Source organism: Lactuca saligna, chromosome 1 (genome assembly GCF_052625555.1).
Source record: "Lactuca saligna cultivar CGN05327 chromosome 1, ASM5262555v1, whole genome shotgun sequence".
Taxonomy (NCBI): domain Eukaryota; kingdom Viridiplantae; phylum Streptophyta; class Magnoliopsida; order Asterales; family Asteraceae; genus Lactuca; species Lactuca saligna.
The window spans coordinates 107,745,440-107,817,528 of NC_136417.1; the positions used below are offsets into that span (position 1 = coordinate 107,745,440).

Consider the following 72,089-nt stretch of genomic DNA (forward strand, 5'->3'; position numbering starts at 1 on the left):
TTAAAACAATCGTTGTCCCATGCTCCAAGCATGTACACTATGTTTTCTAAACACTAGTCATGCCACACACCAAGTATGCATACTATGTTTGTCTATGATCTTTACTTTGTGAACTAGATCAATTGAACATAACTTCAATGATTCTCTTTTCACACTCCTAAATCCTTACTGCAAATGCAAGAATTCCAAATTCATGTCATTTACTGAAATCTGTTAGATTCTAAACTTATATGCATTGATCCTCTTGTAATGATTATGCACAAAGTCAGAAAGACTTGGCAACAATCATTACAGAGTATTCCAAAGGAGATCAGCTCCTTAGAAACATCCTTCTTGCATTAAGTTTCCTAATCTTAACAGATTGGAAAAATTCTAACTTTGAAACATTTCCAGATTCCATTTTGACTATCACTTCTGAACAAGAGTTGCCTCCTTACAGATTATGTCAATATGGTCCTTCCAGAATTATCACTACACTTCCAACTGTCCTTGAGCAACCAATCTTTGGTAAACCTTAGATTGTCCTCGACAATTGTTTAATCCTTTTAGTCATATCCAGTTCTAAACCTTTTCCCTTCTTAATGCCCCAGGCATTTGGAAACTTTTAGAACGGATAAATATAGCACATGTAATCGATCCTATATCTGAAGCATATGGGACACGATTCATGATGTCTCACATAAAGACTAAACCAGTCTTTTGCTATAACATTTCCATTTCTATTTGCCAAGTTCCTAAAATTCAGATTATGAAAAGGGATGCCGTAATCATAATCGAATTTTAGAACACAAATAATGGACCCATATACATAATTTCCTTATGTTGAGCCATTCCAACATGAAATTCATATATATCCTTGACTAAATGATTAAAACCTCACGATCTAAGCTTATAGATTTGAGATGAAGTATAATTTCCTCTCCCTTAATTATAGCAAAACAACTTTTTCCCAATTGAAACCTTTTGTTTTCTATAATTAACATTGCTAACTTGCAATCTATATCATAATTATCATGTTCCCACTAACATGATGATTATTAGCATAACACTTATGCTCCCACTAGCTTTGACATGTACTCAGAAATCAGCTGGACTTCTAGAAATCAATACTTTATTGACTTTCTTACCAAAGTTCAGATTTCTGATACTGGATTGTTTTGATAGAACTTTATCAAAATCATACACCTTCCCTTAGATAGCACACTTGTGTGTCTAAACAATCATGAAGAGGGATGCCGTAATCATAATGGTTAGACCTTTTTTCCACTTCTCACAAGTCCAGGTTAGTGTGCCGGTAAACCACACACGCTCCACTAACGACTTTGAGAATGCAAATATCACAATTGCTATCTAGCTAAAATCTACTTAGTGAAAGTGTTTCCTCACCATCATTTTCATGAATCGGAGAGAAACCTTATGACACTTAGATTTAATGGTGTATGAGTTCTTATCCATGTGAATTGTCAAAACCATAGTCACAAGACAAGGATAATGACAAATCCAAACCTTATGGATTGAACTCAATCTTAATTTCTTGCCACCTGGCAGCTCAAGGGTCTGCCATTGCTTCCAAGTTGTTGTGCAACCAATTGAGAATTCTAAGAACTCATATGCAAAGCCAACTTTGATTGAAATGGGCACAGAATATGTCAACACGATAGGTTATAAACCTCAAGTCGTGTGCTAGTGAAGAACTTTAGGTTTTATTCTTGATTAGTTCTTGAGACTTTCAAGACCTTTAAGACTCCCACTGTCCTCTTGACCTATAAGACTCCCTTGTCAAACATCCAAGAGATAGTGCAGATTCTAATCAAGACAAACACTTCACACAATTGGCCTTAGTTGGTATTTGTTTTATCCAAAACATCACAACTTACCAATTTCAAATGTACAAGAGTAGGAAACTTTTACTCTTACATTTGATAAGTGTTTTTAAACCTTCTTAAAGACGTGTCACTCAAATTATAATCTTGGATTATGACTCTAAGACTTGTATTGGAACGAAGTATGACTCATCTTCTTGATTTAACCATTTCAACAATTCAAGATCCCTTCTTCTTTGTCATAAGAATGCACTAAGACTTCCTTAGAGAACTAATTTTGATATGGTTTGTTAATCATTAAGATGATCACAAAACTGATACTAAAGTACTCTCCCATCTTTTTAGATTTGAGAAACTTTTATCCTTCTGCCTAATTTGATTCTTCTTATTCGCTCTGCTATGCATTGAAACCTTTTCCAATGTCTCAGAGTTACACTTAAGCTTGTAAGTATAATCATATTTACTGAGCTTTAGTAAACTATGACGAATAGCCTTACATCTTTTGTGGTGGACTTAATCAGTGCACATGACTATGTACTCGATCCCTTAGTCCATTACTTGACTCACACATCCATGTGAACAAGTAATTAGTCTTAATTTTTCCAATACTTGAAAGTTCTCATTCATCACGCTATACAACTTGCATGATTCCAAGTCCCGGTCCAATAGAGACTTTGGATGATGAGAATCTTTCCTTATTTGGTAAATTTAGACATTACCACAAATGAAAGAATCAATTTCATATTTCCACTCTTGCTATTAATGGAATCACATAGGCAACAATTTTTCCTCAAATGCCATTGTAAGGATATTTTAAAATAACTAAAATCAAAAATTTTCCTTTTATTTTAAAACTATGCGGAAAAACTTATCCTTACAATCCATATGAAAACTTGTTGTTATCTATTCCTAAGCAATATCTCATAACTCCTAAGAAGTAGCTCAAGAATCCGTTTTTCAAACTACGCGATAGAAATCCATCTATGCGATCAGATTCAACATATTCTTTCTTTAAGTTCCTTCACTTTTTCTTTGATTCTTAAAACATCAACATGTAACCCAGTCACATCATGTAGTAAGAATCTCAGAATAGAAACTTAGCAGAGTTAGATAGTGGACTTTACCTGAAGTAGAGTCAATCTTATTGACTTTAACATCCTTAGGTAAATTTGGCAGCTTCGCAACTAATGACCCTTACTTTGGCAATATAAACATATGGACCCTTTGATAATGGTACACGGGACTATCACAGACTTAGCTTTTCTCTTTACCATTTGTTCAACCGAGTTGACTATGGTCGATCCCTTTCCATTGGGAAGAGAATGCTTTTCTGGATTTCCTGTGTCACTATTGTCAATGTCCATCAAGTTTTGAGGAAGTTGATCTTAACAAATAGATAAGATCATTAAGGGTCTTGTCATAGTCTGTTTCATAGGTGTTCCAAAAGAACTCACTATGTGACTTAGAAAGTAGTTGAACCACCAACTTTCTCAAGACTTTGACACCCTTCTCTCCCGGCTTGTCAATATGTGACTACATCTCCAAGATGTGATCACACCTAGACCTTGCCTTGCCAATAGGGATCGAGTGACTTTAAACTTTTCAAGAACTTGTGGGTTATGAAGAATAATTGGAGGAGGAGAAAGAAGTATGATATCCATGGGACATCATCTTCATTAGGAATGCTTGTTTCAAGAGATTTGGGAAGATCATAAATGTCTAAAACAGACATGTTTTGGCAGATATTCAAGATAGTTGATCTTAAAGTCCTTAATATGACACCCAATATGAAATATTAAGGCTAGGACCCAACAAACTATTTTATAACTTAGAAGAGGTATGCCGTAATCCAAGCTATAAAACAATTTGAAGGTAGGTGAATGACGATTCACCAATTTCCACCAAGATAAACGAAATGTATTATTAGGTTTTAATTGGATTTGAAACTCCTAGATCTTTTGAGATTCATTGAACTGTTCAATGGCATGTTTCACTCTCGAGTGTGCCCTTCAGGTTTTGTGACTGGGATGCCGAGGATCACAAAACAAGGTGTGAAGTAACCATGCAAATTACTTGGTACCCTTAAGTGTTTATCCTTCAATCGATGTGCCGGTTAACCACACACGCTCCATCGATACTATGATAAACATTAAGTTACCCTTTGCCTACCTTGTTAAATACGAGTTAGTGTGCCGGTTAACCACACACGCTCCACTAACCGACTTAAACAAAGTGCAAAGTGTAATTTCATGGATTAGCACCTTCTTCACATTTTCCTAAGTAACTAAGATTGGGTATTTATAAGAGTTTAGTTACTTAGTATTTATCATTAATACTTTTAATGAAGGGAGAATTATAGTCCTGTCAAACCCGTTCAGCTAACGACCCTCCACCAGTCAAGCAAGCGGTGGGTGAGAGTGGACACCCATTAAGTTGCCATTTTATAGGCAACAACCTTATACCCACCTTATAGACCGGCTTCGTGAATGAGGCGTACTAGCGGTAAGACCGACTTTACTCTTATACATGTATATATTATTAACTTATAATATTATAAAGTATAAGGGTTGAATTTTAACTTTTAAAATTCTAAGGGCTAACTTGGAATTAAAGTATTCATAAGAGAAAACTTTACAAATTCCAAAACTTGAGGGCAAGTTTTGAAACTATTCAAAACTAATTAATTCCATAACTTATGTATTTAAAGTAGTTTTAATCCAAAAACTCTTCAAGTTCCATAACTTGAGGACAAATTATGGAACACTTTAAACTAATAAAGAATTAACTTTTTCTTTGTTTTATAACTTATGGAATTAATTAAGGTTACATTATTTTTTTTATATTTATTTAATGAAGAGACTCTTGGTCCTCCATAACTTGAGGACAAATTATGGAGTCATAACTCCAATTAATTAGAACTAGACTCTTCATTTTTTTGTAGCCTTTGCCAATTTTATGAGTTTTATGAGTCTTTAATGTGACTCTTCATGTAACTTGAGGACAAGTTACACAAACACATTTTATACTCAACTCTTAGATTAAAATGGATTGAAAACAACTATTTCATTCAACTTTTCTATTAATCTAAGAAACTCATAAGAACAAGATAATTCAAATCAAACTTTTTCATGTAATTAGTCTAAACCTTAAACTAATACAAAACATGAATCTATTGACAATTATCTTTGAAAATGGATTAGCATGAGCATTACCACATTAAAAAAAACAAGTTTATAAGTTCAAAAACAACTTAGGGTAATGTTCCTAGTCCATTTCTAGCCAAAAACCTCGAAAATATGTTGTATGGGGTCCAACTCGTCGAGTGCATGAACATAACTCGGCGAGTTGGATGCATTTTGCCTTGGACTCGTCGAGTCCGCTGGGCTGACAGCACCAATTTCGATTTTTCAGCTTCTATTGCAGGTATAACAAGAAAACAAGCCTAGGCTCTGATACCACTGTTGGGTTATGAGCATCCTAACACTCCTAAGTGTACATGCAACCCTAAATACCTTGGATCTATGTTTTCTCTATTATACATGCAAATATGAATATCCAAGGTATTATCCTAAACTAGCATACAAAACTATCAATATAACAAGATAGAATACATACCTCTTTGATGGAGCTTGTCTTCATGAAGCTTGAGTGCCTAGTGCCCCAAGTGTGACACCTCAAATGGTTCACAATCATCAAAACACTTAGAATAACTTAGAGAGAATTCTACACTTCATGAAAATCGGCTAGCCCTTTCTTATTCTCACTAGTGGCCGATTTTGGTCAAGAATAAGATCTTTATATAGTGTTACAATTAGGGTAAACTCTAATTGTCATGACTTTCCATTTCCTTGGATCCATGGGTTCAAATACACCATGGAGCATCATATGGGTTTTGGCCCAACTAGATAATCCATGGAGCATTAGCCCACTATACAAGTATGGATGATTTACACAATCAACCCATATATTTAATTAGTCTTCTTTTGATCACTCAATTAATGCTAGATTAATTCTTGATCAATACTAATTAAATAATCTCATTATTCTTATTATTAATATACTAGAACTTATAATATATTAATAACCATAAGTGTCTTATTTCTCTCATTTAGTCTATCCAAGTGCATGATGGTATGCAACCCAAATGGACCATGCCGGGTCGGGTCAAGTCTTACCAATTATAGTTATGGACTTAGACATTAATCCAACAGTCTCCCACTTGGATAAGTCTAAAACTATTATTGCGTATGACTTCAGGAACCAACTGGCAATCGTAGCTCTCAAAAGCTTCTGTCGAACTTTGACCTTGTCGATAAACGCTGATCTTTGTCAATGACTTGTCCATTAGATAAGGGATCATATATTCCTCCATTCTAGATATCATATGGACTGAGACATGGATTATAATCATTCTCTCTGTCCATTTGTTGTTTCCCGATTTCCGATTTATGACGACTGACTAATTGAACAAATCAAATCAGTCCTGGCCCGGCCGAGCACTTCCATTTGTCATCATCAAATCATCGAGGGGCCCACAGATATCGCTTTTATCCCGAAGGTAAAAGGAATGGATAAACTTCGACTCATATGGCTTGTTCTACTACTTGTTGAATCATACACAAAGACACGTTTTATAGCACCGAGTTACCAAATGCGGTTTCGTGCAATCAATGTACAACCAACTCATAGTAACAACTCATATCTCTAGGTTTGAAGAATATAAGATATTATCGTCTCATGATCACTCGTGATAAAATCCATGAAGTGATTCCAATGAGCGCGGGTTGAATCCAATACTCAGAACTTATGAGTACTCATGAGTGTTGTAGCTATTTGTCCAACACCTTAGACCTTTACAAGCCAACCCATGACAGTCTTAATTCATATCTACTTCCAACATATGACCGACTGTGGATGGTTTGAATAACTTAGTCATTCCGGAAGAATAACCTAGTTTATTCGGGAAGTCAAAACATGCAAAGTGCAACACAATAATAATTGAATCCAATATGGTCTCAAAACTTATGAATATAAATAAAACACCTTTTATTTATCACCATATGATTACACATTATTCATTGTATACTGTTTCAGCTATCAACTTTATTCTTGAATTTAAAACAATCGTTGTCCCATGCTCCAAGCATGTACACTATGTTTTCTAAACACTAGTCATGCCACACACCAAGTATGCATACTATGTTTGTCTATGATCTTTACTTTGTGAACTAGATCAATTGAACATAACTTCAATGATTCTCTTTTCACACTCCTAAATCCTTACTGCAAATGCAAGAATTCCAAATTCATGTCATTTACTGAAATCTGTTAGATTCTAAACTTATATGCATTGATCCTCTTGTAATGATTATGCACAAAGTCAGAAAGACTTGGCAACAATCATTACAGAGTATTCCAAAGGAGATCAGCTCCTTAGAAACATCCTTCTTGCATTAAGTTTCCTAATCTTAACAGATTGGAAAAATTCTAACTTTGAAACATTTCCAGATTCCATTTTGACTATCACTTCTGAACAAGAGTTGCCTCCTTACAGATTATGTCAATATGGTCCTTCCAGAATTATCACTACACTTCCAACTGTCCTTGAGCAACCAATCTTTGGTAAACCTTAGATTGTCCTCGACAATTGTTTAATCCTTTTAGTCATATCCAGTTCTAAACCTTTTCCCTTCTTAATGCCCCAGGCATTTGGAAACTTTTAGAACGGATAAATATAGCACATGTAATCGATCCTATATCTGAAGCATATGGGACACGATTCATGATGTCTCACATAAAGACTAAACCAGTCTTTTGCTATAACATTTCCATTTCTATTTGCCAAGTTCCTAAAATTCAGATTATGAAAAGGGATGCCGTAATCATAATCGAATTTTAGAACACAAATAATGGACCCATATACATAATTTCCTTATGTTGAGCCATTCCAACATGAAATTCATATATATCCTTGACTAAATGATTAAAACCTCACGATCTAAGCTTATAGATTTGAGATGAAGTATAATTTCCTCTCCCTTAATTATAGCAAAACAACTTTTTCCCAATTGAAACCTTTTGTTTTCTATAATTAACATTGCTAACTTGCAATCTATATCATAATTATCATGTTCCCACTAACATGATGATTATTAGCATAACACTTATGCTCCCACTAGCTTTGACATGTACTCAGAAATCAGCTGGACTTCTAGAAATCAATACTTTATTGACTTTCTTACCAAAGTTCAGATTTCTGATACTGGATTGTTTTGATAGAACTTTATCAAAATCATACACCTTCCCTTAGATAGCACACTTGTGTGTCTAAACAATCATGAAGAGGGATGCCGTAATCATAATGGTTAGACCTTTTTTCCACTTCTCACAAGTCCAGGTTAGTGTGCCGGTAAACCACACACGCTCCACTAACGACTTTGAGAATGCAAATATCACAATTGCTATCTAGCTAAAATCTACTTAGTGAAAGTGTTTCCTCACCATCATTTTCATGAATCGGAGAGAAACCTTATGACACTTAGATTTAATGGTGTATGAGTTCTTATCCATGTGAATTGTCAAAACCATAGTCACAAGACAAGGATAATGACAAATCCAAACCTTATGGATTGAACTCAATCTTAATTTCTTGCCACCTGGCAGCTCAAGGGTCTGCCATTGCTTCCAAGTTGTTGTGCAACCAATTGAGAATTCTAAGAACTCATATGCAAAGCCAACTTTGATTGAAATGGGCACAGAATATGTCAACACGATAGGTTATAAACCTCAAGTCGTGTGCTAGTGAAGAACTTTAGGTTTTATTCTTGATTAGTTCTTGAGACTTTCAAGACCTTTAAGACTCCCACTGTCCTCTTGACCTATAAGACTCCCTTGTCAAACATCCAAGAGATAGTGCGGATTCTAATCAAGACAAACACTTCACACAATTGGCCTTAGTTGGTATTTGTTTTATCCAAAACATCACAACTTACCAATTTCAAATGTACAAGAGTAGGAAACTTTTACTCTTACATTTGATAAGTGTTTTTAAACCTTCTTAAAGACGTGTCACTCAAATTATAATCTTGGATTATGACTCTAAGACTTGTATTGGAACGAAGTATGACTCATCTTCTTGATTTAACCATTTCAACAATTCAAGATCCCTTCTTCTTAGTCATAAGAATGCATTAAGACTTCCTTAGAGAACTAATTTTGATATGGTTTGTTAATCATTAAGATGATCACAAAACTGATACTAAAGTACTCTCCCATCTTTTCAGATTTGAGAAACTTTTATCCTTCTGCCTAATTTGATTCTTCTTATTTTGATCACTCAATTAATGCTAGATTAATTCTTGATCAATACTAATTAAATAATCTCATTATTCTTATTATTAATATACTAGAACTTATAATATATTAATAACCATAAGTGTCTTATTTCTCTCATTTAGTCTATCCAAGTGCATGATGGTATGCAACCCAAATGGACCATGCCGGGTCGGGTCAAGTCTTACCAATTATAGTTATGGACTTAGACATTAATCCAACACAAAGGTCCTCATATCTCATGCATGGGATGGTTTTGACATCCAATATCTCATTTTTATGAATCCATTCCACTAGAAACACTTAAAGGGACGAATATAAGGCTCTGGAGTTAAACAACCTATAAAGCTTCAAGCTTTGGGACCAAAAACCCTATAATAGACCATAACATGCACAAATCAAAAAGGAAGGGAAATCTTTGAGCTTTATACCTAAACTTGAAGCTCCACGCACAAATAACCTCAGATCCAAAGCCTGGACTCCCACTCCTTCCTCTTCAAAGCTTCTTCTTCAATTCAATGGAACCGTAAGAACACTAAAACTCACAAATGGACACTCACAAGCTCAAGGACGAGATATTAGGGTTGAGGGGGGTTTGAGGTCTGGGAATGGTGGACATAAATGAGGCCATCATGTCCCTTAAATAGGGGCACACCCCTAATTAGGGTTTTCATCCTGCGCCTAGTACGCCCAACATACTAGGTGGCCCCCGCGTTCCTATCACACACATGAGTACGCTGAGCGTACACATGCGTGAGCCCTGCATACTCATTTGTCACCAAATTCTCAAGTAAGGTTTAGACTTGAAAATCACCAAAAGAACAAGGATTAATGAGGTTTATTGGATCTTGGGATGTTACAATTCAAAATTCTGATCCAAAAGCTTAATTCTTTACTTCAACTTCAAGCTGATGCAGGGGAAAGACATTCAGTGTCTGATATTGAAGTTGATGTTATGTTGAAAGCTCAACAGCTTAATCTTTAACATAAGCTTGATCAGGTGGATAAGAATATCGAGTTAAGAGTTAAGGCTCAATCTGAGACCTTTAATGGTGAATTGAAAGAGTTGAAAGTTGGTGCGAAGGAAGGTCATGTTCTTTTCATTCAAGATGCCAATATAGTTCAAGAGGATGTTAATCGAAAAATTGAAGAGTTACACGTTGATATGGAAAAGGACATCCATGACTTGAATAACAACTATTCTTCTCTTCTTTTAATGGTTGACATAGTTGTTGGGGTTGTAACTAAAGTTGTTGAATGTCATCATCCGTTAGTTCCCAAGATAGATGCAAAGGCTGAGGTTGATAACAAGCAGTTTAGGAAGATTGATTTGCTATTGGGTGATTTAAAGGAAATGGTTTCGAAGTCTGGTTCCTCATTACTGTTCACTCCTGAGTTTTTAACTCAGAAGTTTCATTTGTTAGAGTCAACAATTCATTCTAAATTGGCTCCACTTTCAAATCTTCTTAACTTACTACCAATAGATGCTCCACCTGTTGCCATTGGGGTGAAAGGGGGAGAAAAGACAAATGTTGGTGTAAGTAAGGGTGAAGGAGCTTCTAGAAAGACAAGTCAAGATGTGAAGGTTGTAGGAAAAGTCTTGACAACTAAAATTCCAACGACAATACCCAAGAAGACTGATCCGATCATGTCAACAATAACAACAACAACAACAACAAAAAGACCTTTGGAAAAGGGATTGTTATTGGTGGTTCAAGCTAACGTTCGTAACCTAAGCCTATTGAAGCTGATAAAGGAAAAGGGAAAGGTGTTAGTGTTGAAAAGACAAAGGAAGAACGAAAAGAAGCTATTGAATTAGAGATGAAAAAATGAAGACAAATTCAAAGCATTCTTATGCTTCATCAAAATGATCCACCATCTATGAATAAAGGTGATCCAAGGAAGTTACACCTTTATGAGAGTATTGAAGCTATGGTAGTTTATGGCGAAATGCATGACTTCGAGAAGAGACCAAAGAAGAGTTATGCAACTGAAAATTTAGACATGAATCAGTTAGATTTCCTTATCAACAAGATGATGTTCATTACTTCTCAATATCAGATTGTTGACAAGTTCGAAGATAAGGAGGAGTACAAAAGGCTACATCTTCACTTTCATGTTGTACTTTGGAAATAAGAAGAAGAAGTTTGGTCAGTCGTAAAGATTGTTCGAATTTTAAGTATCTCCAAAGATGTTCTATTTGAGGATGTACTTCAAAATTTTCAATATCATGTGGTCAGAGCGAGCAACACCACCTTCAACTTCTCTGTTGCTAACTTCCCACTTATGCATTTGAATCACTTGATCTTAGCCGCGAAGTTTCTTAATGTCACTGATCATACAAAACTTCAGGGTAGTACAAGTAAATAAGACTATGTGTTGGGTCTTGCTCATATCAAGTTATTCATCAGCAATTACTATGACTGTTTAGCATTGACAGATGTCAAATTAACTTTGACTATGGGAAAAGAGATTATTGTGCCTCGATCCTTGTTGAACAGTCAGGCTGATTTGAATCCATATGAAGATGAGGAAATTTTTCTGAAGCTACTTGGGATTGTCATCATTAGTAAAAGCAAGAAGGGGAAGAAGACAAAGTTTTTATTTCAAGCTTGTGATGTTGAAAGATATACTACTGCACGGTATACAAACTTGCTTGTTCGAGTGAACAATTGTAGGAAAAACAATGATGGAGACAAGGTTGAATTGAAGAAGGTGATGAATTGGTATGCATAGATTCAAAGATCGATGCATCAAGCTATCCAAATGTTGATGACCTAGGTTTGACACTTCTCACAAAGGGGAGAATGTTAATGTCAAATATAATTGTGAGGTGTCAAAGGTCAAGTGATAGTTTCGATAGTTTGTCATGTATTTTATAAGGCCATTTTAGTTTCGAAACTGTAATGTCAAGTCCCTTATATTTTTTGTGTGAATTCTAGTTCCATATAAATAGGTGATCAATATTAGAGTTAGATAAGAACTTCTCTATAATTGTCTAAACACTCTGTACTCACTGAAAGCATAATTGAGCCAAACAGACATTATCTAGATCTTGTGTTTATCATTTCTATATTACTCTGATCTTGTTTTTCACATTCGATTACATAATAACTATACTAATATTAATAATCTTTCTTAGTATACTTGGGTTTGGTTATTTTATTTGAAAGACCCTCACTTTCGTATTTATGAAAGACCCAAACTTTCATACTTGACAATTTAGTTACTCCAAAACATGCTACTTGCATATTCATAAAAACAATATTTTACATTGATAAAGAGGTTACAAACTACTGGATACAAACCGACTATTTTAAAGTGTTATATATTACATAACTTCCCTGGATTCTATAATTTTATACATATAGGAGTGCAAAATACAATAGTTTCAAACTACTCATAAGCTTCTATCGATACAATAGTTTCAAACTATTCAAAAATCTTCTACCAGTATATAACTATACTGGATGCTTATCTCCTGGAATTTGTTAAACATTGAGAGGGTAAGCGGTGACGCTTAGTGAGTTCAATAATAGATACAATATAACGTTATGCCATATATGTACTTTAATATGGCAGAAGCAAAGAGGAACAAGGAACAACAAGGGCATATGTGAATCATGTGACAAACATTCCATATCAATCATTGATTTGATTAAAATATATACAATCAATGAGACATAACAATTTTCGTACTTGATATACATCAATAAAGCTTTGGCCCAAATGGCACAGAAGACATACAACTTCAGATTAACATTTTGGTAGATTTCAAGCTTACAGCCATGTCTAACCTTCTGCCAATACCATAGAATAGAAATCATTCTCTTACGGAGACATGTTCTACATGGCCAGAGGCTACATACCAGTACCAACGTGAATCTAAGTCCTTTCACTGATCACATGGTCAAAGGTATTTCTTTGCTATTAAAAATACCGAATAAAAATAACCCGGGAAAATAACCAAAAATAATAACACTGAAAAGCACATATCACATATAACACATAACATACAATTGCTCCTATATATTAAACTCACCGTGAAATAACCGGGGGCTAAAATATTAATTTGGGCAGCACTTCGGCTCTAAATATCACTTTCTTCGTTGAAAACTGGGCTCTGCGAAGGTAGAGCTTGAAAACTGAAAAGATAAATTTTTTGGACTTCTCGGGAGTCTAGGGGCATGTTTCGGGCTTTGGAATTAGTATCGGGGCTTCGGGGGAAGTCGGAACAGTAAAAATATCAAAAAGGGGGAGGGGGGTGAAAGTGGCAATTTTCCAAAATTACCCAAGAAGGCTCACAAGCTTTGTATTTATAGGGCGAGAGGCTCGGATCTGAGGGCTGAGAAGGCTGCATGCGGCAGCAAATGCAAGGGTCGGCCGAGAAGGGTGACTCAGCGAAGGCAGGTGGTAGCGAGGGAGAGAGACACACATGTGAGGTCGGACGCGGGCACTTGTGCGAGGCGCGTCGGACGCGTACTGATCCGCGGTTCGGTCCACTCGGAAGGTGACAGGTGTGAGACCCACGGCGGAGCCAGCTTTGGATGAGTCATGGATCAGACACGGGGCGCGCATGGAGCGAAGGATCCGATGACGTGGCCTATTTCGGACCTTATCCTTGCGATTTTTCTCGGAAAATGGGCCCAAATCTTCTAAATCCATAACTTTCGCATACGAGCTCCGTTTTTCACGTTCTTTATATGCACGTGTAGCTAAAATTATGCTCTACAACTTTTGTTTAGACTTTGTCGGCTAATTTTGACACTAATTTTAATATTATTATTTTTAACAGACCGGGACAGGAAAATCCGTTAAAAATTCATAACTTCTTCATCCGACGTCCGTTTTCATCAGAATTTTTATCGTTGTACTACTAATGACGAGACCTTCAATCCTTGTTTAGGTTTATGTCGGCTAAAAATCACTCGATCTAAATTCAAGTTTTTAGCTGTCTACTACTAAGCTGAAACTTCGAAAAATCATAACTTCCTCATACGAAATCAGATTTTGGCGTTCTTTTTATCGAACATCTCGGTTTAACGAATACTACGAATTTCATTTAGATTACTAAGGCTAAAAAGTAGTTTATCAAAAACTCACTTTTTACGTCATTCGGCGTCGTGCTGGTTTTCTCGCGGATCTTCAATTGGTCATAACTTCTTCGTTATAACTCGGATTTCAATGAGGTTTTCGTCTAAATGTTACTAAAGAGATTATCTACAACTTTCAATAATAAAATTTTACTTATTTCAAATTTTATATTTTCTCTATATTTCACTATTTGGCTTTTAATTGGAATCTCATAAGAATGCCAATATTTTATGAGTGATTCTAAACATAGTTTTACTTCATTTCTAGTAAAAACTATCTGTTAGAACTCAACATTCAAATTCACATAATATTTCATAATATTATTTACTTAAAACACGATTTCAAAATGTGTATGTTACATTATTATTATTTTTTTCTAATCACTGGACAAAAAAATAGAAAATGATATATGTTTACAGGTGCCTACCATTTGTGAATTAGTGTCTCTTTATGGGGGATATGAACTACTGCCAAAGGGTTGAATGAACAATGCATTTCATAAGAAAAACCCTTATGGATTTCTGATTATTATTTTTCTTAAAAGCATACGAGTCTTGAGTATGATGGAAATAATGTTATGAGAGATACCATTTATGGTCCTGGAGGAAAAAAAGTATCAATATATTAATGTAATTGATTAAACGCTTTGTTTTACTCATGATTGAATTTTTGTTTATGATTGAACGTTTTTATTCCCCATATTAACAAACTAATGAGAATATTATTCACATCATATGGTGAAAGAATGCTTACCAGCATAGCATTCCACTTCCTGTTTCCATGGTATTTTTTCTATTATGCTTTACAATATCAATGGTTTTTTTTGGCAATGTTCTTAATAAATAGGCTTTATCTAATGTTTCTTACCAACAATCATTGATGCGTGCTTTGATAAGGATGACCCAAACCTTACGTTTTCTAAAGTTCCATGATTGAGTGACAAGAAGGGTTTCATGAAAATGATCATAACTAGCTTAAATGAGTTGAAGAATCTTCATAATCAGCTTATTAATTGCTGCCATAATGGATCTTTAATATAATAATAATGGGTCATTAATTAGTTTAATAATGAGACTTTAATAGTTATTTAATTGCTTTAGACTTTTGATATTTCCGAGAGTTATGTTATTAGCACTATAAATAAAGTTCATAGTTGTACTTGAAAATCAGTTATCTTTTAAAGAAAAATCAAAACTTTGTTCATCCCTTTCTTGAATTACTGCTTGTAATTCAGATTTGAGTCATTGCTTGGGATGTGAACTCATTCATGATTTTTGATTTCAAGTCAATAGGTCTTGGCATGTTATCATGATTGACAGATTATAGGTCTAATCTGTTAATCAACCTATCATTTTCCTTGTTTGTTGGTATTTCTATTCACAAACATTTTTACCCACGTCTAACAACCTTCTGTATTCGTATCATAAGTATATTTGCATCATAAGCTTATGATGCGCGTATGGGTTTTTTTTTTGTATGAGATTGGATAGCGTTTGAGACAAAAACAATAAAAAGATATATTTGATAAACAAACTAGACCTATAGCTTGTAAATTTGAAGACAAACTAAGACCTATTAGTTTGAATTAGATCAACTCAAGGATCACGTCCAAAAGATGACAATTTATGAACTGTGACGATAATTCATAGTGAACAAAAGGGTTCTTTGATTAAAATTCGTGTAGTACTTTTTCCATGCATAAACTTGGCTTTATATGAAGCCTTTATTACAAATTTGGTTGTTACAAGCCATCCAACCAACCAATTATTCATTAAAACTAGTAAATGAAAATTAAGGAAACTATTGAAATAACACAAAAAAATAAACATCCAAGACACTTGAGAATGAAAAAAGAACCTCTATGCTTCATTAAGGAGCCATAAGAAGCATTAAAGTGCAACCTTAATCCACCAAAGAGTGCTAAAAACGGCTAGGATGATTTATGAAGCAAAAAGTAACGTTTTTAGCACTTATGAAGCCTTAAAAGTATTGCCCTAGCCTTCGTGCAACCCTAATTCAATTTGTGTGTTACCATGCACAACCCAACCATGGAGCCCAAACCACCTTCTAGTCCACTAGTGATCACTAATCCATCACCTTTTGGGCTTTCATGATGGCATCAATGGATCATCACCTCCCCTTTTGAAAGGAATTGACCTAAATTCATCAAGTCCATCATAATAAAGATAAGGTGAAAGATCCCTCACATTAAAGGTAGCATGCACTCCATGGCCTTCTCCTAAATCTAGCTTATAAGCATTATCATTGACATGTGACACCACTTTGTAAGGACCTTCAACTCTTGGCATCAACTTGTTTTTCCTTTTGTTAGGAAAACGTTCTTTCCACATATGCACCCACACTAAGTCACCATCTTGAAAGACACGTGGTTTCCTATGCTTGTTGGAGTTCTGTTTGTACAACTCATTCACGGATTCAATCTTCTCATGGAATTGTTGGTGTAGTTTCATCATGGAGTTTAACTTGTCATTAGCATCCTTGTGAACCAATTCATCCTTTGGAAATGGACTCAATTCCAAAGGCATGTAAGGATTCTCACCATACACTACTTCAAACAGAGAATGACCTGTTGCATAAGTAGGAGAACGATTATAGGGAAATTAAGCATGTGTAAGTTTAATGTCTTGATATTTTTTAATTTTGCTAACCAACCCCCTTAACAAAATACCCAAAGTTCTATTAGTCACCTGCGTTTTCCCATCTGCTTGTGGATGATGGGTGTACTAAAAAGTAACTTCATACCAACTTTCCTCTATAAAGTGTTCCAAAAGTAACTTAGAAACTTGGAATCCCTATCAGAAACAATTGTTTTAAGAATACCATGCAAATGAACCACCTCTTTACAGTACAAATCAACCACATTAGATGCATCATTGGTTTTATGACATGGCACAAAGTGAGCCATTTTTTAAAACCTATCCACCACCACCATAATGGAATCCTTCCCCCTTTGAGTTCTTGGCAAAGCCATAATGAAATCCATGGAAATATCTTCCCAAGGACGAATAGGAACTAGCAAAGGAGTGTAAACACCATGCTTGAAAGTTGTTTTCTCCATGTGACATGTAACACACCTGCCCACTATGTTGGTTACATCTCCTAACATCTTCGGCCAAAAGAAATGTTCTTTGAGCACCTCCAAAGTTTTATTAATGCCAAAATGACCAGCCAAACCACCGCCATGAGCTTCACGAATCAGCAACTCCCGTATTGCATGTTTTGGGACACAAAAGTGATTGCTTTTGAATAGAAAGCCATCTTGAATCACAAATTCATCACTAGGACCACCTTCACATTTCAAAAACATATCTCCAAAGTCCATATCAGATTGATAATGGTCCTTTAGAGTTTCAAATCCCAAGAAACGAACATCCAAAGTCACCAACAATGAGTAACGCCTTGAGAGTGCATCAGCCACCACATTGCTACCATCCTCGTATTTGCATGAAGAATGAAAGGATTGCAAGAACTCCACTTCAAATGGTTGAGAAAAATCGGGAAGAGCCAAAATAGGAGCATCACAAAACAATGCCTTGAGTTTCTCAAACGACTTTTGAGCTTCTTCTCCCCATGCAAATACTCCTTTCTTCAAACAACCTGTTATGGGACTTGCAATGGTGCTAAAATCACGAAAAAATCTTCTATAGAAAGAAGCAAGACCATGAAATGATCTAACTTCATAAATGTTAGTAGGAATAGGCCATGACTTTATTGCTTCAGTTTTGGATGGGTCCACGGGCACGCCATTTCTTGACACCACAAAACCCAAAAATGCCACTTCTTCCACCAAAAATGAACATTTTTCTTGCTTCCCATAGAGTTTTTGAGCTCTAAGCATCTCAAAAACCTGTTTTAAGTGCACCAAATGATCCTCCAAGCTCTTGCTATATACCAAGATATCATCAAGGTACACCACCACAAACTTGTGCAAAAAAGATTTTAGCACTTCATTCATTAGTCGCATGAAAGTGCTAGGTGCATTAGTTAGACCAAAATGCATCACAGTCCATTCATATAAGCCATGTTTAGTTTTAAAGGCTGTTTTCCATTCATCTCCTTCACGCATACGAATTTCATGGTAACCACTTCTCAAATTAATTTTTTAAAACACAATAGAACCATGCAACTCGTCCAACAAATCATCAACTCTAGGAATAGGAAATCGGTATTTTATGGTGATGTTATTAGTAACCCCACTATCAACACACATCCTCCAAGAACATCACAAGGACTTAGGCTTTCACAAACATAACCCATTTTCATGAGTTCATCAATTTGTTTTTGCAACTCCTTTGTCACCTCAGAATTACATCTATAGGCAACTTTATTAGGCAAAGGGGCACTCGGAATAAGATCAATTTGGTGTTTGATACCATAGATTGGAGGCAAACCCGATGGTAATTCGCTTGGAAACACATCTTGAAACTCCAAAAGCAAATCAACAACAATGTTTTCTCCATGCACCATCTTCTCCACATTTGCATGCTCTTTGGCCACAAGCATGTAAATCACATCATATTTGTCAAGAACTTGCTCTACCTCTCTTTCACTGCAAACACAAAAAGATTAGGTTTTTTTACTTGTTTAGAATTCATGGACCTTATGGCCGTTGGGGACATGGGTTTTAACACAATTTTTTTGTTATTATGTTTCAACTCATATTCATTGCTCCTTCCTTTATATAACACGTCCCTATTAAATTGCCAAGGATGCCCCAAAAAAAATATGACATGCATCCATAGGAATAACATCACACAACACTTCATCTTCATAAGACCCCACAGTTAGAACCACTTTAACCTATTTTGTCACCTTTATTTTGCTTCCATCATCCAACCAATGAAGATCATATGATTTTGGATGGTTTGTAGTAGACAAACCCAATTTGGTCACCATTTCATTAGAAGCAACATTAGTACAACTTCCACCATCAATAATCAAAATACACCACTTGTCTCTAACCAAACATTTGGTGTGAAACTATTGGTCTCATTGTTCCATATCAGCCACAGTTTGAGCCCCTTGAGTTTTAAGGGTTCTAAGCACCAAACCTGTATAATACACCGGTGCTTCATACTCTACCTCCTCTTTTTCTTCTTCTTCTTGTTGTGTATCATGAACAATTAACCGCCAACCGCTCTTCTTCCTCCAACTATTTACGAAATTCAACGGCCTCTCTTAAAGTCACCACCCTTTTGTTTGGACAAGCATTTTGGTAATGACCAAAACCTTGACACTTGAAACATCTAATTTTTGCCAAACTAGTTTCTTTGGTACCACTAGTAAGTTTAGGAGCAACGGGAACACTACTAGAACCAGAAGGAGTAGAAATAGAATTTTGTCTATTGCTAGACTTGGGCTTAGAGCACGACTTTGACTTGGGACTTTCGAGACTTGAACTTGAACTCCCACCATAACGTGCTTTGGCTTGCCCCTCCAACTTCAAACACAAACCCCAAAGAGTTCCAAAATCAGCATAAGGATATAACTCCACAACATTGGCAATGTTGTAGTTCAACCCTTTTAGAAAATCAATCATTTTTTGTTCTTCAATTTCTTTAATATCCCCCATCAAGGACAACTTCTCAAATTCATCAATTATTCTCCAACACTCATTTTTCCTTGCCTCAAATCAGCAATCTTCTTGTAAGTGGCAATTCTATGAGTAGAGGGAACATATCTCTTTCTTAGCTTTCGTTTTAGAGAAAGCCAAGAACAAATTTTTTCTTTGCCTTCACGGTTTCTCTTGGCCTTAAGCCATTCAAACCACAATGTAGCACTACCACTTAGCTAGAGAATGGCATACTTGCATCTTTTTTTCTCATCCACTTCCTTGAACTCGAACATTCTTTCAATCTTCCTTTCACACTCCAAGTAGCGTTCATGATTAGTTCCATCAACAAATTCAGGCAATTCAGGCACCTTGAATTCTTCCACAGCCCTATGTTCACCACGGCGGGGTTGCCTTCGATTTACACCTTCTTGGATGTTTCTTAATCCTTTAACGAAGATTTTGTAGGAACTCCGGATCATCAAAATCCATTTTGCGCTCTGATACCACTTATGATACAAATATACTTATGATACGAATATGGAAGGTTGTTAGATGTGGGTAAAATGTTTGCGAATAGAAATACCAACAAACATGGCAAATGATAGGTTAATTAAACCTATAATCTGTCAATCATGATAACAAGCCAAGACCTATTGACTTGAAATCAAAAAACTCATGAATGAGATCACGTCCCAAGCAATGACTCAAATCTTAATTATAAGCAATAATTTAAGAAAGGGATGAACAAAGTTCTGATTTTTCTTCAAAAGATAACTGATTTTCAAGTACAACTATGAACTCTATTTATAGTGCTAATAACATAACTCTCGGAAATATCAAAAGTTTAAAGCAATTAAATTATTAAAGTGTCATTATTAAACTAAATAATTACCCATTATTGAACTATTAAAGATCCATTATGGCAGCAATCAATAAGCTGATTATGAAGATTCTTCAACTCATTTAAGCTAGTTATGATCATTTTCATGAATCCCTTCTTGTCACTCAATCATGGAACTTTAGAAAACATAAGGGTTGGGTCATCCTTATTAAAGCACACATCAATCATTTGACAAGGTTGTCCCCTGGTCCTTTCAGGAAATAATCGAATTGATATATTTGTATGTTTTTTTTTATCAAGCTTCCTTTTCCAGTTGTATCCAGTCTAGCATCCTACTTCCATTTATTACGGTTTACCTTTTTAATGTATTTGTTTGTTTAACTTTTGTTTTTTAGTTTAACTATTGGTTTGGTATTCCCATAAAGCATCCTACTTATATTTTCAGTCCACAATTGGTTTAGTTATATATTTTTTCTTATTTATCTGTTGGTTTAGTTGTTCAATATAGCATCATTCTCCTATTTTTTATACAGTAGAAAGTAGTGTCCAATGTTTGTCTAGTTTTTCATTTTTTTCTCTATTCTTTTTCATTTCTACTGAAATGAAATTAACTTATATTTTCTGCCCCATAAGTAGATGCAGACATGGAGTCGTGTACACCTCATTGTGACCATTTTTGTTGCAAGAGTCGTGTAGAAAGTTGGTAGATGGAATTTTGAAAAGGAACCAGAAAAACATGAAAAGATCGAGGCTGATGGCATTGATTATGAGTGTCGAAAAAATGTAAGAATCTCCCTTGTCATTTTGCTTTTGTGATTACTGATATTATGTTGAATATGATGAACAGTTGGGGAGTGATGTATATGAACACAAGAGGACCAGGTTTTAAAACTAAGGGACCAAGGGTTGCAAATTAAAGTTTGCTTAAATATGCTTTTTTTTTTCTCTTGGTAGCTATATCAATAAGAAGCATATGAGTCTTCAAATGCACATCTAGTTTGATAGGCTAGTATACATTGGGGTGTTTCAAGTGAGTAACATGAACAAATTGATGATTGTGTGAACCGAGTGTGGCAATGAAATTGGTGTCAAAATCCTTCAACTGGATGACATATGTGAACGTCTTGTTAAGGTTGTATCCTATTTCTAATGGATGTAAATATGTACAAATTAATAACAGGATTTCTTTATATGGATATATTTTATGTAAAAATTGAAATGTAACAATTGTAGCAATAAGCATCTTGGTATTGGTAGATTTAACAAAAAAAAAAATATTAAACAATCAGTAAAAAGACCTGTTTGTATATAATAGAACCGGGCTATATAAAAAAACAAGATCTGCTTCTAACTCGCATGATAGAACCTGTGTGAGAACTGGGATATAGTCATACAGAAAGCTTTGTGGTTCAAGAAAAAAAACTTGGTTTTATATTAGGGAACCGGGTTGTATTAGCTTAATAAGCCCGGGTTGTATTAGCTTAATAAGCCCCGGTTGTAAAACCTGGATGTCAATGCTCATATAAAATTAGGTTGCAAAACGGGTTCTTTATGGTATTTAACCTAGTCATAGCCTTTTAGTAGTAGCGATGAGTAAATTTTGAGCATAAGATCAGTTTATTAGCACAACTATATGTGTCTTCATGTGATTAATTATGTAAGTTCAAAACAGAAACATGAATACTAACATCAAAAAACAGAACCAGTAAGGTCAACACAGAAACAATGAAATGACAACGAAATATGAACAGAAACAGTTACAATAATTCAAAAAACAGATTCTATTGTATTCCAACTGCTGTCTTTTCCTTTCCCATTCTCCACGCCTTCATCATCCAAATTCTCCAAAACCATTTCCTCTAATGAGAGAACTATGTGACTATGCTCTGAAGTACACTACCTTATCTAATGAAAAGAGAGATTAAAAATTTGGGAATAATTGTAGAAAATCAAAATCAAAACATGAATTATCAATTATCACTAAAACACTATCATTTAGTTATTATGAGCTTTAGAAAAAAAAAAGTTAGTAATACATACTAATGACATGTACCTTTAAAGCGGATGTCTTCTCCAAAAAAATAATCATATTTTAGTAGGATCGTTTCATAAAAAGGCAGCATAATTCGACTTTTGTTTAGTAAATATTCTCCTGTTGTTAACTGAAATCCAGTGAGATCTCCACCAATAACGTAATTCCAGGACTTGTAATAAACCAACACATCATCCTTTTCTTGTTCTTCATACGTGTCTCCATCATCATACACAACCCCCACCCCACACTTCCTTGTAACTAGATTAGCACGAAATGGTTTCTCCCTCACAGTAATAGTAATGTGGTCACCAGCTTCCATCTCATTCATCCCAAACATCCAATGGCTTAACAATGTTAAACACTTCCCATCAACACCGACACTGACTCTCTCAATGTAATGGTGGTATATCCAGGTGAGATTCTTTGTTATATTATTAATTGTTATCATTGGCAAATCAAGGAGCTCATCCACTACAGATCCAAGCCTTTCATTCACAAATCCAAACGTCATCACGCAACAGAAATTCAATCCTGTGAGGCTGTTAGGAGATGATGGAATGGTAAATGATATCGATGGCCCCATGCTTCTATTTGTAATCCAATTCGGAATCTCTTCGCCTTCATAAATAGTGCTGAATATCCCAAATTCATAATACATCTGCCAATTACAACTTCATTAATTATACATATATACATACATATTCACACAAAGACATAGTTAACTAGACCAAACCTGGATTTCAGATTCCTCATACCCTCTATCACGAGAATAAGTTGTCAAACGCCTTCCAGAAAGGAAGTCTAGATTACTCCAGCCCAGCCTACATAATACATTTTCCTCAGCACCTGCCAGCGGTTGGATTTTGATCAAGCCCTGTATTTCAAACGACGAAGGTGCTAACATCTTCCAGTCTATTAAGAACTCGATTGGGGACATTTGTGGATCAAATACAACATTATGTAGCAAAAGCTTATAATCAGAACTATGAGAGAGGTTCAAATATGTTAGTGTATGTGGAGGATGCTCGACTGATGTCAGCATATTACGGTTTTCCATACTAAGTTTCTCAAGTCTAGGAAGGGTTCTCACACAACAGGGCAGTGAAACAATAGGATTTTCATCTAAGTATAATTCTTTTAACATGGATAGATAACTAAAGTCCATGGGAAAGGATTCGGTGGACAAATTATTATTGTCAAGTGCCAAGATTACTAAAGATCTCGGTAAAGAAACCGAAAAAAAAATTGAATGGCTTGGAATAGCCTCTAAGATGGTGTAGGAAGAGGTTATTGTGTTTATATCAATGTTGTTAGCCATGAACATTTTTGGTGAATCTATATCTATAATCTCAGTTCCAGATTTACCAAGATTACAACCCTCTAGCAATAGTGTTTTAACCTTGTTTAACATGCCTATGATCCTTGGAAGTTTTTCAAGCTTATTGCAGTAACTCAGATCAACGAGGACAAGTGCAGAACATCGCTCAATTGATTCACAGACATCAATCAAACAAATGCAGTCTGTAAGTATTAACCTCTCAAGTAGAGGTACTTGGTCAAAACCACCCAAACTACAAAGTTGTTCACAGAAACTTAAATTAAGAATCTTCAGTGATCCAAGGAACCTCTTGTCTTTTGCATACGATCCAAACAACTGTGGAAATGTAAATAAGTTAGAATAGTAATGAATTTTACCAAAGCAACATTGAAGAATAAAAAATAGAGATATATTACGTTTTGTCTACTCTCAAGTCGTTGTGGGTTCCTATAAAAAATGTTAAATGATTCAATATTGCTATATGACATGTCAAGAGCAACCAAATTCTCCATCAGTAGGTCTGAAGGTATAGACTTCAAAGGGAACCCATGCATACACAACCATCTTAATTCTTCTGGAAAATTATCATAAGACCCACTAATTTGTAGATAATTGAGTTGTAGTAGCATCAAATTATCCATGTTACTCAATGCATCTGTTTTCAGCTCAAATGATTCATGCAACTTCTCTTTCTCAAGTATTTGCATGTCAAGGGAAAGACCTATAAGATTCCCCTTACCCTAAGAAGATACAAAATACCAAAACAAAATTTAAAATATTTATATAGATAAAAAAAAATACTAGGAACTTTTATACTACTAATGGCTAAATGCATGAAACAACAATGTACTTTCATTTATTTGTGTCTTATAGCAGCCTACTGTTATTTCTTTTAATTCCATGACTGAACTTTCAATTTTTTTCTAACTGAGAAACTGTATTTTTATTAAATCTATCCAATTATAGCATCGGATTTCCAGTTTTTTCTTATGACAGTAGCCTTCAAATAATCTACACAATTATTGTACTGAAATTTGTTTTTTTTATTTTGACAGATTACTATAACCAGGTAAAATTTTCAAAGTACAATGTTGTAATTGGAAGAAAAGAATGCAGAAAATTATAATAAACAAATCAAAGGAACTGCAATGTTATTTCTTGAGTTTAACTCTACTACTAACAAGTATACATGTTCTCTTACCTTTTTTTTCTTCAAAGCTTTGAATGACTCATGACCCCATAATCGACTACGCTTCCATGGCTTATCAGGTGATTCTTCACGTACCACAAATCTTCCCATCTCTTGAAGCAACTGATGCATCATCAATTTGTTATTCCTTCCAATACTAAGTAGGCATCTGTCAATGAGATCCGTGATCCCAGATCTTGTGTTTATCTCACATGCATTTAATATCGTTTCGGTAACATCTTTATCCATTCCAACAAAAAAGCAAGCAATATGCTTAAACAACTCCTTATTGTTTTTTGATGTCAAAGAGTCAAAACTCATTCTCAAGACATTATTTATAGGGGAACCGGTTTCTTTCTTTAGGAGTTTTATCCCATCTTCCCAGTAAGCTAAATCTCGATTATGCAGAGACTTGCCCAAAACTTCAAGAGCCAGAGGATGTCCTTCACAATATTTCACATACCTTTCTGACACCTCTTCATAACCAGCCTTGGCTGTGTTGCACATGAATGCATGAAAACAAAAAAGGTTTTGTGATGCAGTGTCATATAAACCTCGAAGCAAGTGCTTAGCATGCTTGGGTTTAATGCTCTTTTTGAAAAGTGCACAACTCTCTGTCAACCATGCGTCCTTTGTTGTTATTATGATTTTGCTGCCGGGATGAAAACCTTTGTTTCCAAGCAATGCATCCAACTGATGGAGACTATCAATATCATCAAGAACTAGAAACACCTTTTTACGAGCTAATGCACTCTCTATCTTTGATGTGTATACAGATACATCATGAAGTTGAACTGAACTTGTTTTCAAAATGTCATCGCACAGTTGTTTTTGTAACTCAAGCAACCCATTAAAATTGTCAGTACATCGCCTACTAATATCTTCAATATAGCTGCTTGTGTCGAAATCATGAAAATGAGACAAATAGACATATTTGGCTAAAGTTGTCTTCCCGATTCCACCCATACCCAAAATAGTGAGTATGTCTGTTGTATGTGATGATGCATCTTTCAACCATGAAGTGATGAAGTTAACAGAATTGCCCATCCCAATAAGTAGCGGTAGAGAAGTCCTTAAGGGTATCTGTAATCTTCGGTAGATGTCGTTGACAATTTCTTCAATGAACTCCATCTCTAACCTGAAACTTGATTTAAATAACTAAGTACAAACCACAATCCTCAAAGCTAACAACCCGGATTTTGAGATTTGATTCATCCAAAGATCCAAATTGAGATTATATCTTATTAAGCTATTAATTTAAATTTGTCGTTTCATATAAAATGCATATTATATTTGCACTTTTAACCATCTAAGCATCTAATGTGCAAGGTCATAGTTTTTTTTATTTATAATAAGACCAGAGTCACTGGTGTATAATTCAAGATTTCACTGAATTTGTTATCTTCCTACAAGACAACAACACTTAAATATCGATGCCGTTAAGCATGAATCTGAACAATATTTCTTAGGATAGCTATAGGTTGACCTCTACTACTCACATGTAAGATCATTTACTTATCATAAAAAAAGAGGTATTATGGCATAATTAATAGTAGACGCATTGCAAACCATTCAAAATTTGGTTTTTACAAAAATCATAAAAGAATAATTACATGTTTTATCTAAAAACGCAAGTTTTAAATCAATAATAAATGTATATCAAATGTATTAAAATTATCAGGACGGTTATTCTGACCATATAATTGAAAATTGAGATTCAATTCTTAGCATCTTTTTGATCCACTTTAAATACATCGAACATATACCTACGTGATGATAATCAAGAAACTTATTGAAATGCATAAGGAGAAGATGATATTGAAGTTTCATGCGTTAATCAAATAAAACAAGAGTGTGCAAATACAGGTAAGAAAGTGGTTACCTGTTTCTAACATCCTTCCCTTTCAAATCAGCAACTTGTGTAAGTGCTTTATTCCATCGCTCTATCTTTTGAGTCCATTTACTTCTTTTATTTCCATCTGTCTCCGCCTCCATCATCTTTCTATGCTTAGCCATTGCATCTCCAAAGCTACTCTGTTGCTTCCTGACATGGGTGGGCTCCACATGATAAAAGATGGGGATTACAATATGTTTGGATGTCCTAAGTTGCTCAAGAATCAGCACCAGTTCATCAAGACACCATGTGGAAGAAGCATAATTCTTGGACAAAACGATAACCGAAGCCCTAGATGCTTTAATTGCACTCTCCAATTCTGGTTTTAGATTTCCCCCAATTTCAATCTCTTCATCATCCAAGAAGGTAATAACATTGGAATCCATTAAGGCTTTATGAAGGTATGCAGTGAAATTATTACGAGTGTCGAGACCTCTAAAACTTAGAAACACGTCATATCTATGACCATGAGTTGATGATGAAGATGAAGATGCTTCTGAAAGTTCAGAGAGAACAACCATTATGGGTTATGGGTTGATGACCCTTCACCTTCCCACGGTTTTGTGTATCGAATTCTAGTTTCTCTTTATAGGTTGGTGTTTCATAATAAGCTCTGAAACTCAGTTTCCCATGGACATCATCACTTATGAAAGTTGATTTCACTGTTTACTTCTTGTGTCTCTCAGAAAGTAAGTACTGTGTTCTGAAGCTTTTGAATCCCACTTTTCCTCAATTGCACCTCAATCTCTATATCATGTACATATCGTCTCTAACAATCTACATAAAATCCAAATTATTATACCTTATGCAACATAAGTCTCATCAAACAAGTTACTCAAGAATAATACCTTATATTCTTCAAAATACATACTTAAGTGTTTAATAAACAATATATGCACCTCAAACTTTTCCATGTGAACCAATATGCTTCAGAAACAACGAGCATATATATAGCTATGTGATTTAATATGCTTATATTAATACCTTATGAAACTTAAGCTCATCAAACAATTTAAACCTCCATGATAAAAATAAAACCTTTTATTCTTTACATAAAAGTTTGACATGATTGAAAAACCAATACACACACATACATACATACATAAATACAAAAACCTTTATTTTGATATAGAATCACCATTATTGCCATGGGAGTTACTTAAAATTGTTGACATGGTTGTTTATAAACCCCACGCATTAGCAAATAAAGCTGTTCAAATTTGAAATTATCTATTAGTAGAACTAGTATCAGCATACTGATGGGCATGTTCTAAATGATATGTTTTTTTTATGAAATTAACAAGCTTTCAAACTCTAGAGTAGATGAAATTTTGGAGGTAAATTCACTTCATACACAATCTGACAAGCATACAGATATTCATTGTCAATATCGAGTTGTATCTTCTTTTTGGAAACAATGTGATGGCATTGCTGTTTACAGACCCTGTAACATGATTTTGAGTTGACCAAATCCTACTTGTAATTCCAACATCCAAATGAAAAGGCTATCAAAGTGATGAACCCAAGCACACTAATCGCATCTTGAAGTAGATATTATCACTTGGATATGTAAGACAACTAAACACACAATTAGTGCCAGGAAATTTCAGCTAGGCGAGTTTTCCCTTTTGGGAATCTTATGAGCTGCTTAAATTGCAACTGTGGGCATATCAATGAAGGCTTGATTATGTATCAACTATCAAAGGTGATTTATGTGAACAGTAGTAGGTGTTAAATCTAGAAAGAAATCCCTTATTAATTATGTATCTCAAAACAAAACCTACCACAGCTTATAAGCAAAGAAATTGAGCCCTAATTAAGGGGGTGTTTGGCTTAGCTTTTTAAGGGCCAAAAGTCCTTTTTGGAAAAGTTGCAAAAAGTCAGATTTTCTTGACTTTTCCAAAAAGTTGATTTTCCTTCTATCAAAAATTCAAAAGTAGGTTTTAAAACTGTTTTGCCAAACATCTTTTGGCTTTTATTTTTTTCTAAAAGATCTTTTGGCTTCTCAAAAGCTAAGCCAAACATAAGTGATTTGTGATCTAATTAACTCTACATTAGCAAGATCAAAACTTTGTTTCAAGGAATATAACACCTGAAACAACTCCACAAGAGCAGAAATGTCTTACAATTTGGCTTCAACAGGTCAGCAAGTTTTGCACAATTTAAAATTGTCACAATTGAATATTCAAGCTTGTTCGTAGATTATCCTTTAGGAGTCCAGCGCAGATAGTAGCATACAATAAAAATTTACGTTTCTAAGTTGGATAACATAGAGGAATTAAGAAAGTAATATTCGAGGATAAAAAAATTTCTCAATTGGCACAAAGTTTTCTTCATCATTCTCGATTTTATTCAAGAACGTGTAGGGCTATGTACTAGCCTAATTGAAATACAAAACTAAACAAGAGTAATTGAAATAGCGGAACTTAATGAACAAACAACTGATTATGATGCCATTTATGATTAATTAAGATTGTAAGAATGTGCTTTCATAGTCACCTGCCTACAGAACGACAACGAGACCTGCAGCGGTGAGTTAGAGAACGAGCCAACGGCGACGAGACCTACAAGGACAGACGACTGAAAACTAGTGATCGAACGGTGGTAAGTAAGCAGGTAAATGGCGAGTCAACGGTAGGGAAGGGACACGGTGAGTGAGGACAAACGAAAATATTGGAGTTAATATTCTACGACGACCAATGAAATGATATTTTGACTCAATTACAAATTTGGTCCCTCTGGTTTTTATTGTTTTTGGAAATCACATATTTGGTCAACTTAAAAACACTATTTTTAACATTTAAAATTTTTTAAAAATTTTCTTTTTCCCATTTACAATTCTAAAATAATACCGAAATGGACCATGTGGTTTAGCCGGCATGCAAGTATTGTCGGAGTTTTGGGAAATTGATGTAGTTGGTCCTCATTGTTTCAAAATACTTCAGGTTTGGTCCATTTGGTCATTACCGTCAATAACTTTTCATTAACAATAGAGAAAATGACTATTTTACCTTGTGTTTTGTCTTATTAATATGCAAAATTTATGGACCATGTAAAAGAGCTCAGACCAAGACTTGGTCTCACACATGCATACCAACATGCCTTTTTTTTATTTCCTAATTCCATGTATTTTCTGTTCTTCGTTTTTGTATAAATTGAGATGTATGCTCGTTGATTGAATAAGTAGAATACAATTACTTTTATGGTATCAGAGCACCGGCTCTTTCTTTTCCTCTTTTTCTTTTCTCTTTCACTGTTTCACATAAATGACACGAACATTGTCACTAGCAAACTCCAATTCTCTTCCTAATTTTCAGATACCATCTATCAGTGTGAAACTTGATAGAGATAATTACGCCTTGTGGAAGACAAATATTGTGTCAAACCTAGAAGCCTTTGATCTTGAATCTCATATCATCAACCCTAATCCTCCACCAGAAACCTAAGTTGTTCCGGCCACAGAAACCATTTCCGCTTCAACCGAACCTAATCCTAAATTCACCACATGGAAGAAACAGGATCGGTATGTGCTGCTTTAGTTGAAGTCCACATTGTCAGAGCGTGCCTTGGCTCTTGTTTCAAGATCTACCTCGTCACAAATGGCATGGATTTCCATTGAGAAAACCTTCAAATCGCAAACTCGAGCCCGCAGAATGGCTATGAAGACCTAGTTACAATCCTTCTCAAAGGGCTCCCTTTTGACGATGGAATACATCAAGAAAAAACAGTCCATCTCCAATTCTTTGATAGAGGACGTTAACCTAATTTCTGAAGAGTCATCGTATGGCCATTACGTTACAACTTTTATGATGAAAAATAATGATGTTCCTGTTGATGACTTTATGAGTTTGCTTCCGCAAGAGGAGGCACGTCTTGACCAAGAACAGTCTCGCATCTCCACCACTGTTTTAGAATCCAGTAGTTCCACAGTCTTGGTTGCCAATCGTCACCCACCTTGCTCTTCTCCAATGAAGACTGCTTTTTCTCCTTCCTCACAGAATTGACATCATGATTCTAGGTGCAAGCTTCAATGTCAACTGTGTTTCAAACCTGGCCATGAAGCAATTGATGGTTGGCATCATACAAACCAAACAACTTATCTGTCTCGACGCCCTCCTCCCAAATGGCAGATCAACTATGCTGTTGATAGGTGCATTTTATGCTCCTATTTTGCTTGTTTATTTCCATCCTTTCATAGCATTCTACTTCATAATTCTTGCATTTAGTTAATTATATGGGCAATCGCATATTTCATTAAGAATGTTTGGTACTTCACCATTTTTTATCTATTTTGTAGGCAGCATGGAGTATCGAGCATGGAACTTGGAGCTTGGATGCTTGGAGCATGGAGCTTTAGAGCATGAAAAGATGTACCGATCATGCCATAAAAGAGAACATGAAGACATAACCCGAATCGTTGTTTCATTATCATCATAGCAAAGGACTACGTTTGAAACACGGTTCATGTCACATTGACACGGGTCGTGTTTGTCCTTTCTCATCTTATATTTGAGCAAAATGACTCATGCTAAAACTAGAGTGAATATGGAGCCAACGGTGAAGATTTATTGGACTTTTAGCAAAAAGCATGGGCAATACCAAAAACACATTTTCAAGACACATGCCAATGCTAAAAACACATGGGCAAAAGGCATGACCATGCTAAAAATGCATGGTCTTATGGCAAGCACGTGATCCTTAATAAAACAAGGGAAGACATCATTTTATGAAGCAGAGATGGGTTTTTTGGAGAAGTTCTGGCAATCTTGGGCAACTTTGAGAGATTTCTTGGAGCTTTTTAGAAGACCAAATCATTGCAAACCCTTTTGATTTCATTTTAATAGGCATTAAACATTTCAATTTCATCTTTATTCTTGTTTGATTTGTTCTTAGCCATGTGTGGTTAAGAAACCCTAATTTATGCTTCTTGTTCATAACGTGTTGTTTGATTGACTTGAAGCATATGCTTTGATGTTTGATTTTTTATTCTATTCTAGTGATTATGTTTTTGCTTAAACTAGAATCCTTGAGTTTGATTGGCCACTTTCATGAATTGAATTTTTGTGTAGTTAATTAACTTGTAGGGCACCTAATCGTTCTATAAAGTTAATAATTGGTAACAAACAATAAGTTCTCTTATTGTAAAATATATATCACATGTTTTCACACTTCCGAGCGTATGAGAAGAAATGAACATTGTTGGGAAGCTTGTACAAAACTAAATGTAGTTTTTCAATACAATCTAAGAGCGTGTTTAGGTTGAATTAATAAAGCTAGGTCTAGTCAAAGAGCGTTTTATGGTTAGTTAATTTGGCAAGAGAGAGGTATTAGAGCATGTTAATATCTTTCAGTGCCAACTTAGAATAGCAATCATGAATTACATCAAGTCATAATCAAGTTGAACAGCAACATTGAGAACTACAATATGAACTATTCAATCAAATTGTTTACAAGCTTATTTCATTTTGTGCATGCTTTTAAAGTATATTGTTATTTATTATTTTACATTTGCAAACAAAACCCCCTTTGTGACCAAAGTACCTTGCGTAAAGATGTATAAACTTTTATCATGTGTCTCTGTGGTTTGATCCTGCTTGCCTTGTACTACTTTTTAGTGCATTAAAGCTGTGTATTTGGAGTCTGTTGCACCCCAATTATTTGTTGGGTTTGACACACATAATAAATTGACGCCTTTTTCAGGGACACATTGTTACTAATTGTTTATGTCAAGATTTTTGTGAGCGGGTACATGTCTATCAAAAAAAAAGTGTGGCTCAGAAATGAACACTCCTTACATTAAAGAACAACTTTCTAAGCTAGTCCAGATAGTTGTGATGATTGGAAATGACCAAATTGTGCAACCTACACCTATTCCTTGTGAATTTTGCACTCAAAATGGACATCATACCAACATGTGTCCATATTTACAAGGGGAATGGGAGGAAGTGCAGGAAAGGGGAAGTTACTATTGGCCAACCAATGGAGTTATGATCAACCTCAACATGATCAATGGTGGGAAAACAACCAAGCTTGGGGAAACAACCAATGTCAGAACCCATACCAAGTTTGTGGAAATGACCTATACCAACTAACTCCATAGTTCCGACAACCATTTCCTTCGCCTCCCCAACAAACTAAAACTTCGAGCATGTCCTTGGAAGACATTGTGAAAGCATTACCACTACTACCCAAATCTTCCAGGAAACAACCAAAGCTAGCCTCAGAAGCTTAGAGAAACAAATTTCACAACTTACTCAATATGTGAGTATATTGGAAACTCAAGGCAAATTACAAGTACAAACCGAAGAAGACCGAAGGCATATCATTTCTACCATCACCTTCACGATGGGAAAATTTTTGATGACCCAAGATTGCAATTTGAATATGGGGAAGAGAATGAAGAAGTAGAAGTGGAAAAGGTTGTCAAGGAAGAAGTAGAATTAAGAAGGCTAACATGGAAGTTATAGAAGAGGTGTTGGAGGTTGACGAAAGAGAGGCTGAGCCACCCACTACCAATGAGAAAATCATTTTACGGGTAGATTAACAAATAGAGCTAGAAACAATAAATTTGTCGGACCCTTTAAAGGATACATATCCTGAGAAGGAAGACACCCAATCAGTCATCAACTCAACCACCTTATCAAAGAACGAAGAGTTAACCACCTTAATGGAGAAGTACATGAAAGGGGTCAGTTGGATGATTGTTGTCATCACGGGTCCAAGTCCCGTGTGGTTCCCAAGCAAAAAGAAATTTAGGTACAAGATAAGTGCCCCATTTGAAGTAGTAAGAAGTTCACTGAGTTGGAAAGCCGTAACATTCAAAGAATCCCATAATCCAAGAACCAAGTCGAGCCAAAGACTTGAAACAATGGTAGCTAACCGAGAGGCAAATCGGGAAGTATTTTCTTTCCATTCTTCTTTTATTTACTTTATTTTGTTGTGTTGCAATGTTTTTGAGTCTTTTTAGAGTTCCACATAGAAAAAAATCTATCTAAAAGATTGAAAGGTAGTCATGTTAAAAAAAAACGTTTTTGTGAGGTTAACAATAAAAATCATGCATGGTCTAGTGTGACAACCCTATATTTTTCCAACGCTTTGTAACACTCAAAAGTCAAATACAACGAAACTATTTGGAATCAACGGAATTAACCCCAAACATAAAGTATTCAAAAATCTAAATTTGGAATGCATCAAATGTTAGATATCATGTCAAGAATTCTGAAAACATAAAGAACATTCGAAACCGGTTTATAATAAAATAATTACAACCATTAGATATTTCACGACACACCAGTAAAGCATTAATTAGCGTAAAAAGTGAGATTCCAATAAAATGCATTTTAGCCTTAGGTATCTAAACGAAAGTCCTAGAGTTCGTTAAATTGTAAACGTGCATAAAAAAGATCGCCCAGATTGGACCTCGTATGAAGAAGTTACGAATTTTTAACGGACTTTAGTAGTCCCGGCCTATTAAAAATATAGCATTAAAAATAATTCAAAACTAGCCAACGGAGTCTAAATGAAAGTTGCAGAGCATAATCTCACCTACGCGTGGATATAAAGAACGCAAAAATCGGAGCCCGTACGTGAAAGTTACGAAATTTAGAAGATAGAAGCCAGAATTACGCCCAGCGTACTCAGGTGCAGGATCAAGTCCCATCGGCTGCAAGCTCTATGCCTAGCTAGACCCGAGTCGTAAGCCATGACACGAAGTTACGCCCAGTGTAACCGAAGTACGCCCAGCGTACTCCGGTGGTACGCCCAGCGTACTTGCATTTTCAGCCCTGTAAATAGAAGGCATAAGCTCTGGATTTTAGCACACCTCTCTCTAAGTTTCACTCACTCTCACACACTCTTACGTACCAGAGACCATTCCGCCACCCTCGGTTCCACACTCAAGCCCCCGACGAATCCTCTACGCTACCGAGATCCCCGAGAAGCTCAAAAACGCAACTCTCCGCAGTTGAAATTCTGCTCGACTCTAGTCTCACTCTCATCAAACCGAACAAGTGAGTTCATACCCCTACTTTTCAAGTCTTTTCATGTTTAAGGGGGGGGGGGGGTGGGGGAATACAAGTAAAATATAAGAAAACGTATCGTTTTATAAATATAAATAAAACATCTATCTTGTTATTATTCGATACCAACTTCTTACTTTACGTATAAAGTATAATATTCACCAAGTCATTTTCACCAAATGGAACATACTTTTTGAAAAACTATAATGGGTATATTTTATGGTTTATTTATACATTCTTACGTATACATCTTGAAAAAGAAATACTTTCATCTAAAGTGAAATAAAGGCTTTCTTATCGTAAATCTATTTATACTAAGTAAGGTGAGATATTCAACTTCAACGTACTCCTAAGTATGCATTTCAAGTCCTGTATTATAAACCATAATCTCTTGGAGGGAGAGCGTGATACTTGTGTATAAATCTATACGAGATTGACAATCTCGCACCTAAATTGTTAGCTACAGGCAGTCCGTGTCAATAGTATGGTTATAAGACTCACACAAAAGTATAAAAACAAGCTTGATTTATGAGTCTCATACATGCATTTGGTATTTACATTATTTTGTGTACAAATTTCATCTTTATTATTTAAGTACGAAAGATACTAACGCCCTCAAACTCTGGGAACTTTTCAAACTATATGTGGAAAATATCGGATTTTCTGGAAAACCTCGTTCAACTATTTTCTTCCAAAAGACATACTTTTTTAGTACAAAGACACTTATGAACTCACCAACTTTATTGTTGACACTCTTTCAAAACCACTTGTATTTCTCAGGGAATCAGTAATACAGGTAACTGCCAGCTTTTGAAGAAGGAACTCTAAGGTATTTATTATCAAACATTTTGAATCATCATATTGTAATATTCATTCGATAACATGTATAACGCAACAATGTATGTTTTTATTATATATATGATGGTTGTGTTACTTTCTTTATAATATTCAGTTGTTGTGATACTACGTGAAGTCATCCACCCCCGAATGTTTCCGCCATTCTGGTTTGGGGGTGTGACAGATTGGTATCATAGCATTATTTATAGTGAACTAAGTATATCGAACCACATAAGATATACAAACTATAAATGCAAGAGGGACCAAAAACCCTCTGATAACACATTTTCATAAACAATATGTTTTCTTTTACAAATATACGTTTTTACACGCATGCATCGGTCTCGTATCATAAACAAAGTTTTCTAAAAAGTATTAAGACAAGTTGCGACACTATGATTGGGCCTCGAGGTATGTAATCGAATCGAGAATAAATATAGTCTGATCAAATATATTTATCCTGGATTTGACCAACGTACGTCAAGGAATGATCGTAGTGGACAACAAGTCAAAAACTTACCAAATAAAAGCTTCTGAACTTGCAAATTCAAAATACTATAGGAGTATTTTATAAATATATAGGAAGATAAAAATCATGCACACCTCAAGATTTGGGTTAAACTTAGGATACCGCCTAGTAAAAATTTATTTTCTTATAAAATTCTTATACTTCTATTCTAGTATAGACAAAATTGCCGGATTCCATATACCAGGAGATCCCTACTACCCAAACCAAGGTAATGGAGGATGGATAGAAGAAGACCCAGAAGAAGACCTCGATGAAATCGAAGAGGAGTTCGAAGTCGACGAGGAAGTCGAAGAAGAGCCTATAGAGGCGGAAGAAAAAATTATGTCTGGAACAGACTCCGAGCCAGAAATAATCAACCCTCCTGTTCCTAGTCCTCCTGAAGTGAGAGCATATTACCCAAGTCCCATTCCCATTTTGGGAAGCCACCTCTACCATTAGAGCCGTCAACTAGGTGTACGCCCTCCCTTCGGCATGTGTTGGGATTTTTACTGTCACACCCAAAAACCAAGAACGGCGGAAACGTTCTGGGGCGGAGGACGTCATGTAAAGTATCACAACACAGTAAGTGTAAATAAGCAGACAACATCATCCATTGCATTAAATATATAATTTTAACACAAGCGTGTTCTGTACAATATAGACACCAAAAATAATGTATATCAAAATAATAAGATGAGTCTTGGATGCGCTCCATCTTCTCAAAAGCTGGCCTCGGTACCTGTCTACTGATGACCTGAGAATACAAGTTATTTTGAAAGAGTTTATCAGCATTAAGCTGGTGAGTTCATAAGTATTTTAGAGTCGGTATTTGTCATCCAAAAATGTTTGAACATGTATCAAGTATAAGTTTTTAAAATGTATGTAAAGGCTTGTAATTGTTTGTAAAAGTTTGAATCTCTCAGTAAAACCTATATTTTATATTAAAGTAGCCTTCTACCAAGGCTTAATTGTTTTGTATGCTCGTTTGATGTAAAAGTGTGTGATTTCCCAAGTGTAACTATCATTTAACAAAATATAGTTTGTACATTAACGTTTAAGTGAGGTTATCACTAAAATATGTAATGGGTAAATGATTGTAGTACTGTAGCCTTGTATTATAAGAACTACTGTTGTACTAACTACCTTAAATCGGATTTATATTAAGGCATTATGTGATAAATTGCACCATACTATCGACTAGTAACAACGACATAATGAATGGTCGTAATAACGGAATGACGTTTGGCACCCGCAGACCTGCAGGTCCGGCTGTAGCTAGCAGCAAGGTGTAGGATTGTCAATCCAGTATAGATCTATACGCAAACTCACGCTCTTCCTCCAAGAGAATTCTAGCTACAACTCGAGCCATGACATTTAAGTCATGCTCCGATTTAAATCACAATAATTAACGTATTCATGTATATGTAATGTTTCTCGTTCTAGTATAGTTGTATATGTATTGTTTCTAGCATAGTTGTATATGTATTGTTTCTAGTATAGTTGTATATGTATTGTTTCTAGTCTAGCTGTATATGTATCGCTTCTAGTATAGTTGTATATGTATCGTTTCTAGTATAGTTGCATATGTATTGTTTCTAGTATAGTTGTATATGTATTGTATTACCCCGATGGTAACTAGCTATTGATGTACTGATAAATATGAATATGGAAGTACTTTTATGTCAATACATGTATATATGATATATAACTAATATTGAAACGACCTTCGGATGGTCACCCGAAATCCCACCAGACCACATCTAAGTGCGCGAAAAGGAAATAGGGCAGATGGCCTTCCTAAGCCCTTTAAAAATTACTTATATATCTATACATATATGGGCATGCAATTTATAAGAAGTAAAACAAAGTTTAATAAAAGCATTTGATAAGTAAAGGAGTTTGTAAAACATTTTGAAGTAAAGCAGTTTGATAAACAGTTTGAACAGTGATAAAATCGTTGGTTTTCTAGTTATTAATCACATGTGATTGATGCAATAACTATAAGTATTTAACTTGTATCCCCCCATAAAGTATTTAAAACATTTAAAGCATTTCAAAGGTTGATTAAAGGGGTATGAACTCACTTGTGGTGAGTAGATTGGATTGATGTATCGGGTACCGTGCTAGGTGGCAAACGGAGACTTGTTCACACGTTCGAGCCTAGTTATCATATGATGAGCATATATATAACTAATTAGCCAAATAATAACTTAACAAAGTAAGTTAAGACACTTATGAACATGTATACACTTTATATAAGTGTTATAGGTCCTAATGGTTGCATCTAAGTTGAAACAGGACAAGGCAAAAGGGGTTTAATGCACCAATGACCTTGTATATGAGTTCACCACCCAACAAACCCCACCCTTTGGAGTTTACGGCCGTGAGCCCATGAGTTTACGGCCGTGAACTCCTCACATGGTGGTTTTGGGGGTTTTGAGGTGTTATCTTGATCCTAGAATAAGCCTAGCCTTGTTGGAATAATCCTTGAAGTAGTTTAAGGCCTTGGAATGCTCCTTTGGGGAGTTTATGGACAAAGGACCATATCCCCTAGAGTTTACAACCGTAAACTCCTATGGGGTGTTGGTTTTAATTCATTTGAGGCCCTTGCACATGTAGGATAGCTTCTATGTTTTTATCTAAGGCTAAAGGGGACATTAGGCACACTTTTGTGTCATTACTTGGAGTTTACGGCCCAAGATATGTTCCTTGGCCGTAAACTCCCTTTAAGGGATGATTTTGATGTCTTTTGTTCCCCATTCAAGTCCCAAGTAGTCAAGGTTAATTGTCTTTAGGCTTTAAGAGTGTTTAGGGCATCTTTAACACTTGAAAAAGGGGTTTACGGCCCAAGATCTTTCCTTGGCCGTAAACTCCTTAAACCCTAAGATTTTGAAGTGTTTTGGTGTCCAAATTAAGCACAAGCATTAGAGGGTAAAGTCCTTAAGCTTTAGGGGGTAATTTAGGGCATTTATAACCCTTAAAAAGGGGTTTACGGCCCAAGAGAGTTCCTTGGCCGTAAACTCCTATAACTAGGGTTTCTTTGTTGATTTCTAGTCTCAAATTTTTATACATTAACCCCTAAACAAGTTGTCTAACAAGGAATCGGGACTAGGAAGCCTTTAGGCTCCGTTTTGGAGTTTACACCCCAAGAACGTTCTTGGGTCGTAAGCTCCCGGATCTTGTATTTTGGACATATAAACAATGTTATAAAGCATACAACAAGTATTGAAACACATTTAGGAAAGTATACTCACAATCCGGGATGAAAACCCGAAGATCCGTCAGAGAGAAATGGCTTTTCTCTAGTTGGAATTGTGAATAATGAATTAATTAAATTCAGAAATCTATTTATAGTCCAGAAATATTTTGACAGAAATATTTTTATTCCTGAAGTCAGACTATAACATTATGAAACTTACAATGTTCAAGTTTCACAAATATAGGAGCATCCACTCTCCTGATATATCCCGAAACGTAAGCCCTAATGTACACAAACTTGTTAGGACAAGTCTGAAAATCACTGAAACTGGACTAGCTTCTTTTGAATAGATAATGTTCGTACAAATGGAAATTTTGGGTTGTCACATCATCCCCCCGTTAGAAGGAATTTCATCCCGAAATTAGAATTTAAGCAAATAAGAAGTTACAAATTACTAAGCGAAAAGATGAGGATATTTCAGTTTCATCTGATCCTCGCGTTCCCATGTGAATTCTGGTCCTCGCTTGGCGTTCCAGCGAACCTTCACGATAGGGATATGGATTTGTTTCGTCTGCTTGACCTCACGGTCCATGATCTCTACAGGTTCTTCCACGAAGTTGAGGCTCTCGTTGATCTCGATCTCGTCGAGTGGGATTACGAGAGTCTCGTCGGACAGACACTTTTTCAAGTTAGATACGTGGAATTAAGAATGTACGTTACGAAGTGTGTCGGGTAGATCAAGTTTGTAAGCTACGGGGCTGACTCTTGCGAGAATCTCGAAAGGCCCTATGTACCTAGGATTAAGCTTCCCACGCTTACCGAAGCGTATCAAGCCCTTCCAGGGTGAGACTTTGAGAAGGACTCGGTCTCCCACCTGAAATTCCAAAGGTTTTCTGCGTTTGTCAGCGTAGCTCTTTTGTCCGTCTCTAGAGGCCTTCAATCGTTCACAGATTTGAACGATCTTCTCTATCGTTTCCCGAATGATTTCCGGACCAGTGAGAGCACTGTCGGAAGCTTGCCCCCTAGCTAATTGGGTATCACCTACCTCAGCCTAGCACAGAGGGGATCTGCACTTTCGGCCGTAGAGAGCTTCAAATGGTGCTGCCTTTATGCTCGTGTGATAACTGTTGTTGTAGGAAAATTCTACGAGGGGTAAATGAGTATCCCACGCTTTTCCAAAGTCAATTACACAAGCACGCAACATATCTTCTAAAGTTTGGATTGTCCTCTCACTCTGTCCGTCAGTCTGTGGATGGTAGGCTGTGCTCATGTCCAACCTTGTTCCTAGGGAATGTTGCAGTGATTGATAGAATCTTGAGGTGAACCTACTATCTCGATCGGAGATAATGGATATAGGCACACCATGTAGTCATACGATTTCCCTAATGTATGTTCTCGTAAGTTTCTCCATCTTGTCGGTTTCTTTGATAGGCAGGAAGTGTGCAGACTTGGTCAATCTATCAACGATGACCCATATGGTATCAAGTCCACCCGTTGTCTTGGGCAACTTGGTTATGAAATCCATAGTGATCCGCTCCCACTTCCATTCTGGAATCTCTGGTTGTTGCAATAAACCAGAGGGCTTCTGGTACTCGACCTTTACCTTTGCGCAAGTAAGGCATTTACTTACGAAGGTAGCAATCTCTGCTTTCATATTAGGCCACCAGTATAGCTTTTTAAGATCCAGATACATCTTATCTGAACCTGGGTGGACGGAATACCGAGTGTTGTGCGCCTTGGTCATGACTAAGTCTCGGAAACCACCGTGTTTCGGTGTCCAGATCCGATCCATGAAGTATAAGGCACTGTCACCCTTGGCTTCTAAATTCTTGTCCATTCCTCTAAGGGATTCACTCGTCACATTTTTAGGTTTCATGGCTTCAAGTTGGGCCGTCTGAATTTGATTAGACAAGTGTGAATGGATGGTTATTGACAATGATTTGACTTTGCGACCAGAATATTCTTTCCGACTCAGGGCGTCTGCTACTACGTTGGCTTTACCCGGATGATAACGAATATCGCATTCGTAATCACTGAGTAGCTCGACCCACCGTTGTTGTCTCATGTTGAGCTCCTTTTGATCGAATATGTGTTGTAAACTCTTGTGGTCGGTAAAGATAGTGCTCTTCGTTCCATACAAGTAATGTCTCCAGATCTTCAGAGCAAACACTACCACTCCCAGTTCAAGATCGTGGGTCGTATAGTTAACTTCGTGTGTCTTCAACTGTCTGGAGGCGTAGGCGATGACCTTACCTCGCTGCATCAGAACACACCCGAGCCCTTGGTTCGATGCATCGCAATAGACTACGAAGTCCTCTATCCCTTCGGGGAGAGATAGTATTGGCGCGGTGCACAAGGCTCGCTTGAGCGTTTGGAACGCTCTCTCTTGTTTCTCTTCCCAGTCAAAGGCCACACCTTTCTGGGTCAGGGTTGTAAGAGGTTTCGCTATTCGGGAGAAGTTCTGAATGAATCTGCGGTAGTAGCCAGCGAGACCTAGAAATTGACGAATTTCTGTCGGCGTCTTGGGTGCTGACCAGTTCTCAATGGATTTAATTTTGGATGGGTCCACGTGGATTCCCTCTTCGCTTACCACGTGTTCTAAGAATTCGACTCTTCGGATCCAAAATTCACATTTCGAGAACTTCGCATAAAGTTTCTCCATTCGTAAAGTTCCTAAAACTAGTCGTAGGTGATCGCCATGCTCTTCCTTACTTCGGGAGTAGATCAGGATGTCGTCAATGAAAACGATGAAGAACTGATCCAAGTAAGGTCGGCATACACTGTTCATCTGGTCCATGAAGACTGCTGGCGCATTGGTCAATCCGAATGGCATCACCACGAACTCGTAATGTCCGTAATGAGTTCGGAAGGCTGTCTTCGGCACATCCTCCTCGAGCACTCGTAACTGGTGATATCCGAATCTTAGATCAATTTTGGAAAAATAGTTCGCCCCTTGCAGTTGGTCAAATAGATCGTCTATGCGAGGTAGAGGGTAACGATTTTTGACCGTCAGTTTGTTGAGTTCTCTGTAGTCGATACACATACGGAATGATCCGTCTTTCTTCTTAACGAACAAGACCGGTGCTCCCCAGGGTGAGAAGCTTGGTCGTATGAAGCCCTTGCTGATAGTTCGTTAAGTTGACCAGATAATTCCTGCATCTCTGCTGGTGCTAAGCGGTAGGGCGACTTGGCTACTGGGGTAGCTCCTGGGACTAAGTCGATTCTGAACTTGACCTGTCATTGCGGAGGTAATCCAGGTAGTTCTTCTGGGAAAATGTCGGGGAATTCGCTCACTACTGGAATGTTCTTGAGTTCTTTCATTTCGAGGTTCGTGTCCACGATGTGAGCAAGGAATGCGTGGTATTCTTTGCGCAGATATTTCTGTTCTTGAATACTTGATATAATGCGAAGACTCGCACAAGGTTTGTCGCCGTAGACTATAAGAGTTTCGTTAGACGGAAGGTTTAGTCGGACTGCTTTCTCGAAGCACATGATGTCGGCGCGATGAAGACTCAACCAATCCATGCCGATGATAACGTCGAAGCTTTTTATTGAGACCAGCATGAGGTCGATTGGGAATGAATGGTTATCTAGGGTTAGGATACATCCTAAGTATATGCTACTGGTGTTTTCTGTTTTTTCCATTAGCCATTTCTACTGTGAATTGTTCTTTAAGTGCGTGTGGTTGTTGTTTAAGCATGCAAGCAAATTTATGGTTCACGAAGCTTCGCTCCGCTCCACTATCGAACAGAATGCATGCATAGGCGTTATCGAGGAGGAACGTACCGGTCACCACTGTCGGGTCAGCAACTGCTTCCCCGTGGCCTATAGCCAGTACCCTCCCTGCTCCTCCAGCATTTCTCGCTTTGCAACAGTCCTTCTTATAGTGGTCTGTTTCGCCACATCCATAGCAAGTCGGGATTGCGCCGGAGCCGGGGACTTGTGTGATTGGTTGTGCCAGGAATTTACAGAAATGGATGGTGTGTCCTTTCCTGTTGCAGTTAGAGCACTGCATTTCACGGCAGGGGCCATTGTGGTGGAAGTTGCATTTGTTGCACTTCGGCAGACTTCCAGCATATTGCTTCATCGGAGTAGTAGTAGCAGCAGGGGTTACCGCGGCATGTACTGCCACAATTTGCTGCTTCTTGGCAGCTCGCTGCCTCTTCTTGTCATCCCAGAACTTTCGCTTGGTGTCAGCGGGTTTGGAGGGTTCTGAGATGGCTATGGTTGTTGTGGTTGCAGGGGTTTTGACACCATGGTCAATGAGTCGTTGTGCCAGTCGCTTGGCACTATCGAAAGTAGCGGGGTTTGATGATAGGACATTCCCCTGATACGGAGGTACTAGCCCCCATATGTACCTTTCAATCTTCTTCCCTTCAGTGGGAACCATATTAGGGCAGAGGGCCACCAGTTCGCTAAAATGGGCAGTGTAAGCAACAATGTTGGTGCCCTTCATGGTCAGGCTCCAAAGCACCTGCTCTAGTTTTTGGATCTCACCCCTCGGGCAGTATTCCTCAATCATGAGGTCTTTCATCGTATCCCATCCTATGTCGTTGGCCACGAAAAGAGTTAGGGATTTAACGTGGCCGTTCCACCATGTCAATGCCTTCCCTTCGAAGGTGCATGCGGCATATTTGACTTTGCTCCCAGCAGGGCAAGAACAAATTTCGAAGACTGATTCAGTCTTCTCGAACCATTGCGAGAGGGAAATGACTCCGCCGGTCCCATGAAAGGACTTCGGCTTGCAGTTGGTGAAATCCTTGTAAGAGCACTCTCTCGAGCGCACAGGAGTTTCAACCGGAATGGAGTTAACCGGGGTTACACCTCTGCTGGCATCAGTAGAGTGATATTGTGCCATGGCAGTTGCCACTGCTGCAGCTATGGCAGCATTTAGGGCTGCTGTATCGATGACCGGAGGTGGTGTAGGTGTAGGGTTATTCCGGGGAGATTTGCGAGGAGGCATCTTTCAGCTATAAGTTTATAAAGATAAGAAAAGTGGTAAGAATCAATTTGTAAGTAATGTGCGAATGACACATGGACTAACTAACCATAGCCCAACAATTGAATGAGTGTTTGAGATCATAACTAGAAAGATGTGTAGGAAAACCCAAGTGTAAAGATTCTTCCCACAGAGTAGGTAGTTGTCAACAATACTGGTATTACTGATGTAACGAGTTTAATGAAAATTGACCTAACAGTAGGTCTTACATCATACCATACGGAAAGTTTGACAGTTCTTAGATTCCTAATTAGAGTACTGAAAGTTAGGAATATTTTACAAATAAGTGCTACTTAGAGCACGGATGTTAAAGGCTAATCCTTAACCCAAAAGATAATGATATACTAGACATCATGTAACGGCGATGAGTATTCCTCGGGAGAACCCTGAGGTCTCTCATTTGACGTACCACCTCTTGAAGGTGTCGCTCATGAGCCCTTTGACGAGCTCGAAGTTCCATGACTTCTGTTTGAGAGGCAACCAGACGTTGCTGTAGAGTTTCATTGATTCTCCGGGTCCGTTCCATGTCTTCTTCGAGACGGCGAATGCGGACTGTGTTGACACCAGAGTTGGCGTCAATCTCCACGACCCGGTCGATGGCTGCTCGACCTTGCTCGACATTACGAGCTATTCTACGGATAATGACTGGTAGAGCTCGGTCAGCAGAGCCACCATCGCTGATGTTGTAAAAGGTTCGGTCCCCAAAGTATGGTAAGGGTTGACCCTGTTCGTCACTCCAGTGATTCAAGTTATCTACCCACAAGGGAGTGGGACCTAGAAAAGTTGGTCGAGGGTTGTTGTTCGGGGCTTGACCTACTGGAGGTAGGTTGTTGACTTCGGGCTCAGAGTCTGATCCATCCGAGAAGCCTTCAGCTTGATGATCATCCAATGGGATTTGGTGTTCATCGTCAGACTCTGCTTCGAGCTATCCTGCGTTGCCTTCATTTGGAAAGTACGGGTTGCCGTGATGGAATCCAGCCATTTAAATCTATGCGAGAAGAGAGGTATAAAGATATAGTATATATGTAGTTAGTAGTACAAAATACACCTATAGTATTTTAAAGTTAGGTTCTACTGATCTTCTTGTGGTATTGTTGGTAAGTTTTTAGACTTGTTAACACATCACAACCATTCTAAGGCATATGCTAATCACTCCTCGGACCAGCATAGTTGATCAGGCTATGCTATTCCCAGGACTGACCATATATCCCCGAGCTTACCTGTGATATTTAACAATCGTAATACTTTTGTTCTTGTCGTTGTAACACTGGTTTTAGTATGAATGTAGACTAGTATACTTAATTAAATATTTTAGTATTTTAAGTATAGACTCTTGGTCAGAGTGTTTTAATCCCAATTGGGTTTATAGTTTAGTATATCTTTTATGGGTTGATATACTTGATTCACTATAAACAATGCTCTGATACCAATCTGTCACACCCCAAAACCAAGAACGGCAGAAATGTTCTGGGGCGGAGGACGTCATGTAAAGTATCACAACACAGTAAATGTAAATAAGCAAACAACATCATCCATTGCATTAAATATATAATTTTAACACAAACGTGTTCTGTACAATATAGACACCAAAAATAATGTATATCAAAATAATAAGATGAGTCTTGGATGCGCTCCATCTTCTCAAAAGCTGGCCTCGGTACCTGTCTACTGATGACCTGAGAATACAAGTTATTTTGAAAGAGTTTATCAGCATTAAGCTGGTGAGTTCATAAGTATTTTAGTGTCGGTATTTGTCATCCAAAAATGTTTGAACATGTATCAAGTATAAGTTTGTAAAATGTATGTAATGGCTTGTAATTGTTTGTAAAAGTTTGAATCTCTCAGAAAAACCTATATTTTCTATTAAAGTAGCCTTCTACCAAGGCTTAACTGTTTTGTATGCTCGTTTGATGTAAAAGTGTGTGATTTCCCAAGTGTAACTATCATTTAACAAAATATAGTTTGTACATTAACGTTTAAGTGAGGTTATCACTAAAATATGTAATGGGTAAATCATTGTAGTACTGTAGCCTTGTATTATAAGAACTACTGTTGTACTAACTACCTTAAACCGGATTTATATTAAGGCATTATGTGATAAATTGCACCATCCTATCGACTAGTAACAACGACATAATGAATGGTCGTAATAACGGAATGACGTTTGGCACCCGCAGACCTGCAGGTCCGGCTATAGCTAGCAGCAAGGTGTAGGATTGTCAATCCAGTATAGATCTATACGCAAACTCACGCTCTCCCTCCAAGAGAATTCTAGCTACAACTCGAGCCATGACATTTAAGTCATGCTCCGATTTAAATCACAATAATTAACGTATTCATGTATATGTAATGTTTCTCGTTCTAGTATAGTTGTATATGTATTGTTTCTAGCATAGTTGTATATGTATTGTTTCTAGTATAGTTGTATATGTATTGTTTCTAGTCTAGCTGTATATGTATCGTTTCTAGTATAGTTGTATATGTATCGTTTCTAGTATAGTTGCATATGTATTGTTTCTAGTATAGTTGTATATGTATTGTATTACCCCGATGGTAACTAGATATTGATGTACTGATAAATATGAATATGGAAGTACTTTTATGTATATACATGTATATATGATATATAACTAATATTGAAACGACCTTCGGATGGTCACCCGAAATCGCACCAGACCACATCTAAGTGCGCAAAAAGGAAATAGGGCAGATGGCCTTCCTAAGCCCTTTAAAAATTACTTATATATCTATACATATATGGGCATGCAATTTATAAGAAGTAAAACAAAGTTTAATAAAAGCATTTGATAAGTAAAGGAGTTTGTAAAACATTTTGAAGTAAAGCAGTTTGATAAACAGTTTGAACAGTGATAAAATCGTTGGTTTTCTAGTTATTAATCACATGTGATTGATGCAATAACTATAAGTATTTAACTTGTATCCACCCATAAAGTATTTAAAACATTTAAAAGCATTTCAAAGGTTGATTAAAGGGGTATGAACTCACTTGTGGTGAGTAGATTGGATTGATGTATCGGGTACCGTGCTAGGTGGCAAACGGAGACTTGTTCACACGTTCGAGCCTAGTTATCATATGATGAGCATATATATAACTAATTAGCCAAATAATAACTTAACAAAGTAAGTTAAGACACTTAGGAACATGTATACACTTTATATAAGTGTTATAGGTCCTAATGGTTGCATCTCAGTTGATACGGGACAAGGCAAAAAGGGTTTAATGCACCAATGACCTTGTATATGAGTTCACCACCCAACAAACCCCACCCTTTGGAGTTTACGGCTGTGAGCCCATGAGTTTACGGCCGGGAACTCCTCACATGGTGGTTTTGGGTGTTTTGAGGTGTTATCTTGATCCTAGAATAAGCCTAGCCTTGTTGGAATAATCCTTGAAGTAGTTTAAGGCCTTGGAATGTTCCTTTGGGGAGTTTACGGCCAAAGGACCATATCCCCTAGAGTTTACGGCCGTAAACTCCTATGGGGTGTTGGTTTTAATTCATTTGAGGCCCTTGCACATGTAGGATAGCTTCTATGTTTTTATCTAAGGCTAAAGGGGACATTAGGCACACTTTTGTGTCATTACTTGGAGTTTACGGCCCAAGATATGTTCCTTGGCCGTAAAATCCCTTTAAGGGATGATTTTGATGTCTTTTGTTCCCCATTCAAGTCCCAAGTAGTCAAGGTTAATTGTCTTTAGGCTTTAAGAGTGTTTAGGGCATCTTTAACACTTGAAAAAGGGGTTTACGGCCCAAGATCTTTCCTTGGCCGTAAACTCCTTAAACCCTAAGATTTTGAAGTGTTTTGGTGTCCAAATTAAGAACAAGCATTAGAGGGTAAAGTCCTTAAGCTTTAGGGGGTGATTTAGGGCATTTATAACCCTTAAAAAGGGGTTTACGGCCCAAGAGAGTTCCTTGGCCGTAAACTCCTATAACTAGGGTTTCTTTGTTGATTTCTAGTCTCAAATGTTTATACATTAACCCCTAAACATGTTGTCTAACAAGGAATCGGGACTAGGAAGCCTTTAGGCTCCGTTTTGGAGTTTACACCCCAAGAACGTTCTTGGGCCGTAAGCTCCCGGATCTTGTATTTTGGACATATAAACAATGTTATAAAGCATATAACAAGTATTGAAACACATTTAGGAAAGTAGACTCACAATCCGGGATGAAAACCCGAAGATCCGTCAGAGAGAAATGGCTTTTCTCTAGTTGGAATTGTGAATAATGAATTAATTAAATTCAGAAATCTATTTATAGTCCAGAAATATTTTGAGAGAAAATATTTTTATTCCTGAAGTCGGACTATAACATTATGAAACTTACAATGTTCAAGTTTCCCAAATATAGGAGCATCCACTCTCCTGATATATCCCAAAACGTAAGCCCTAATGTACACAAACTTGTTTGGACAAGTCTGAAAATCACTGAAACTGGACTAGCTTCTTTTGAATAGATAATGTTTGTACAAATGGAAATTTCGGGTTGTCACATTTACAATGTCAGTGGAGGAGGCTCAGCCGATCGAGCGCTCCCCGTCCTTGTGGGCACCATAGCCACCCAAAATTACCATGCTGACCTGCAAGCAGCAAGAATCTGAGAGATCAATGCTACTACACAGGGTAACGCCACAGACATCTGTCGTTTGGACGGACTACACGAAAATACCCAACTCCACACAGGAACTCTTCAAAACCAAATGGAGGCAGCTCTTGCCGAAATAAGAGAAATGAAGGAGCAACAGGCAGTCCTTGAGAGGCGTTTAATGGGAGCCAAACAATCGAATGCAGAGTCCAGCTCCAAACGTTCAACACGCCGCAAGTAGGACTTGTCCAGCCCCAACAATTTTGATATAGAATAGGAACTCGGATAAAAGTTTTTCTTACCTTTCTTTAACTTGTAATCGGAGACCTTTAGATAGGTCAAACTTTTCCTAACGCTAAGCATAATGTAACGCATCGTAGGTGTGACATACATATATATATATGAAGTATTTCCTTGCTTATCTCCCAAAGCTTATAGAATCATATAAATTGCTATGTCTACTTCGAAACCATTAACTAAAGTCGAAACAAAATTACAAGATATAACTAACCCTCTAGTCAAAACATTAAAAACTTATAGTCTTCGTTATTATTTCTCTACCAGAACATGCCTCCTTGCAGATCATCATGCAGGAACTCAGATCCATCACCACCTCCACCACCTCCTCCAATTATGGATGCAGCTATATTCCAAGCTGTTGTAACGGCTGCTGTAACCGCAGCGATGGCGCAAATGAGTAACAACGGGTCAGGAGGAGGAACAAACAACTTTAAAAATGGCCAAAACCAGGGTCGTTCTAGAGAATGTACTTACAAAGACTTCACCAACGGCAAACCTATTGCCTTTAGTGGGACTGAGGGAGTACTGGCTCTATTCAAATGGATAGAGAAAACGGAAGCGATGTTCGAAGTATGTGCATGCCCTGAAGAAAGCAAAGTAAAATTCGTCGCCTTTACTTTCTCCGAACGAGCTCTAACGTGGTGGAACGGCCACGTCAAGACACTAACCTTGTTAGTGGAAAACTCCATGGTTTGGGACAACCTGAAACGAATGCTCGTACAAGAGTACTGCCCACGAGGCGAGATTCAAAAGCTCGAACAGGAGTTGTGGGGCCTTACGATGGTAGGCTCGGACATCACAGGCTATACGAACCGATTCAGCGACTTGATAATATTGTGCCCAGGAATGATGATCCTGGAAAGTCAAAAGGTGGAAAGGTATATCTGGGGACTATCACCCCAACTTCGAGGGAGTGTGCTAGCCTCCAAACCCACAACGTTCGACAACACAAAAGAATTGGCGCAATCTCTCGTTGATCACGGAGTCTGTCAAGGTATCACAACTGTCATCACTGAACCAACCAAAGGAAGCAACAACAATGACAACAATGCCAACAACAACAACAACAACAACAACAACAAGTTCTGGAACAAGAGAAAAGGTCAATCTTCGCAAGAACCTTCAAAGAAATAGATGGTAGCGGTCCATGCCGTTACTACTCCCATTACAACTCCTGCTACCCCGGCACCAACGAAACAATATGCGGGGAACCTGCCAAAGTGCAACAAATGCAATTAAAATCAACACGGTAATTACCGTGAAATGCACTGTAAAAACTGCGACAGAAAAGGGCACACTGCCTGCTTCTGTAAGGCACCGGTGCGACCGATCACTCAGGTTCCTGGTGCTGGAGTAAGCCAGGCATGTTATGGGTGTGGAGAAATGGGGCATTTCAAGAGGGATTGCCCCAATGCAAGGAATACAGGCGGGGTAGGAAGAGTGCTGGCGATAGGGCAGAACGAAGCAATAGCTGACCCCACGGTGGTTACGGGTACGTTTCTCCTCGACGACATTTATGCATGCATACTCTTTGACTGCGATGCGGAGAGAAGTTTTGTGAGTCATAAATTCAAACACCTACTTAATCGAAAACCCCAATCAATCGATAAAATATTCACTGTAGAAATGGAAAATGGTAAAACAGAAAGCGCAAGCGATATGTACGTAGGGTGCACATTAAATTTAAATGAGCACTTGTTTCAAATCAATCTTATGCCCATTTCAATAAGAAGTTTTGATGTCATCATCGGCATGGACTGGTTAAGCCTTCACTATGTCGATATACTTCACATTCCGGAAGTCTACAACTTCCCAGACGTATTCCCAGAAGATCTTCTAGGAGTCCCACCAGAACGCCAAGTTGAGTTCAGGATCGAATTAATTACCGGAGCTACCCCAGTAGCAAAATCACTGTACCGTCTAGCCCCAGCCGAGATGCAGGAGCTATCCAGTCAATTAAACGAACTACTGAGCAAAAGCTTCATCAGACCGAGCTTCTCGCCATGGGGAGCACCGGTCCTATTCGTAAAGAAGAAAGACGGATCTTTTCGCATGTGCATCGATTACCGGGAACTGAACAAACTCACGATCAAGAACCGATATCTTCTGCCGCGCATAGACGACTTGTTCGATCAACTACAAGGAGTGAGCTACTTCTCAAAGATCGATCTAAGATCAGGTTACCACCAACTACGAGTATTGGAAGGAGACATCCCCAAAACGGCATTCCGAACACGCTATGGTCACTACGAGTTTGTATTGATGCCCTTTGGATTGACAAATGCACCAACGGTGTTCATGGACTTGATGAACCGTGTATGTCGTCCCTTCTTGGATAAATTTGTGATCGTGTTCATAGATGATATACTCATCTATTCAAGAAGCAACGAAGAGCACAACCAACACCTCCACCAAGTTTTGGAAACATTGAGGATGGAGAAAGTATACGCGAAATTCTCAAAGTGCGAATTTTGGATTCGGGAAGTAGATTTCCTAGGCCATGTAGTAAGAAAGGAGGAAATACACGTGGATCCTTCCAAGATCAAAGCAATAGAGAATTGGACAACTCCAAGGACCCCAACAGAAATCCAACAATTCTTGGGACTCGCCGGGTATTCCGAAGGTTCATACAAAACTTTTCGAAGACTGCTAAGCTGCTTACCACCCTAACTCAAAAGAGTGTAACCTTCGACTAGGGAGAAAAACAAGACATCGCATTTCAAACACTAAAGCGAGCCTTATGTAGTGTGCCCATCTTAACCTTACCAGAAGGAATAGAAGACTTCGTAGTCTATTATGATGCGTCAAACCAAGGACTTGGGTGTGTTCTGATGCAGCGAGGGAAAGTCATCGCCTACGCCTCAAGACAACTAAAGACACACGAAGTAAACTACACGACGCACGATCTCGAGCTAGGAGCAGTCGTATTCGCTCTAAAGATATGGAGGCACTATCTCTACGGCACGAAATGTACAATCTTCACCGATCATAAAAGCCTCCAGTATATCCTTAACCAGAAAGAACTCAACATGAGACAAAGACGATGGGTAGAACTACTAAACGATTACGAATGCGAAATCTGATATCATCTAGGAAAGGCTAACGTGGTGGCCGATGCGCTCATCCGAAAGGAATACTCCGAGTGAAGTCCCTAACTATGACAATCCATTCACACCTGTCTACGCAAATCAAGGAGCCCAAGTTGAAGCCTTGAAAGCCGAAAATGTGACAGGGGAAGCCTTAAGGGGAATGGATAAAAATATTGAAGTCAAGAATGATGGAGTTCGCTACTTCATGGATCGGATTTGGACACCGAAGTTTGGCGGTTTCAGAGAAGTCTTCATGAACGAAGCCCATAAGACATGGTACTCCGTACATCCTAGTTCCGATAAAATGTATTTGGATCTCAAGAAACTGTATTGGTGGCCAAAAATGAAAGCCGAAATTGCCACCTACGTGAGCAAATGTCTGACGTGCGCCAAAGTCAAAATGGAATACCAAAAGCCCTCTGGATTGTTACAACAACCAGAAATACCCGAATGGAAGTGGGAGCGGATAACCATGGATTTCATAACCAAATTACCCAAGCCGGCAAGCGGACTCGACACCATCTGGTTGATCGTCGACAGATTACCTAAATTTGCGCACTTCCTACCAATCAAAGAAACAGATAAGTTGGAGAAGCTAACTAGAACCTACCTCAGGGAGATTGTACGATTACATGGTGTGCCAATATCCATTATCTCGGACCGAGATAATAGATTCACCTCAAGGTTCTGGCAGTCGCTGCAAAGATCTCTAGGAATGAGGCTAGACATGAGTACTGTTTATCACCCACAAACTAACGGCCAGAGTGAGAGGACCATACAAACCCTAGAAGATATGCTAAGAGCCTGCGTAATCGATTTTGGGAAGGCATGGGACACCCATTTGCCCTTGGTCGAGTTTTCATACAACAACAGCTACCACACTAGCATCAAAGCTTCCCCGTTCGAAGCCCTATACGGCCGAAAGTGCAGATAACCTCTGTGCTGGGCTGAAGTGGGTGACACACAGCTAGCGAGAGGACAAGAAACGGACAACACTCTTACCGGGCCAGAAATCGTAAGAGAAACTATGGAGAAGTTTTTTCAGATCCGGGAACAACTTAAAGCATCAAGAGACAGACAAAAGACCTATGCGGATAAAAGATGGAAACCCTTGGAATTCCAGGTTGGAGACCGTGTCCTACTAAAAGTCTAGCCCTGGAAAGGATTAATACGTTTTGGAAAGTGTGGAAAGCTTAACCCAAGGTACATCGGACCATTCGAGATCCTTGCCAGGATTGGTCTGGTGGCTTACAAGCTTTGATTACCTCAAGAACTCCACAACGTACACCCTACCTTTCACATATCAAACCTAAAGAAGTGCTTGTCCGATGAGACACTCGTCATCCCTCTGGACGAAATTGCAATAAATGAGAATCTCTAGTTCGTAGAAGAACCGGTAGAGATCATGGATCAGGAAATCAAAAGAACTAAACAAAGCCGCATACCTATTGTAAAGGTCCGCTGGAACGCCAAACAAGGACCTGAGTACACCTGGGAACGCGAGGATCAGATGAAACAAAAGTACCCGCATCTTTTTCCTAACCCGTAAACTTTGTCTTAGATTAAATTTCGGGACGAAATTCCCATAACGGGGGGATGATGTAACAACCCTATATTTTTCCAACGCTTTGTAACACTTAAAAGTCAAATACAACGAAACTATTTGGAATCAACAGAATTAACCCCAAACATAAAGTATTCAAAAATCTAAACTTGGGATGCATCAAATGTTAGATTTCATGTCAAGAATTCTGAAAACATAAAGAACATTCGAAACCGGTTTATAATAAAAGAATTACGACCATTAGATATTTCACGACACACTGGTAAGGCATTAATTAGCGTAAAAAGTGAGATTCCAATAAAATGCATTTTAGCCTTAGGTATCTAAACGAAATTCCTAGAGTTCGTTAAACTGTAAACGTGCATAAAAAAGATCGCCTAGATTGGACCTCGTATGAAGAAGTTACGAATTTTTAACGGATTTTAGCAGTCCCGGCCTATTAAAAACATAGCATTAAAAATAAAGTCAAAAATAGCCGACGGTGTAAATGAAAGTTGTAGAGCATAATCTCACCTACGCGTGGATATAAAGAACGCGAAAATCAGAGCCCGTACGTGAAAGTTACGGAATTTAGAAGATAGAAGCCAGAATTACGCCCAGCGTACTCAAGCGTACTCAGGTGCAGGGTCAAGTCCCATCGGCTGCAAGCTCTATGCCTAGCTAAACCCAAGTTGTAAGCCATGACGCGAAGTTACGCCCAACATAACCGAAGTACGCCTAGCGTAACGCGTATGTCCAACGTACTCCGGTCGTACGCCCAACGTACTTGCATTTTCAGCCTATAAATAGAAGGCATACGCTCCGGATTTTAGCACACCTCTCTCTAAGTTTCACTCACTCTCACACACTATTACGTACCAGAGACCATTCCAACACCCTCGGTTCCACACTCAAGCCCCCGATGAAGCCTCTACGCTACCGAGATCCCTGAGAAGCTCGAAAACGCAACTCTCCACAGTTGAAATTCTGCTTGACTCTAGTCTCACTCTCATCAAACCGAACAAGTGAGTTCATACCCCTACTTTTCAAGTCTTTTCATGTTTTAGGGGGGGGGGGGGGGGGAGGGGAATACAAGTAAAATATAAGAAAACGTATCATTTTATTAATATAAATACAACATCTATCTTGTTATTATTCGATACCAACTTCTTACCTTACGTATAAAGTATAATATTCACCAAGTCATTTTCACCAAATGGAACATACTTTCTGAAAAACTATAATGGGTATATTTTACGGTTTATTTATACATTCTTACGTATACATCTTGAAAACGAAATACTTTCATCTAAAGTGAAATAAAGGCTTTCTTATCATAAATCTATTTATACTAAGTAAGGTGAGATATTCAACTTCAACGTACTCCTAAGTATGCATTTCAAGTCCTGTATTATAAACCATAATCTCTTAGAGGGAGAGCGCGATACTTGTGTATAGATCTATACGAGATTGACAATCTCGCACCTAAACTGTTAGCTACAGTTAGACCGGCAGGTCTGGGGTGACAAATGTCATAACACTACAACACCTGAAGAATGTTGTTACAGGCAGTCTGTGTCAATAGTATGGTTATAAGACTCACACGAAAGTATAAAAACAAGCTTGATTTACGAGTCTCATACATGCATTCAATATTTACATTATTTTGTGTACAAAATTCATCTTTATTATTTAAGTACGAAAGATACTAACGCCCTCAAACTCTGGGAACTTTTCAAACTATATGTGGAAAATATCGGATTTTCTGGAAAACCTCGTTCAGCTATTTTCTTCCAAAGAACATACTTTTTCAGTACAAAGACACTTATGAACTCACCAACTTTATTGTTGACACTCTTTCGAAACCACTTGTATTTCTCAGGTAATCAGTAATACAGGTAACTACCAGCTTTTGAAGAAGGAACTCTAAGGCATTTATTATCAAACATTTTGAATCATCAAATTGTAATATTCTTTCGATAACATGTATAACGCAACAATGTACGTTTTTATTATATATATGATGGTTGTGTTACTTTCTTTACAATATTCAATTGTTGTGATACTACGTGAAGTCATCCACCCCCGAATGTTTCCGCCATTCTGGTTTGGGGGTGTGACATCTAGGCATAAAACACACAGCCTAATGCCAAAACTCAAGAGCCATGCTAAAAAACATAGGTGAAAAACTTGAAATCGCACGACCTATCTTTAGACTGTGTGTTGTCGAGGCAACTCCCCTATCTCAAAAAACAAACCCACGGACCATGAAAAAATTGCATGGACCATGTTTAAATCGCACGGGCATATCTTGCTTTCAATCGTGCTAAAAAATACTCTATCTTACTCATAGTCGTGCGTCTCCTCCCCTCTATCATTCTTTGATCGAGAACCCTCCAAACCCTAGTCTAGGGTTCGATTTCTTTCAATTAATCAGAGATTAAGAAACACATGTATGTTGTTTTAAGTTCCTAACTTCATCTCCTTCATCATCTAGGTCGAATTCTCCCCATGGAAGTGTAAAATCGTATTTCTCATCATAAACCCTAGTTTTTGATTTGTAAAGTTTGAATTGATTCTTGTATTAAGTTTCAAAATTCTTGTATAGGTTATTCAAGAGCAAGCTTGGGGAGGCGTTTTGGAAGGATGATTGGAAGCTTTCATCTTCGATTGGGTATTTCACCATTGATGATTTCAAGCTTTTCTTGAGGTTGAAGATGAACTGAAAAAGTCAACCACACATCACAAATTCAAGAATTTAACTTACATTCCTTCCATATCTCAAGTCTTATGCATTAATCTTAAGATTATTTGAATAGAATTGTTGAAAATATGTTCATATGCTCTATATAGTTATACATTTGTGTCTTAATTGGTTGCCCTACCCTCTCCGAGAATCGAGGACGATGCTTAATCTTAAGCTTGGGGAAGGGGTTTTCTTTGTATATTAGGTTCTTGTTTTTTTTATGCATATTATCCAAAACATTTCAAAAAAAAATTTACTTTTTTTTTGTGCATTCATTTTCAAAGCATTTAAAAAAAGAGAAATAGAGATTTTATTTTCAATTTTTTTCCTTAGTTTGCATTTATAAAAATTCCAAAAAGATTTTCTATTTTATCATTTTTATCTTTTTTGCATCAATATATATATATATATATATATATATATATATATATATATATATATATATATATATATATATATATATCAATCTACAGGAACCTAATCTTCTTGAACCAGTTGAAGTGGTAAATGAATCATGGCTTGAGATTAGAACCTGTTCATTTTTCATTAAAAATATTGATGCAACCTAATCACACACGAACACATCTCCCGAAGCTACTTGTGCAAAACAATAAATGATAAGGTTATCAACATCGAAGCATAACAACATAATAACAGGGATAAGTTGGCCCTTGGAACACACGACTGGTCTTATGAGTAGTAAGTGCTCAATTAGACCCAAACTCCAAATTCAAAAGAACCATAAAAAACATAAAATTTCAGTGACTCGAATCTTCCAGTGCTGTAAAAGTCTTCTCTACCTATTCTCTTCTAAATATTCTACTTTTTTGATAACTGAAAACTGAAACACATATATCACTCAGAAAATTAAGCAAAGAAACAAAAAAGATGCGACTTTCGGTGTTGTTTGCAAAAAAAAAAATGTGTAAAAAACAAACCTAATCCTTGACCCTCAGTTTGAAAGTCCAAAGAATGAATCAGAATACCTCCCCTCCTTATGAAAGAAAGCATCAAAATACCTTCCCCTCTTTATGAAAGAAATAACATGAAATTAGCATGCGTGTTTTTTGCTTGGAAGAAAATGTTCGATCCCTGACTCCTCGGTATATAAAAGATAGATTCAGAAAACCTCAACGACTCCTCGGTAGTTCTCCCAGTCGGTTAGTCTCCTCGTCTTCTTCAAAGAGGCATGAGTATTTCAGCTAGTCGAGGAATATTGCCGCTTCTTTCTAGTTTCACTTTTCGGATCAGGTACCCTTCCTGTTCGACTACTTTTAGGGATAAAATTATTGGCTGAGTGACATATACCTTTAAGAGTCGGAAAAAAAATGATGCCCTGTCCAATATTGCCGCCCTGGGCAGTGGCCCAGTTCGCCCCGCCCTTGGGTCGGCCCTGCAAATGGAGTTCATACTATCTTGTGTTATTTGTAGTTCCTAGAAAGCCTCATATATTTTTTAAATAAGTTGAGTAAGTATAATTGGACTAGCCATGGATGCTGCTTAGACAATATCAGGTGCATGCATGTGATGCTCTGACAAGCAAGGGAATCGAATTTGGAACACATGTGCATGCTTTTCTTTGAATCATAATTAAATTTCTTTTTTGTTTTTTTACAACCTGATTACTCGAATGCTATAAAACTTTCACATGATTCCTGTAGAATCTCTTGTAGTATCGACTTAGTCCAAAACATTATCTCAGTGGTTGGTGTTATTTGATAGTTGTAATGCAGTAAAATGGGAGCTGACAAATAAGATATTTTGATGTTTGAGAAGGGAATATATGAAGTTCTCCCAAATTGAAATGTTTTCTTAATGGTTATTTGTTAAATTCAACTGTTTTGAAATGTTAGACAAAACACTGATTTTTTGTTGTGTTTGTTTTTAGTGAGGATGGAGGATAGATGCTACACTTGATTGTGGGACAATCCCTTTGCTATATGTTCACAATTTCTTTTTTGAAAATTTAAATGTAAGTTTTATGCAGTAAGAAATGACCAAATCAAAGTTTTTTTGTGACATTCAAACATGTTTATATCAATGACTATAATGTTCGGTTATTTAGCATGTCTACATCAATAGAACTTGTTCATAAGAGCATACTCTTTATATTGAATATGTGTTTTGGTTGTAAGGCTTAGTTTCTGTATACTTGTGTAGGTTGTTAATTGTAACATAGTGTAATTTTGGATGTAAGCCCCAATGGTTATTTTCACAATGCTGCGTTATTTAATTGATTTAACCAGGTCATATAAGCCTTTTTGTTTGTAGTAGTGTATTGAATTAAATTTAGACATGCATGTCTGTAATCCAATTCTTTGGGATAACAAAACTGTAAAACAAAAAGCAACTTCATTGCCATTATAAAACCTAAACACATCTGAAAAGAAGACGGCTTAGAACCAAATGGCTTTGGTAGCTAGCAAACACTAATTTCATAGTAAAATCAAGACAATGTAACCTATGATATGGCTTCAAGGATCTTTTGACATATTTGTTACCACAATCGTAAATCCTAAGCTTCAAGTAGTCACTGCAAGAAAACATATATTTGATAAGCTTTCGTTTGTGTATTTTTATTATTAGTTTCAGAACATAAAAATACCTTAGGGGCCATCTTCCATACGCTAGACTTCCTTTAAGGGAAAGCTCTGAAGTTCACTAGCTTATCTGAGTAAAAGAAATATATTAAAAAGATTTGATAATGATCACATAAAGTTAAAACATGGAGTGTCTATCATTGAAAGACTATAAAGTTATGGTCTTATATGGATATTGTGAAAGGGGATTTTAGCATACTATCATTTTAGTAATGTGTTGAGTTTGAGTTCACAGGTCCTAAATATGCATGATGCATCTATTTATATCAAATATTGGTCAACTCTGATGGATAGCCCTAGTAGTAGCATATATATTGGTGGTGGAAGAAATTGTTGTTCTAGCAACTTATGGTTATATAAGGAAACAAGTATTTCTCCATGAGAAAAATCCAAGTCTGATATCAACAACAATGTGTTGGTTGTGTGATCTCCATTATCTTCTTGCCAAACAAATACTAGATATAAAACAATACATAATAATTAATGATTATACCTTTAAATCGGGCACCATCTCTAACGAGGTGACGATCCCATATTAACAAGTCATCAACATGAATCATAAATCGTTCCATGCTTAGGAGGTATTCTCCGGTTGTTAACTGAAATCCAGTGAGATCTCTACCAATGATGTGATTCCATGACTTGTAATAACTCAAAGCAAGTTTTTCTTCATCCGTAATTCCATCATCATACACAAAACTAACCCCACATTCTATTGCCACTTGACTAGTTCTATCATATGGTTTCTTACTCATGGTAATAACAACATGGTCACCACCTTCCATCTCATTCATCCCAAACATCCAATGGCTTAAAAACATCAAACACCCTCCATCAACAGCGTCGATGTAGTGCTGGTATATCCAGACTAGGTTCTTTGTTATATTACTAATTTTTATCATTGGTGTATATATGGAGTCACCTTCTCCAATTTGCAACGTATTCACAAAGCAGAAATTCAAGCCTATGAGCTTTTTAGAAGATGATGGGATGGTAAATGATATTGATGTCCCTTGGCTTCTTTCCGTAATCCAATTCGGCATCTCGTTGCCTTCAAAAATTGTGCTGAATATTCCAAATTCGTAATACATCTGCCAAATACAACCAATTTTTGATCAATCACCATAATAGTTCTATATACACATATATTCAAACAAAGACAGATAGTTTGATAGATTCAAACCTGGATTTCAGATTCCTCTATTCCTCTAGACACACTATCAGTTCTTAAGCGTCTTTCCTTAAAAATGTTTAGCTCAATCCAGCCTAAACAACGTAATAACATTTTCTCAGCACTTGCCATTGGTTGGATTTTTACCACACCTTCAATTTCAAATGATGATGGGGCAAACATTCTCCACTCTATATAAAACTTGAGTGGGGACATATTTTGATCAAATAAAACCTTTCGTAGTGCAGGCCTATAATCAGAAACAAGCATCAACTCTCTAAGTGTATGTGGAGGGTTCTCGAGTGACATCAATTTTTCACAGTTTTGCATGCTAAGTATCTTAATCCTAGGAAGGCTTCTCACACAGCTGGGCAAGGAAACTATAGGATTGTCATCTAAATATAATTCTTCTAACATAAATAGGGAACTGAAGTCGATGGGAAAGGATTCTGTGGACAATTTGTTATTCTGAAGTGCTAAGCTTACTAAAGATCTCGGTAAAGAAACCGTTAATAACTTCAAATCACTTGGTATGGCCTGCTGAACTACAGAGAAAGTGGTTATTGTGTTTATGCTAAGGCTAGTAGTCTTTAGCTTTTCTGATGAATCCATATCCCTAGTATTGATTTGAGATTCACCGAAATTACAACCTTTTAGCAATAACATTTTAACCTTCTTTAACATGCTCATGTTTCTTGGAAGTTCTCTAAGCTTTTTGCAGTAGCTAAAATCAATGAGGACAAGTTCAACACATTGCTCAATAGATTCACAAACTTCAACCAAATTGATGCAGTTTGTAACTATTAGCCTTTCAAGTGCAGGGAGTTGGTCAAAGCCACCCAGACTATGAAGCTGTTCACAGAAACTTAGGTTAAGAATCTTTAATGCTCCAAGCAACCTTTTATCTTTTAAGCATGATCCATCCAACTGTTAGGAAAATAGATAAGTTAGAATAGCAGTGAATTCCATCAACTCAAAATGAAAAAAATAATAATAAAAGGACACAAGTTACCTTTTGCCTCTTCTGAACTCGTTGTGGATTACTATAACAAATGTCAAATGATTCAATAATATTGCTATATGACATGTCTAGGGAAACCAAATTCTCCATAGGTAAGTTGAGAGGTATAGACTTTAAAGGGGATCCATGCATACACAACCACTTTAAATCTTCTGGAAAATTCGCATAAGACCCACTAAGTTGCACAAAATTGAGTTGTAGTAGAATGAGACTATCCATGTTACTCAATACATTTGTTTTCAGCTCAAATGATGCACACAACTTCTCAGCTTTCTCAAGCCTTCGCATGTCTAAGGCAAGGCCTAGAAGATTTCTCATATCCTAAGAAGACATAGGAGTGAAAAAAGAGATTTAAAATAAGTTAATCTGACAACAGAATATACTTTAAGCATATATAGATAATACATAGTCCTTTTAATTTGGCTCTTACTAAGGCCTTGCACTTTCAAAAATCTACCCGATTATAGCTTTCTACTTTCAGTTATTTTCTTATTAGCATATTATACTTTGAAAATCTACCCGGCTTATAACGACAAAAAATGTTTTGTATTTGAATGACATTGGTATAATCGGGTAGATTTTTAAAATACAATGATGTTATAGGAAGAAATGAAAGTATAACATTATAAAAAAATCAAATCCGCCAAAGTATAACACTATTTTTTTGCATTAAACTCTACTATCAACAAGTATGCAGGACATCTTACCTTTTTTTGTTTCAACACTTTGAGTGACTCCTCATCACACCATAATCGACTTCGCTTCCATGGCTTGTGAGGTGATTCTTGATATACCACGAATCTTCCCATCTTTTGTAGCAATTGATGCATCACCAACTCGTTATGCCATCCAATGCTTAAAAGGCATCTGTCAATGAGATTCGTGATCCCAGATATTATGTTTATATCACATGCCTTTAATATTGTTTCAGTATCATCTTTATCTCTTCCAACAAAAAAACAAGCAATGTGCTTAAACAATTCCTTATCATTTTCCAATGGCAAAGAGTCAAAGCTTGACCTCAAGACATTATTTATATGGGAACCAACTTCCTTCTTTAGCCCTTTTACGGTATCTTCCCAATAAGCTACATCTCGATTATGCAGAGACTTGCCCAAAACTTCAAGAGCTAATGGATGCCCTTCACAATACTCCACAAACTTTTCTAAGACTTCTTCATAACCTGCCTCGGGCTGGTTGGTTGTGAATGCATGTAAACACAGAAGTTTTCGTGATGTAGACACATGTAAGCCTTGAAGCAAGTGCTTTACATGGTTGGGTTTAACATTCATTTTAAAAAGTGCACAGCTCTCTGTCAACCATGCATCCTTTGTTGTTATTATAATTTTGCTCCCCGGATAAAAACCCTTGCTTCCAAGCAATGCATCCAATTGGTTGACACTATCAATGTCATCAAGAACTAGAAAAACCTTTTTACGAGCCACAACATTCTCTATCTTTGAAGTGTATATAGAAACATCATCAGCTGGAATCGGACTTGTTTTTGAAATGTCATCACATAGCTGTTTTTGTAGATCAAGCAACCCACTAAAATTTTCATCACATCTGCTACTAATATTTCCAATATAGCTGCTAGTCTTGAAATCACGACAATCCAATCCATAGACAAATTTGGCTAAAGATGTCTTCCCGATACCACCCATACCCAAAATTGTGAGTATGTCTGTTGTATGTGAAGATGCATCTTTCAACCATGAGGTGATGAATGTAATGGAACTCTCCATCCCAATAAGTAATGGCAGAGGACTCCTCAAGTGTACACGCAGTATACGGTAGATATCATTAACAATTTCTTCGATGAACTGCATCTCTTGCCTGAAATTTGATTTTAATAACGAAACAATATCCACAAAACAAACAAAACTGGATTTGAAGATTAAATTTATCTAAGGACCCATATCAAATTGTATCAAATTAAGCTATAAGTTTTAATTAAGTTTATCCTATCAAAACGGTCATATTCACTTTCTAACAAAAGAAGTTAGTGGCTTGTAAGATCATCAATTATTTGTAGAATAAGCGGACCAGAGCCATCAATGTAATGCAATATTTCACAAACCGGCCACCAAACTTCATTATGTTGTAAAAGACTATTAAGTTTTAACATCGATGTGGTTTTGCATATATGTAAACAAATGTCACTGATAGGAAACTATCAGTTCCCAATTTTGTTTCCAAAAGCTTATAGAAGTATCCAATTGGTATATCAAAATAAATTAACTTAAAATTAACAAAAAGAAATAAAATTAATGCAGCTAATGTACATATATGAACTATTTTATGAGATTACATGATTGAAAAATTAATATTCAATTTTAAGACTATTTTTAATCCAATTTATTTACATAAAAATACGGTTGTTTGATGATAATGAAAAAAACTTGTTAAATGCAAGATGATATTGACTTTTCAATTTTTCATGCCTTAATGAAACAAAGGTGAAGGAGTATGGAAATATGTGGTTACCTGTCATTTACATATTTCCCTTTTAAATCTGCAACTTCTGTAAGTGATTTACTCCATTGCTCAATCTTTTGAGCCCATTTACTTCTTTTATCCGCCTTTGTCTCACCCTCCATCTTCTGTCTATGCTTATCCATTGCATCTCCAAAGCTACTTTGTTGCTTCCTGACATGGGTGGGCTCAACATGATAAAATATGGGAATAACAACATGATTGAATGTCCTCCGTTGCTCAAGGATCAACACCAGTTCATCAAGACACCAAGTGGAAGTGGCATAATTTTTGGACAACACGATAATAGAAGCCCTAGATGCTTTAATGGCACTCTCCAATTCTGGTTTCAGATCTTCCCCGATTTCAATCTCTTCATCGTCCAAGAAGGTAGTGATTTTGGCATCCATGAGGGCCTTATGAAGGTTAGTGATAAAGTTATGACGAGTGTCAATACCTCTAAAACTTAAAAATACTTCATATATATGACCATGTGTTGATGATGAAGATGAACATCCTTCAGAAAGTTCAGAGAGAACAACCATTATGAGTTATAAAATGGTATGAGTGATTAGATACGTGACTTATAATCAAGTTAAGAATAATGGATGCACCAAGTAGTGGTTTTTATGAAGGGAGTCCAAGTCAACAACTACTATAAATAACACATGTTGTATTTGTCGACATTAGTATATGTAAGGTTTGATTTACTTGCCAACATTATCTAATAACCATATTGGAATACTGTGGTTGATCAATTCTAATACATATGTTTTTCATTGTTTTTGGTATTTTTTTATTTTGTAATTTTTACACTTTGTATTTTGTCCAGCTCGTGTTCATGTTTATTTTATAGAACAAAAAGTCCACTGCTTAAAATAAAATCTAATAACCATATAGGCATATACTTCAAAAGCTTTTTAAAGAACATCCCACTTCCAAAAAACAATGCCCAAATTAATTGTTGAATTTTTTGACTGCCAATGTTTCAATCAAGTTTCCGTAAAAAAAAATCGTAACGGTTTAATTTTAATCTAAACTGTAACAAGATATGTGAAACTAAATTCCACGAAACCGATACCAAAATCATATTGATTGTTTTTGGAATGCTGGAAAAAATTCGGGGACAACTCACAATGGTTTTTTTGGATTTTAAAACCGATTACCTATTTTAAAAAGATTTAAAGTAATTTTAGTTAAGTATTAGGAAAAAAATCCTAAAAATTATTATTGAGAAGTGATTCGTATACAATAATATTTTGCTATACACAACAATTTATGCATTATAGAGTTGTACAATACAACACTTTAAAGCACAAATTGTTGTGTACGAAGAAAAAAAATTATGTACGAATCAGTTCCTATTATTATTTAGCATGCCTAAATTATTATTTTTGTAAAATATATATGAAACTCAAGTTTGTTTCTTATAAGACTCTCTCATGCACATGTGAGATACACTAATAACATTGAATTTATAAAAAAAAATACAATTGAGTTTTTTTTCTTTCACATAAGACCACATCGAATTAATTTTTTTTAAAAACTTAAGTCTTTCATACTTCCCACTATATTTAGTTTAAGTAAAACATATCTATCAATATTACTCTAGAAATTTATTCTTGCTGCTAGACATAGGTATTATTATAAATGCAGTCAACTACTTGGCTTTTAATAAATTGTTCCATTGGCTGTTCTAAAAGAAAAAATTGATATAGAAAAGTCATATATGTGGGTTCCACAAAAAATATATTGAGATATTACAGCCATATTTAGTGGGTTCTACTAAAGAATAACTATCAAGATATAAAAGTCAAATCTGATGAGGGCTCTACCAAAGATTTTAATAATTGAACCAACTTTTTTGTATTCGTAAGAGTTACACAATCTAAGGAAAAACAAATTAACAAACCTTTGGCAACCACCATTTCCCTAACCGAAAAACTCGAAGAGAAACACATCAACAATTTGCATTACCTTAAAGTTGTGATTAAAGAAATGCTAAACCTCAACCTCTCCTCTTCGGCTACATCTCCCGATCTCCGCCATTTGTATGCCCCAAAAACCCGGTTTATGGTGGTTGATTCATCAAAGAACACTAGTCTAGTCACAAAACAAATGAATCTAAGTTTACAAAATATATATTTGACAAACAAAAAAACTCAAAATTGTGAAATCTGTTCTTCAAAACCACTTCATAACATTCATACACACACTGCTCTCCCTAGTGCAAAACCTTTTTAACATGGATAGTCTCTAAAATGGAATTTTTGCATGCAGTTAAAAGTTAGACATTAGCTTTTGTCTTATGTCAAACGGTTATAAATGAATTACTAACGAATATTTTTTCTCTCTATCTAATCTATAGCTATTACCTTGTTAAACTTATAAAACTAACTTGTAGCTTGTAAATTCATATATAGCGCCGATGATCTAATAAATTTTCAAACCGATCAAAAATTTTACAATTAAAATGATTTTAATTACATTATAAATAATTAAATTTTTAAATCCAAATCCATGGTTGATATTGAATTTTCTAGTAACAGGGGAATACCCCTTAAACCAGGACTCTTAGTATTCCCTTTTTATTAACTAATCTAATTACTATTATTAAATAATAATAACAATAATAATAATAATAATAATAATTGTTATTATTATTATTATTTCAAAAAATAAAGAACAATAACTAGGGGATAATATAAAACCAAGAAATTGACTTTTATATCACGGGCATCTATTTTCCTAGAAGATAGAGTACTGAAGTGACAAGCTTGATATTTGCACACGGGAGCATTAATTGATCGCATTTGTTATTATTTACAAGTTTATAACATGGGAAATCACAGTTATAAAATTAATTAAATTTTAATAGTTAAAATTTAAAATTATTAATAACATATTTTAAATAAATTATTAATTAAGAGGTTTTTTTAATTATATAAAATTATAATCATTGATTTAAATAAATATGTAAAATTATATCATTTTATAATTTGTATTAATTTTATTTTAATTTTTATTCTAATGTTGTTATTTTAATGTAATTAGATTGAGAAATTTAAAATTTGAAATTTGAAATTGGTGAATCAATATGCTGACAAATGGTATGTATTAATTATAAGACATAATAAAGTGAAACATGACAAAAGAAAAATAAAATTTGCATTAATTATGAGGCTTAATATGATGACACATGTCAAAAAGAGATTAAAAACTACTCTTTTATTAGAATAGGGAGATTTATTTTTATTTTAAATCTAAATATATTAAGGTGCATTTGATTTCGTTTGGTTTTAAAAAAAAAACTGTTTTATTTTTCAAAAATATATATTCAAAAAGTAAAAGTTGAATTTTTACTTTCAAATTTTAATGAAAATTTAAGAAAACGTATTATTAGAATCGATAGAGTTTTTATTTTTCACTTTAAAAGTTTAGAAAACATTGGAAATTTATAAAAATGATTTTTCTAATTTATATAAAATTTGGAAAATAATTTTTTTTATTTTTTTTTTGAAAATTTTTGAATACTGAATTGTAACATCTGAGGCACCACCACAACAAGACATATCAAGAATGTACGCTGACTTAGTTTAGGGCAAGCATCATATTCATCTTCTAGCATATCTTCTGGACATTTGTAAGTGTCCAAGACTCAATCTTTGCAAGATCTTTGGATTTGTCCCATGTTCTTCATGTATTGGTGAGTTGGGGTGGTAAGATCTCATAAAGTTTGCAACTTTATGAATGTATTGGACATTTGAGGAAGTTTGCAACTTTATGAATGTATTGGACATTTGGGGTATTTGATGCTAGGGATATGAAGTATGAGTTGGTTTTATAGCCATGCATGAGGTTTTCGGTCAAAAACCTTTATTTTGACCTAAAATGAAGTCAAGACATGCATTGGACATTGCTTACGTATCTATATAGGAATACATTAAAGATAACATAAATGTTATCTTTAGGATGACCAAGCTAACGATCACTAACCAACCTAGTGTTAGACCTGGGCCCTCGCCCTCGTGGTCTTACATTGGGACTATGGTGCTTACCGCTCTTGTACCAGGTCCAAGTCCATACGACAAGTTTTGGTCTATAATAAGCCAAAATAGAATTGATCGCTCCCTACGGTGACAAGTGTAATGCTTAGGGCATTATCCTTTATTCTCTTTGTACTAATAGCATAGAGGACCATTATTGGTGCATGATCCACCAATGGGATTTCCCCACATCCTTCCGGTCCAGATTGGACAAGGGAAACCGTTGGGATCATGCTCAACAGATGACAAGTGTAACATTCGAGATTTTGTATGTTTCCTTTTTAACCCTTAATGCAAAATTTTCTATCTTTTTAGTCCCTAGCTAGTACGTGGGGCGTACTCTATGAGTACGCTGAGTGTACTAGCTCATCAATGGATCACGAGTTCACCCACGTACGTGGCAGTACGCATTGCGTACATAATGTAGAGGCAAACCCTAATTTTTAGGGTTTGTGCCCTATTTAAGCTACTTATAACACCCTTGGACCTCCAAATGAATAGACTTCATCCCTCTGTACCATAAGATCAAAAACCTAATTGTTATTTGTGAAATTTGAGCTTGAAAGTGAGTTTTGGTGAAGTAGAAGAAGAACATTTAGAGATTGCTTGAGAGTGGCTTAAGGTTGTATATCTAGAGTCATCTTCATCTTAGAAATCCATTTGAGTTACAAAAAAAAAAAAAAAAAAAAACTCATCTTGATGGTTCTTTGATACTAGATCCAACTTAGGGTGTTATTTATGCATTTTTTTGGGTCTTTTAAGCCATATTTGAGATTATGTTGCACTACAGAAGCCACGGAGGTTAGATCTTAGCATATTTGAGGTCCCTTGTCCATAAAAATGCAACCTTTATGAGTTATTTTGGTTCATGCATGTGTTAAGTTCCTTGTTATGGTTCTCTTTGAGTTTTGGGTCTTATTAAAACATGCATGGGAGTAAAGTTGCCAACTTTACGTGTTCAGCCACCATTTAGGATCAGATCTGGCAGTTTGGCATAATGGCTTAACTGATTCAGTGCTTAATGGGTTGGTTTGGTTGTCTACGGAGTATGTGGGGCGTACCCAGCTTGTACGCTGCATGTACTGGCCCCAGATAGACGAGGTTGCACATAATGGCTTAACCGATTCAGTTCTTTTAGGGTTTGGTCCTTCTTAGGCCATTAGACTTCTGACTTTGGGCCATGGATAAAGTATGGGATTTTTTTGGAATTAGGTCCATGATGGTTTTTGGGCCACATTAGGAAGTTGGGCCATATTGGGCCTTGGGATGCCATTTAGGAATTTGGACCTTTTGAGCAAATGGGTTGGGCCTTGGTTTTGGGCCAAGTAAGGAAAAAGGGTAAAGTTGACGTTTACCTTGGATGTTAGACAAGTAATCTAGATTCTTGATTATGGGTTGAGATTCAATTATTAATTGGATATTTTTATTTTACGGTGTTAAGATGAGGATTTTCTAGATCAGCAGTCTGAGATCTTATCTGAGAGATTCGACACCTTGAGGTGGGTTTCCTTAATTTGTTTAGCGGTCGAAGGAACCAATGTCGGCCCATGGTTTATTATGCTTAGGATGCTAGTTTCCTGTGTGACTCTGCATGTATGTTTTCTTATATATTTACCAGGCGGAGCCTGATGATTATGTTGTGTGTTATTTATCTTTTTGATTTTTGCATGTTGTGACAACCCAAAGTTTATTCCGTTACATTACCCCGTTTCCATTAACGGAATATTCCGCGTTATAAAAGTTCTGTTAATTTGAGGCCGTAAAATAAATAAATGTTTTATTTATTTATATTCCGTGTCGTTATTAGTCGTAATATACATTTCCATATTAATCTTTGGAAAAAGGTTAAATTTTATTACGACCACTAAATCGGGTGCGACCAAAAGCCCCGTATAACGACAGTATCGGGTAGAATTCCACTAAGCCCCAACTCGAACCCCTATATAAGGGGGAGTGGACTTCATTCCACTCTTTTCCCACTCCCATATCACCCTCTCTCTATACTCTCTCGCATAAATCACATTTTCGACTCAAATCCGCAACCAAACGCCTCCAAATCGTAAGTCTCCTTACCCTAGCTTATTCTAAACATCCTAGATTATTGTTATAGCCCAAAAATCAACCATTTAAGCTGTGGAAAAGGAGTTTACGGCCCAAGATCCTCCTTAGGCCGTAAACCCCTTAAATGAGGCCAAAATGACCCAAAATTGTCCCTTTAAGCATAGAAACCAATTGGGGAATTAGCCTAGGAGTGTTTGAACCATAAAACAATCATTTTTGGGACACAAAAGAGGGTTTACGGCCCAAGCACATTCTTTGGCCATAAACACCCTCTAAACTTATAAAATCAAGTTCCAAACACTCCCAAACCACCCTTAGGCTTACTACATAAATTAGGGACTTGCTATTTTGGGTTTAGAACATTTAAACACATAATTTTGTGGGGTGAAATGGAGTTTATGGCCCAAGCACATGCTTAGGCCGTAAAAACCTCCAAACCATGTCAAATGGTAGTTTTAATCCCCCCCAAATGGCCTTATACCTTCATTATAAATCACTAGGATTGAAACAAGGGCTTAAAATTCCATAAAACCAAGAGTATAGGAGTTCATGGCCGTGAACTCCCATAGGGGTGGTTCATGGTCCGTAAAATCCCATTTGGTCCCTTTAAATGCATTAAATCTACTCATACAATTTAGATTTGGACCTAGCAAAATTCCACGATCGATATTAAGCCTTTAAACATCCTAGACACTCTCACCATGATTTTACGGCCGTAAACTCATGGGGAGTTGTCCTAGGGCCGTGAACTTTATATATAGAGTTTACTCTTGAAGAGTAAACTCCATTCCTAAGCCATTCACACCCTTAAATGTTACCCGGGACACCCCAAACACTTAACCAAAGTGTTTTCTGCTCTTTAGGGTGCATATACTTGTTTAATTAGTAATAAAAGTACTAATTGTATGTGAACATATGTTATCATATGTTAAATAGGTCATTAAGTGTGTCCAAGTCTTTACTTGACACCGAGCACCTAACCGGCACCTCTGTCGGATCCACTTATACCAGGTGAGTTCCTACCCCTGAATGAACCTTTTAAATGTTTTTACATGTTTTATAGGGGGGAATACAAGTTAAACATGCCCGTTATCATATCAATCATATGTGATTGATAACCCGCATGCACAAGGATTTACCACACTGTTAACTGTTTTACTGAGAATGATACTATAAATGGTTTTTCTAAAATGTTTTTCACTGGTTCAAATCTCTTACTTATATTGTTTTATCAAAGTTTTATTAAAACTAGTTTATGAAAGGTTTCCAAGGAATTTCTAAGTGTTTTCAAACTTATTTTATAAAGAATACCAAGTTGTGATTTCTTAAAGTATAAAGGTTTTCTAAAGTTTTCATTAAGATTTTGTTATATACTTCTGCATGGTTAAACACTTATACTTGTTAGATGCTCCTTCACTCGTTAGATGCTCTTACTCACTCGTTAAACACTCCTACTTCGTTAAGCACTTCGGTTAGTTAGATGTATGCCTATGCTTGTATAGATGCATGTAAATAATGGTTGAAGGACTTAGGAAGGTTTGTTCGCCCTATTTCCTTTTCTTCGTTGAGATGTGGTCTGGTGGGATCGACTGTCCGTCCAAAGGTCATTTGACTATTAATTATATATTATGTATACAAGCATGGACATATAGGTTTACTCTATTCAGTTCATTTATGAGTCTCTACCTCTAGTTCAGCACTTATATATGAAACCCACTACCCACTATTTGGGATGCATCTTCGGGACACAACCTTCTCCGTCGTCTAGTTGGTA

General features: G+C 36.6%; 2 protein-coding genes across 4 annotated transcripts; both read right to left on the minus strand.

Annotated features, from left to right (window-relative positions):
• Positions 1 to 22,371: 22,371 nt before the first annotated feature.
• Positions 22,372 to 29,771, minus strand: LOC145043035 (disease resistance protein RUN1-like). 3 transcript variants are annotated; one of them, XM_078991576.1, is made up of 7 exons: positions 29,601 to 29,768; positions 27,090 to 27,878; positions 25,220 to 26,345; positions 24,435 to 24,758; positions 23,434 to 24,354; positions 22,719 to 23,358; positions 22,372 to 22,570 (listed from the first exon to the last, which is right to left on the minus strand). In XM_078991576.1, exons 2-7 carry the CDS (start codon positions 27,620 to 27,622, stop codon positions 22,545 to 22,547), a joined length of 3,570 nt encoding a protein of 1,189 aa, XP_078847702.1. In that variant the 5' UTR covers positions 27,623 to 27,878; positions 29,601 to 29,768; the 3' UTR covers positions 22,372 to 22,544. The 3 variants fall into 3 exon arrangements, with proteins under 3 accessions (XP_078847702.1, XP_078847707.1, XP_078847712.1); XM_078991581.1 differs by lacking the exon at positions 24,435 to 24,758; XM_078991586.1 differs by lacking the exon at positions 22,372 to 22,570 and having other exon boundaries at positions 23,106 to 23,358; positions 23,456 to 24,354; positions 29,601 to 29,771.
• Positions 29,772 to 59,219: 29,448 nt separating this feature from the next.
• LOC145043055 (disease resistance protein RPV1-like) lies at positions 59,220 to 64,835 on the minus strand. Its single transcript, XM_078991596.1, has 7 exons — positions 64,221 to 64,835; positions 62,441 to 63,569; positions 61,725 to 62,054; positions 60,725 to 61,639; positions 60,035 to 60,632; positions 59,547 to 59,611; positions 59,220 to 59,474 (listed from the first exon to the last, which is right to left on the minus strand). Exons 1-6 carry the CDS (start codon positions 64,751 to 64,753, stop codon positions 59,580 to 59,582), a joined length of 3,537 nt encoding a protein of 1,178 aa, XP_078847722.1. The 5' UTR covers positions 64,754 to 64,835; the 3' UTR covers positions 59,220 to 59,474; positions 59,547 to 59,579.
• Positions 64,836 to 72,089: the final 7,254 nt, after the last annotated feature.

Excerpts from the sequence above, each read along its gene's own strand:
- LOC145043035 (XM_078991576.1), bottom strand. The coding sequence starts at position 27,622 with ATGGTTGTTCTCTCTGAACTTTCAGAAGCATCTTCATCTTCATCATCA. Across the intron at positions 26,346-27,089 it reads GGGAAGGATGTTAGAAACAG|GTTAGAGATGGAGTTCATTG; the intron begins GTAACCACTTTC and ends ATCAAGTTTCAG. Across the intron at positions 22,571-22,718 it reads AGAAGACATCCGCTTTAAAG|ATAAGGTAGTGTACTTCAGA; the intron begins GTACATGTCATT and ends TCTTTTCATTAG.
- LOC145043055 (XM_078991596.1), bottom strand. The coding sequence starts at position 64,753 with ATGGTTGTTCTCTCTGAACTTTCTGAAGGATGTTCATCTTCATCATCA. Across the intron at positions 62,055-62,440 it reads AAGTGTTGAAACAAAAAAAG|GATATGAGAAATCTTCTAGG; the intron begins GTAAGATGTCCT and ends ATGTCTTCTTAG. Across the intron at positions 59,612-60,034 it reads AGATGGTGCCCGATTTAAAG|ATAAGCTAGTGAACTTCAGA; the intron begins GTATAATCATTA and ends TCTTTTACTCAG.